Source organism: Ceratotherium simum, chromosome X (assembly GCF_057802395.1).
Source record: "Ceratotherium simum simum isolate JZ-2026a chromosome X, ASM5780239v1, whole genome shotgun sequence".
NCBI lineage: Eukaryota > Metazoa > Chordata > Mammalia > Perissodactyla > Rhinocerotidae > Ceratotherium > Ceratotherium simum.
Window position 1 is genome coordinate 98835938 of NC_141940.1, and position 71050 is coordinate 98906987.

At 39.0% G+C, this 71050-nt stretch overlaps 1 protein-coding gene across 1 annotated transcript; it reads right to left on the bottom strand.

The window, feature by feature from the left end:
- Window positions 1-25830: 25830 nt before the first annotated feature.
- Window positions 25831-58329, bottom strand: CYBB (cytochrome b-245 beta chain). Its single transcript, XM_004435049.3, has 13 exons — window positions 58233-58329; window positions 56081-56176; window positions 54649-54759; window positions 46650-46734; window positions 44635-44780; window positions 42331-42521; window positions 39919-40048; window positions 37679-37771; window positions 34931-35184; window positions 33987-34149; window positions 32375-32521; window positions 30034-30158; window positions 25831-28543 (listed from the first exon to the last, which is right to left on the bottom strand). Exons 1-13 carry the CDS (start codon window positions 58275-58277, stop codon window positions 28417-28419), a joined length of 1713 nt encoding a protein of 570 aa, XP_004435106.1. The 5' UTR covers window positions 58278-58329; the 3' UTR covers window positions 25831-28416.
- Window positions 58330-71050: the final 12721 nt, after the last annotated feature.

Genomic DNA, 71050 nt, shown 5'->3' on the forward strand with positions numbered 1-71050 from the left:
ATGGTTACATATTGCACTAGGCATGAGCACCTGACCCAATGATGGTTTATCCATAGACTGATTTTTAATCCATAAAGTGGCTGGGGTATGTTAAGCCAAGCAAAGTAGTTCTCTCTGAATTTTGGATCAGAAAATAAGGAAAGCATTAGTCAACGGGGAAAACAGAGCAGATGAAGCAAATGAGAGACGCAGAAGTCTTGGCAAGGATTGGTCCAAGTTTTCTTATTGGCAGAGCTGTCACCACAGCTGCCTTCTCTCTCTACCACCCTCCGATCCAGGGAAGTCAGAACAAACTCCAACGCCAGCAACGCCAGCAGCAGTGTTGCAAATGGTGTCTGCAGCGATTGTGGCAGAGAGAGTGATATGTTAGGCAGGGAGCAGGTTGATGGGAATGGTCTGGTAGATGGCTTAGAATCACCAGCATAGGGTGATAGAAAGCAGAACACAAAAACCTGTACGTGAATGTTCATAACAGCTTTATTAGTAACAGCAAAAACCTAGAAACCACTTAGATGTCCTTTAATGGGTGAATGGTTTAACAAACTGTGGTACATACATGGAATATTACTCAGAAAAAAAGGAGCAAATTACTGATACACACAAGAACTTGCATGAATCTCTAGAGAATTATGCTGAGTAAAAAAGTCAATCCTAAAAGAACACATACAGTACGAGTCCATGTATATAACATTTTTTAAACAACAGTTTAAAAATGGAAAACAGATTAGTGGGTGCCAGAGGTTAGAAATAGTGGATGGGGGAGCAGGAGGGGAGCAGGAGGGATGTGGGTTTGGTTATACAAGGCCAACATGAGGAGTCCTTGTGGTTTTGGAACTGTTCAGTGTCTTGGCTGTGATGGTAGATACACAAACCTACACATTATAAAATTGTGTAGAACTAAATACAGATGAGTACGAGTAAAACTGGGGACATTTGAATAAGGTTGGCGGATTTATCAATGTCGACACCCTAGTCGTGATATTGTAGTATAGGTTTGCAAAATGTTACCGTTGGGGGAAAATGGGAAAAGGATACAGAGGATGTATTTGTATTATTTCTTACAACTGCATATCAATCTATAATTATATCAATAAAAATTTCAATTAAAAAATGAAGATAAAATAAAGACAATTTCATGCAAAAAAACAAACATAAAAAAAGCAGATCAACTTTTGGTTGTTTTATTGTCTTTAAATTCTCTACAAACATTGCATCCCTTATTGCTTTCACCCAGTGAAGACCACTTCCACCACTCCCCATGATACACCACTGGATAGAGACATAATAAAAGAAAAAAAGTGAGATGCCAGAACAGCCAAGCTGTCCTTTAATGAGCCAATCTCCTAATCTGGAAAATTCTGTGTATTGACTCGCTTAAATTTAGGCTCCTGAATGATTCAGTGTAGCAAGGATAGAATTACACTTAGACCAGAGAAGTGTTAGCTTTCCTTAAAGTATATCAGAGATATGGAAGAGGGCTGAATATTTTGACAAAAATTAAGGTACTTTTTTTTGATATACTACATTGTATTTATCCATTCATAAGTCGATAGACATTTAGTTTCTCATATTTGCTATTATGAAAAATGCTGCTATGAACATTTATGAACAAGTTTTTGTGTGGATATATGTTTTCATTTCTCTTGGGTATATGCCTAGGAAGGTAATTGCTGGGTCATGTGGTGAGAAAGGTGAGGTGAGTATTGGATGCTGGTAAGCAATCAACAATGCCCACTACGCTTCCACAAAGAAATGCTCTCTCATGTTATTGAAATACATTGCCATCTTGATCTAGTTTCTGTTTTCCCTCTTGGGATAGATATAAGAAATGTTTTACTTTCTCCTTAATTCTTGTATTAGTTTCCTATTGATGCTTAAACTTGGTGGCCTAAAAGAACACAAATTTAGTCTCTTACAGTTCTGGGGATCAAAATGGTCTTAGTGGATTACAATCAAGGTTTAAGCAGAGCTGCATTCCTTCTGGAGGCTCTAGAAGAGCATCTGTTTTCTTTCCTTTTCTAGCTTCTAGAGGCTACACATTTCTTGGTTAGTGGTTCCATCTTCAAAGCCAGAAGTGTAGCATTTTCAAATCTCTCTCCTCTCTGACCTCTGTTTCTGTCATCTTCTCTGACTCTGAGCCTCCTGCCTCCATCTTTCCCTTATTAGGACCCTTGTGATTACATTAGGCCCACTCAGGATAACTTCTGCATCTCAAGATCCTTAACTTAATCACACCTGCAAAGTTTCTTTTTCCATGTAACATATTCACAGGTTCTGGGAATTAGGATGTGGACATATTTGAGTGGCCAGTATTCTGTCTAGTACAACTCTATTATCACATGATGCTGAATAGCAATAGACTCTCAGTCTAAGTAGCAGAAAAGCAATAGGGAATAGTGAGGACTATAATGTGTTGAATAACACATGCCCCTTCAAAGAAGGAAGCTACATCTCAGCTCCAGCCATTATCAACACTTAGAAACAAGAGTTCAGGGTTCCCTAATCTTCCAGTTTTGTGACAAATTCTGAATTATCGATTATGATGTGAAATCTCTCAATTTCAAAATTTCAATGTTTTTCAACATTGGTGTTTGGACTTAAGGGGGCCCAATAAATAGTACGCCTCTTTCCTACCTGAGTTCTGAACAAATTAAGAGACGAGGAGAAAGATAGATTAAGAGACGAGGAGAAAGATCGATTACAATCAAAATGTCACCTTTCTGTTGGAGAATGGAACTTACCTGAGGAAAGCTGATCTTTTTAACATTGAACGCCAGAATTAGAATTACCACCCAATCATAAGAGAAATATACCCTCTCTGGTGAACTACAAAGAGGAAGGTAAGAAGAAGCCACCCCACCTCCCAGGGCAGGAATGAGTGAGGGAGTAAAGAAAGATCAGGAATGTTATATGAATTGATGATTCTCCGCACAGAGAAGCACATGGAAGGAAACATCATGAGTGGGGATTTAGCACTGCTCCCTTAACAGTTGGCACTGATTCTGATTTTTTTAAACACTGTTGTTGCCTAGCATTGTACAGGCCAAAGAAAACGTGTCTGTGGGTCAGTATGGCCCATGGGTTATTAGTTTTTCTCTGTTTCATGGTCTCTGCAGAAATAGGCTTCTACCAGTCTCTACCGTGTCCTCTCACCCTATCCCAGTCTCCTTCACTGATTGGTTAAGGGAGTCAGGCACTGCGGTTGTTCCACCAATGGTCAACAGGCAAGGGGAAGGAAACTAAGTCAGCTATTGTCTGGAGTTAAGGCCAAGTCAGTATGTCTAGGAGCAGCTGCTATCATTGCAACCTTGATAATATGAACTAGGGAGTTAACACTACTGTTCTATGAATCATCTGTATGCTGTTTTTGGAGGGCTATTTGGTGGCATCTATCAAAATTTAAATGTTATATCCCATGACCACAGTTCTTAGAATCTATACAGCAGAAATAATAACATGAATGGATAAAGAAAAAACAAGCAAGAATTTTCCTTGCAATGCTGTTTGTAGAAGCAAGTTAAAAGAAAACAACTAAAATGTCCACCAATAGGGGAAGGGATAAATTACAGAAAAGAAAAGGGAGAGTATCACTTTTTACCTTGTGTATTGTATGGTTTGAAACAGTTAAACAATTATATATTAATGTTTTGTTTTTGCTGAGGAAGATTTGGCCTGAGCTAACATCTGTCGCCAATCTTCCTCTTTTTTTTTTTTTTGTGAGGAAGACTAGCCCTGAGCTAACATCCATTGCCAATCCTCCTCTTTTTGCTGAGGAAGATTGGCCCTGGGCTAACGTCCATGCCCATCTTCCTCTGATTTATATGGGACACCACCACATGGCTTGACAAGCGATGCATCGGTCCCTGCCTGGGATCTGAACCTGTGAACCCCGGGCCACCGAAGCAGAGTGTATGAACTTAACCATTATGCCACCAGGCTGGCCCCCCCAATATTCCTCTTTTCACATGAGGAAGATTCACCCTGAGCTAACATCTGTGGCCAATCTTCCGCTATTTTGTATGTGGGTCGCCACCACAGCATGGCTGACAAGTGGCGTAAGTCCTCGCCTGAGGAACTGAACCCAGGCCGCCAAAGCAGAGCGCGCCAAACTTAACCACTAGCTCCCAGGCTGGCCCCAATTTTAAAACAAATTACACGATACAGGAATGTATTTTTTACAGAAAGCATTACCATATAATAAAAGCCTAACAAGCCCCTTGCCCTCCATCTTTCTTTTTGGCCTCCCACCTCACCATCCACTCCCAAGGGTAATAAGATGTAAAAACCATTGTCATTTTGATGTATATGATTCCAGGCTTTTTTACCAAATTTACATACATATGTGCATGTACAGCTGGAAAATTGTATATAATATATCTATTCTTCAGATGGCTCCTTTTAGGCAACAGTAAACCTTGGGTTTTTTTTTCATGTCAACGTATACAGAGCCAGTGTGTTGAATTTAGCTGCTATATTGTATCATATGATATGGATATTCCTTTTCCTATTGATAGACATTTAGGTAGTTTCCAATGTTCCACTCTTACAAATAATGCTGCTATGAATATCTTTGCACAAACCTCCTTGTGTCTATATTTGAGTGTTTCTCTAAAACACTTCAGAAGTGGAAGTATTGGGTTATAAGATATGTACCTTTTAAATCTTAATAGATTGTATTTCTTCTGTAACTTAAAAATAAAAAATTAAGAAGAGAGAAAACAATTAAGACTCTTGAAAATAGCAAGCTTCCCTCCCACGTACAAATATACAACATATACATATATGGCTAAAGAGAATCTGTGCCAGCTCTTAAGATTATTCATTCTAAAATAGAATTCATGGTGAATCACAGCATACCCCCCACAAAAAGCACAAAAATCATAGACAGTAGGTCTGCTCTTTTTGTCGTGCTCAGGATACCGTATCTGTCCAGTTCTTTATTTATAATTATGTGTTTGTGTGTATGTATATGTGTGTGTGTGAGCACACGAACGTGCATACAGGTGCGTGCAGGTGCCTGCTGCATAGAACTTGCAACAGTTTCTTGTGGATGTCCTGAACCACGGCAATTACTGTGGAAGTAGGAGGGAAATATGTAAATGTAAGAGATATATTGGAGTTTGAATTCTCTGGAACCCATAACTGGTAGGTCTAGGGAGCCAGGCAGAGACAAGACTAAGAATGCTGTAGGGTCTGGTTTCTCATTTGTTGAGCTGAATAATGTTTGTTGAAATATCTAAAATCACAGAGAGCTCTATTCACTGGGATCAGCTACATTAATGCCCATAGCTTCGCCTCTCTGCTGCCAACAACAGCACTTGACTGGGAGTAAGAAGGCCTACATTTTAATCCTGTCTCTACCTCCAATTGGCTATGTGATCTTGAAGTAACCATTTCACCTAAGCTGTGCTTTATTCATCTATAAAATGAAGCGGACAGATTAGGTTCTTTGTAACTTTAATATCATGGAGTAAAAATATCCAAACCAAGAGTCCATCCCTGTAACAGATATTTGATGCCAAATTAACCCTTTGCATCTGCCCAGGAGATTCTCTGGTACTTTGGTCCTCATAAGAAAAGTTATAGGGATTTACAGAACTAAAATGGGACAAATAGAAAATCCAGTGTTTAAGACTGGCACTGAGCAAGGAAACAGGTTCAAGCAGGAAGCTTGGCTGAAGCTGGCCATGATCCTGAGGCCAGAAAGATCAGCAGCCTAGGCCAGAAGCCTTTGCAACATTGGGTCATATTTGTCTGCAAGTCAGCATACAGGACATATCTTATGAGAAAGCCAAATTCTACATATGACATTTGCAAATTTCTTGACTCTGCTTTTAAGGGCTTGGGGCAGTGTCAGAGGAAGGGCTTCAGAACTCTCTTCTGTTATTTTCCCATTTCTCCTGTGCTTTCCAAGTGCCATCCGTGGACCACCCACAGTGGGGAGACCTAAGTGCTAGCTAAAATGAAATATGCCCAGGCTCCATCCTTGATGTGCTAGATCAGAGTTGGAGGGTGAGGTAGGGAAGAATTTGAATTCCCCACTTTTTATATTCTTCTCTGGCAATTCGTATGCATGTTAAATTTAAGAGAACCATTAGCTTTAGCAGTCAACTAAGCTCAGGACACATTTTAGAGATAAGGTCTCCAGTCACACAAACTCAGAAGTAAAAAATGTGTTGTTAGGCAGAAGTAAGAAGCACACAGTGAAGGATCCAAAGGGGTTGCAGATGCCTCCAGCAAGCAGAAAGTCTGAAGTGGGAAAGTTAGGGATGCCCAGACTCTTAGACTAAAAAGGAGTGGACTGAGAGAGGCTCATCATAAAGTCATAGAATCCTAAGTTGGAGGGGACTTTAAGGTTGCCTATGCCAACCTCCCAGCCACAACAGAAATCCCTTCTACAAACACATTAGGTATATGGTTTTGAGAGGAGGTTGTCTAGGGCCTGGATTAGGGAGTGTGTTTTACATCCAAACCTAGCTGTCAGGGTAATATCTTCCATTCAACTGGTCTCCTTTGATCTTGAAGTCACATGAGTAAGGAGGCGTGGTCAGGTTTCTTGGAGGAAAGAAATTGAGAGAACTTTATCCCAAGCAAACACGTTCGTGCACACCCACTTATGGTTGGCATAGGCTTTGAAAGCTATAACATGGAAATTTTTGTTTTGCCTTCTTTTCTTCAAGGAATTTATCTCCCCGTGCAGTTTAGCTATGCTGCCACCAGGGGACAGAAGGATGTCATTTATTGCGTACTGAAGTATAAACTTCAAAGTTTGTTCTCTCCCTGAGATTCAAAATAATGGCTCTCTGCTAGCTTTGATCCCTTACCCAAGATATATAGTCATAGATCTCCAGCTTTTCCTATAGAACATATCCATTTGTTAAAATGGTTAAAATATGTCAAATCAGAAAGAGTTGCTACAAACCAGAGACAAAGGAACACACCACTCAGAGCTACATTCAAAAGGCTCCTCTCCAGCACACCCTGTTCAGCTTCTGGAGTAAGTCTGTAAGAGGAATCCAGCTTTCTCCATTCAGAGTGGTTCTTTTCCACCGAGAATGCTGTTTCAAGTTGAGCATGCAGTTGAGCACCTCAGCTCTCCCACAGAGCTTCTAGGGCTTCAAGCAACACCACCCGCCTCCATGGCCATTAAACCCTCAAATCCAATCTTCCCAGATAATCACAAGTGCTCCAGAACTCACAGTGGCCCTAGATCTGGAATCCATACTGCACTATATTTAAGGATTATGCTTTAAGCGTTTTGTTGAAGTAAGTGGAATTACTAAAATAGGTGCATGTTATTCTCATGCAATTGTTAATTGTTTATTTAACATCATAACCTAATTTTGCTCTTATATACTATCATTAGTTAAAATTCTAGATTTGAAAGCAGAATTCTCTTCCAGGATCATCTTTTGAGGTAAACTCCTACCCACCATCCCAGTGAATTTCAGCATCTCCATTCATTTACCTTGATCCTTCATCATTCTTCTATGAAGATATAGGGTAGTGGTTAAGTTTGGTGGGAAATACATCATCCAGATTCAAATCCTGACTGCTTTGTTTCCTAGGTGTGTGACACTGGGAAAATTGTGTAATCTCTATGCCTCAATTTCCTCCTCTGAAAAGTGGGGCTAATAATTGTGAGGATTAAATGAGATGAAGCATACAAAGTCCTTAGCACACAGTAGAAGCAAGGAGATGGAGCCTGCCCCAGCCTGGGTCCATAAGGGAGGAAAATGCTGAACAGAGCCTCCTCTCACCCCCCAGCCAACATGCAATGGTCATGTAGTATAGGAAGAAGTAAACTTTTACTGCTTCAAGCCATTGAGATTTGGGAGTTGTTTGTTACTGCAGCATTACCTAATCCTGCCTGACTGACATAGAAATTGAGATTGGAAGTAGGGCATACTGAAACAAAATCTAAAGTGAATGAGTTTGACATAGTGATCTATTGGTGGGTGGCAAAGAAACAGATATTGAAAGCTAAAAAAGTGAAGGTCTCTGTATGCAGAGGCAAATCATTTGTTAAAAATGTTGCCTGTAGTCACTTGGGAAGAAAATTATGTATCTATTAAACCTATAGGTCCAGGGGAAAGATGGAAAACTTAATGCTAGTAATGTGTTGTTGGCTGTTAACTGAGAATTTGACTGGCTTGCAAGTAGAAATTATGGCAACTCCAGGGTATCAACTAACATTCCTGGACTTTTAGCTTAAAGCTGTGACAGGATGGGAGAACTTTGGGGTTATCAACTTTAGGCAAGGGCTGACTGTATTTTGCATACAAAAAGGATCATGAACTAGTGCTGTTCTCCAAAAGTGTCCAGTATTACTTTTAGGCACGTGGCAGGATGGCACTTTCCAGCCCCCTTGATATTAGGTATAATATTAAGAAGTGAAGAAACGAAGCCAAAGAAGTAAACACAGTCCCTTTTAAGTCACGTTAAAAAGTTGGGGCTCTATCCTGAACCAGTAGAAAGACTTTAAAAGTTTTTAAAAGAGGGATAACATAAGATGGGCTGACTGGAATTGCGTTTCCCACCAACACTTAGACTTGGTCAATGTTTTGTAAACAATATCTATGCACAAATTTGAATATGTGAAATCTGATTAAAATATTCAAACAATAACATAACATAAAACATAACATAATATAAAGTAAAAGTGAGAATTCCCTTTCACCTAACCCCAAATTCCTCTTACTTCCCCAGATTATCGTATCAATATTTTGGTGTGCATCTTTCCAGACCTTTGTCATGAACACACACACACACACACACACACAAACACACAGAGAGTGGACTTTTTTTACATTAATGGGATCACACATATCGATCTAACTAGATGACCGTATTATAAGTATTCCAATGTGTGGATACACTATAATTTCTTATTGATGGACAATTGGGATGTTTCCAATGCTGCATAAATATCCTTGTAAACGTCTAGTGTAGCTGTAAAGTCTCCAAACTGAAGTGTACACGATGTGTGACTCCCTTTACTTAAAAGTATGTATGACTGCCTCTAATAAATCTTAATTTCTCTTTTAAGCCCCTTCTATCATATAGAAGTAAAACTAATCAGTCTTTTTAGAGTTATGGCTTTATTTTCCACCCATGGAACCTGGGTCACAGTTCCAGAACCCTACACAAGCCAAGAGGGCTGGAGCATTTGAACATCATGTCATGTCTCCATTTTTCCCATCAGGTCTGGTGTCTCTCTGTGCCAACTACGTCTGTACCACATCTGGTCACGTGAAATTATTTCCATGAGATTTCCCCTGGGCACATCTACATATACGGATGGTATATCCCTTTTCTCCCTCAGGTCTTGCCAATACTCTACCCCTTCTGTTGTGCCTTGAATTTTATATTGTCAAGGTTGATAATTTTACATTCTATTTTTTAACCATAGTTAATTCTTCTGTGATTTGTCTATTAATTCTAAAATTAGAAAACCAATAAATGGCATTTCCATTATATGACATCATATTATTATATATCATAGAATATATTTTTTGTTATTATTATTTTTAACTTTGAGCTGAGTTGTATGCTAGGATTATTTTTCCTTCTGTATGGATCTAATGTCATGACTATACCACTAAAAAGGGAATATTCTTAGAGTGATGTTTGAATGGATTCCTTTTATTTTTTAACTCCCATCAAATGCTTTCACCATAGGCTCAAGAAGCCCAACTCTCTATCACTTACCTATTCCATCAAGTTCTTTTATTTCCTGGAGATCTTGTTAGAGCACTCTTTTCTCCTGCTTCTGTCTGAAATAGCTGCTCAGCCTGAAATACTGCACAGCCATAATCCTGGGACATTCTTTCTCTGCTTTCCTGGGTTAGAACCATTACTTTCTAGATCTTATTTCCTTATTTGTTTTAGATTACTTCCTCATTTTTCAAAAATACAACCTCAAGTAACTTCTCAAGAAAGAGTTATGAGAGGTTAATTTTAGTGTACCTAAAAATCTGAAAATGCCTGAGAGTTCCAATTGCTCCATGTCCTCACCGACACCAAAACTTTTACATTTCAGCTGTATTAATGGATACAAGGTGATATTGCCTTGTGATCTTAATTTGCATTTTTCTGATGGCTGATGATATTGATAATTTTTCATGTTTATTGGCTTTTTGGATATGTTTTATTGTGAAGTGACTGTCCAAGTGTTTTGTCTATGTAAACATTTTTTGTCTTTGTTCTAGATCTGTACATGTTCTTTATATATTCAGAATATGAGTCCTTTATTATTATATGTATTGTAAATATCTTCTCCCAGTCTTTGACTTGTCTTTTCACTTTCATAATAATATCTTTTGATGAACAGAAGTTCCTAATTTTATAAAGTCTGATTTTTAATTTTTTTCTTTATGGTTAGTGCTCATTGTATAGTATTTATGAAATCTTTGTTTACCTCCAAGATCACAAATATAGTTTCTATGTTTTATTCTAGAAGTTGTGTTTGTTACCTTTCCATTTAGGTCACTTAGGTCTATGCTAATCTCTCATTTGGGGCTGCGGAGCGAGGTAGAGGTCAAAGTTTATATTATTCCATATGGATATGCAATTGCTCCAGCACCATTTATAGAAAAGATCATCCTTTCCCTCAACTTAATTGCAACGGCCCCATGTTTGGTGTAATCAAGTTAATATACATTAACTTGATTGATTAATATGTATATTAACTTGAATGTATATAAACCTGATTTTATATATATATTTCTTTTTCTCTTTTGCCTATTTTTCTATCCTTGCCCTGATACCACACTGTCCTAATTACTATACCTTCATGGTGTGCTAGTAAGAGTATAAATTGGGACAACCACTTTGGAAAAGTTTGGTGGCATCTATTAAATCTAAATATACACTTACCCTATGATCTAGGAATCTGACTCCTACATATATGCCCAAGAGAAATGAATGCATATGTCTACCAAAAGGCATACAAGAATGTTTGTAGCAGCTTTATTCACGATAGCCCCAAATTGGAAACAAACCAAATGTTTATTAGTGAAAGAATGGATAAATTAATTTCAGTGGCGTCATATAATTGACGATTACACCACAATAAAAAAGAACAAATTCCTGCTGCACACAACATGGATGAATCTCAAGAAGACTTTTGAGCAAAAGACACAAAACTGCATATACTACAGGATTCTATTTATATGAAATTCAAGAGCTTGCAAACAAATATATGATATTAGAAGTCAGAATAGTGGTTACCTCTAGGGGGCAGGGTGTTGACTGTCAAGGGGCATGAGGGAAACGGGGTTCTGGCAATATTCTATATCTTGATCTGGGTGGTGTTACATGGGTGCCTACCTCTGTAAAATTTTATTGAGCTGTACACTTAACATTAGTGTTCATTATACACTTTGCTTTACATATGTTATGTATCAATAAATAATTCAAAAAAGAAAATGGCAGTCTGAAAATTCTTTATTCTGCCTCAAAATTGAGTATTTAGCTGGGTTATAGGACACAAACTGTGTGCTTCCTCTCAGATTCCCTCAAATGCTTCCTTTCTTTCCTTCTTGGTCAGAGCTCCATCTGTGTGGGGTTGCTCCTGTTTTTCCAGACTTTGATGAAATATCCCAGCACAGAGCATGAGGTCTAGTTTCTGACATGTCACTGAAGCTGGATGATACAACCCAAGAGTGTTGGGGGAGGACTAAAAGGAAAAACTCTGCTTCTCCTCTCAACACTACTTCACTTGTGGTCACCGAATGTGTGGATTTTTTTCCCCACACTGACCGATTCTCCAACAACAGCTGGGTATCCTACAATTCAATCCAGTTGTGACACTATCTACCTGGAGATAGCATCAGATTCCACAAGTTAAAGACACAGTCCCACGAGACTGCTCCCATTTCAGATACCAATCACAAGTCCCAGGTTGTCACCTGTACTTCTGACGGGCCTAGGCTAAGACAGCATAGAATTCTAGGTTGAATATAATTTCCAGCAAAACTTTGAGGGCCTTAGTCCATGGGCTTCTAGTTTCCAGTGTTGGAAGAACCAGTTTGATTCTTGCTACTTTATGGGTTAACTGTGTTTTGATTTGTTTTCTTTTGCTTTAATTTTTCTTCTCTGGAGGCTGTTGCAATCTTGCTTTAACCTTGATCTTCTGAAATTTTGTAAGAATGTGTCTAGATGTGGGAAATTGTTTCCAATGTACTGTTTACTCAGTGGACCCTATCAGTATGATGACTTGTGTCACTTAGCTCAGATAAATTATCTTATACTTTCTTTGATACTTTTCTCCCACCTGCTATCTCTGTACTCTCTTTCCGGAACTTCCATTGGTTGGATGATGGACTCTACTCTTTAGTCCCATGTGTCACTATTCTCCTCCTTTATATCTGGTATTTCCAGGTCCCTAAACACTCTGGCATTCTTCAGGATAGGTAGGCATCTTTCTAAACTTTAGCCTCCTTCTCACATACTTCTGGTTTTGGTTTCCTTCAACCCAATTCAAGAATTACCACTTCTCTACCAGTTATCCAGCTTCTAGGACTATGTTAAAATCTTTTATCCCTTGACAATCGTCTTCTGTTCTCTTTGCATGGGTTATACTATTATTATTTTTAAATGTGCTTTAAGAGTCTTGGGAGAGAGGAAAATTGCTTAGGGTCAGTTCACCACCTTGAACTGGAAGTGTCTGAATTTTTATTACGTAGTTGAATCTGTCTTTTCCATGTAACTTCTGGCTTTCATGACTGTTTAATGGGGCTATGTTTTTCCTAAATGTTAGGAATACTTGGGATTCATTTGGCCAATTTAATCTTTACTTGGAGAAGAGCTTATAGTTCTCTGCCATCTCAAAGCAATCAACACCACTTGCAACAGACCTTTAGCTAGCAGGTGAGAACTTCCTCATTTCTGAAAATAACTGTGTTTTTAAATACAATTAAGAAAGCGGAAAGTAAAAAAGTTGTTAGTATATTCTGTATTTTTCACTTTCAGTAGAAGATTTAAGGAATTATTTTTAGAAGAAAAAAATTTTTTCTTCTTTTAATGCCTTAAATATCACATAATTTTGATTTCTCCTCCCTGCTTTTAAAGCAACCTAATTCTTTATTTTTATCTTTAAATTAATTTGTAAACAAATTTTACTTCTTTAGGCATAATCTAAAAAAGTTTTCTTTTCCTTTCCCCCAGAAATGTGGACATTCCTGTACTGGAAATGGACATACTAATTATACAAAACTTACAAAAATTAAACATACTAATAATACAAAACTTATAACCATCTGGGAACATCCTGGAATAAGTCATTCTCAATGTCTGCACTTTCCAGCTAACTGAAGATTTACCCTTTAAACACAGGCAAAAATTTTAACCATTGTACATGAATATTTTAACTGACTTAGCATGATTTAACTCTTTTGTGAATGGATGTTAAAAACATTGCTATTACACATGTTATCGTGCCTAATTGTAATCTCTAATTAATATTCTGAGCCCTTTAGGTTCTGGCCAATACACTGATCAGAGGAAAAGCTCAATATACGTGGCATTTGTTGAATAAATGTATGAATGAATGAAGAAATGCAGTACAATGATGCTCTTAGCTTCTGTTTAGGTACATGGAGCTCTTTTCCCTTATGCTAAATGACTCCAGACTGCTATGCTTCTGAGTGTTTGAGTCTGCTTGTAGTATTTCTTTCTTTGCCCTTTCTTTAGGTTCTCAGATGTCATTTGTTACCATTACCTGTATTAGTAACGCTTCTTTCTTCTTTTAACTTGCTACTTCTCATTAACTACGGATTTAGGACCAAGATCACTATGTTTGTTAAGTATAAAAAAGCTCTGAGGGAATTTCAGATTGACTTGGCCAGAGTTTAATGTACTGTTTGTGGATTTTAGTTCTATTTTGGTTGCTCAGACACTTCCTCCTGCCCTCATCCCCAGGTTCTACTTGTATTTCAGACAGCAAGATTGCCAGATAGCTTATTTCTACGTGGATGGAACAACATGCTAGTTATTGGGGTAGAACTGTCTAAAATAAATTACCTCTATGTTCTACATGGCAACATCTTTGGGCTCCATGAGCCCAGGGATTTTCAAAGCAAGTATAACTCCACATAAGTCATGACAATTCAGAGGACATAGTGTTTTCCTCATAATAAAGCCAATATGCTCTTTATGGTAATTCCCAGAAAAGTTTTCCATGCAATGTAACCATGAATATAATCAGCTACAACTCTGCTCCTGGGCCCTTCCATCTCTTTCATCAATTTTTGATACTGTTTATTTCAGTAGCTTTGTTGTATAACAAATTACCCTAAAGTTAGAAGCTTAAAACAAGAACTATTTAATATTTTCTATGCATCTACAGGTCATCTAGGCAATTCTGTTTATATGAGCTGGGCTCACTTATGCATCTGCAGTCAGCTATGTGTTGCCTAGGAAGTTCTGTTAATCTTGGGCTTTCTCAGATGTCTAGTGTCTTGGCTTGCACTACTAGGCTGACTCTGCTCCCTCCTCTGTTTCACCCTCAAGCAAACTAGCCTGGGCATACTGTCATGGAAAAGGCATAGGAGTAAAAGAGAGAACAGAAGCATGCCAGGTTTCTTGGGGCCTAGACTCTGGAACTCACATATCACTTTCGCTGCATTCTATTGGTCAGTGCAAGTCAGAAGAATAACCCAGATTCAAGCGTTGAGTAAATAGACTCCTACTCTTGCTGGAAAGAACTGCAAAGTCACATAACAGAGGACATGGATACAGAGAAGTGGAAAACTGGGGCCAAATTGCAATCAATTTAAGCATTATTTACTTTTTTAAAAGCAAGGAAAATAATGACTCTATTCATTTTAATATTCCCTATCTCATTTTGTTCCCTCTAGTTAATGCTGATACCATCTATTTATGTTTCACCTTTTCCCCCTATTCTCATCTCCTTACCCTTTGATATACAATATCTTAAAGAGGAAGATTTCTCAAAATGCATTTTTATATATATCAAATGGAAAGTAAAGTTTGCTGAATATTTTCTACAATGGAAAAAAGTGTAAAAACTCATATTCTTAAAGGGTGTTTTTACAGGCTACTTCTATTGTGAGTTGGACATGGTCAAAATCACTGCCTTTGATCTCAGTAAAGTCACAGGTACATTTGCTCTAGTTGAATGAAACACCAGGTAATAAATGCAGGAGGAAGTTGACAACACAGATATCTGAGTTTAATGTTTTAGCTGTGGGTGATGTAGAGCCCCCAACTGGAAAACAGAATGATCAGATAGCTCTGCTGACCTTCAGTAGCAAAATGTGGAATAACTACCATGTCAATAGTGTGCCCTGGTGGTTTTCAGCCAACACGGGTGCGTTAACTGTCCCTAGGAGATGTTTAAATAGAATGATTTTTTTTTTCCTTATGAACCAATGCAAGGAGTTCTGAAATTTGCTCTGAAATCTCTTTGGAAGGACAACAGAGACTCAGTCCTTATGCCCTAAATTTCCCCCCATCTGAAGTGAGTGATGTTTAGCTTTTTCCATGCGAGTGGGCGGGTTAGTGATTTTATTGTTACTTAACAGGGAATCGCATGACTGAAAAGAGGAAGCAATCATTAGCAACTGATCTAATGTAATGGTAAACTTGGTGATTACTCAATATTCTAATGTAATTCTAAAATTTATGAAGATAGTTTGAACCTAATATTTTATATAAATCAGGATTAGTGTATTTGGTGTGGCCTTCTCTGAAGGATGAAATTTTAGAATATAATACTTCAGGCTGTCTCTAAAAGTCAGACAGGAACAGTCTCTAGGTCATTAGTTCTCAGAGTAAGTTCAAGAAAATAAACTCACAGTGGCCACTATTCATGTACAATCTTTCTTAGTACTTCCTTTTGTCCACAAAACAGTATATCAGGATTTAGTTTCTTCTTATACTTTACAGTATCCCAATTCCTTGAAAATTGCTAATTTGTTAGTAATAATTATTGTTAACTGGAATAGCCAATTGCTGTGACTACGCCTTCCCCAACCACCACAAGATAATAAAGACTGCAGTTTTAAAAGCGTGTCAGGCCACCTGGTCGATCTTTTGCCGACCTTTTAGAAACCTCTAGGGGTCAGATTTGCAAGCCTCTGTCAGCAATTTGTTTTTTTACCCAACACACTTACAGTTGGGAAATTCTGTCCTTTTATAACTTAGCTTCTTCCTCATACAATTTTATTTCACGGTGCACGCACGCACACACGATATGGACAATAACTGGCCGTTCTCTGCCAGATAGAAACAGTTTATAAATAAAATAAATATAAAAAAGCAGATTTAATAAATATTACTGAGTCACCCTAGACCCTTCCTTTCTCCAAGCAAAGTAATTCTATTTCTTTATAGGTCCTATCTTATCTTAATTTAAAAGTAAAAATTAGGGCACATGGAATAAATAGTGGCGCAGGAGAACCCAGCTTCCCCATCCCTTCACAAGAATCAATGATTGGATACTATCCATGGACAAAAACAGCTCTGGGATACCTCTACAGTCCACTCAGGAAGTTTTAGCAACAATGTGGAACAAAAAACAAACAAACAAAAAACAGAATAATCACACCAAAAGAAGGAAAACAAATTCATTTTGCCTTCATCATCCTATCTCCCAAGCAGGCATTGTTCAGCACCAAGAAGGAACTTCCCAGCTAGAAAGAGTTCCCCTTACCAGAAAAGGAAGAGCTGGGTGAGTGAGCAGCTTCCCCAACCTCCTGGGACACAGTGCGAAGGTCCCACTTCAGTTTCACCCCACCCAGACCTGCAAAGTTGAGCTGTATTGAGCTGGCTAAGAACAAGGAAGAAAAGCTGAGGCTATTATTAGCAGACACACAGCGGGTGCAATCGTGGATCACGGAGATCTGATCTACAGGAAAACAGCAGATTTCACCACTATGAAGCCAATGGCCAGCACAGCTGCTGCAGACCCCCTGTAGATTCTCCTGCTTTTGTTCCACAGGTATTCTGTTTGCTGACACCAGCCCCCTAAGTCTCTCTCCACTCCCTTGCCCCAGAACCCTTGCCTGAGCCCAGATCGCACCTGAGGTCATTCAGATCTCTGTGGCTGGGCAAATGTAAGACACCAGACACCTGAGCCCCTCCCCACCCCCACCAGAGCCCGGGAGCCATGATCACAGCCAGCTCAGGCTTCTGCAGCTGTGCAAGCTCAAGACACCAGCCTAGGCCCCCTCCTTCCAGCTGACCTCCACTGCTGTGTCTGCTCTGGAGTCTAGCCCCTCCAACTATGCACCTGCATGCCATTGGCCTGATGCCAGTCATTGACCTCAAGCAGCCCACAAGCACAGGAGAAGAGTGTGCAGCCCTGGGTGAATGCACACCCATGGCCCCTGCAACTGCTTGTGTGCATAGATCAGGCCCTGCCTTCTGTCCCTGGCCTGCACCACTATGCCCACCTCTAGCTAGCCCCTCCAGCTTTATACCTGCATGCCCCCAGCCCAAACTAGTCACCAGCCTCCACTGCAGTGTGCATGCCCAGGGGGAGAATGTGCAGACACAGGAGAGCACATCAACAGTCAGGCCCTCTGCAGCTGATAGTGAGCCCATAGTTGGCCCCAGCCCTTGCTACCTGCCCTGGCCCCCATCACTATGAGTGTGTCTGCAACTGGCCCCAGCCACTACATAGCCACCTGCAGCTGGCACCCACAGCCAAATGTGTGTACACCATCAGCTCTGGCCACCATCACTGCCTACTCTGATCCCTAGCTACTGGAACCAGAGGTGCCGCTTAGGACCCCAACAGCCCTTGTAGCTACTGCAGATCCCTCACAGTGCTCACCAAGGACCACACAGTTTTTGATGCTGTGAATCCCAGTGGCCTGAGATGAAGAGATATTACACTTCCCCAGACCCGGTGCTGCCACATAGCCCCACACTTAGCACCCTGCACCGCTAGACCCAGGGTCACAACATGATCCAGTGTGCCCCCACCTGCAGCTGAAAGGCTTCTCTTACCAAACTCAGTCCATAAAGTCTAGGAGATGTGGCTGCTTCTTCAAATGTGCAGACACCTATGCAAGCCACATAGAATCACAAAGAATCAGGGAAACATGTCTCCACCAAAGGAATATAGTAAAACTCTTATAACTAACCCCAAAGAAATGAAGATCCAGGAATTGCCCAATAAGTAATTCAAAATAATTGTTCTACAGATGCTCAGAGAGCTTCAAGAGAACACAGATAAACAATTTAATGATATCAGGAAAACAATACAAGAACAAAATGAGAAGTTCACCAAAGAGATAGAAAAACTAAAAAAAGAACCAATCATAAATTTTGGAGCTGAAGAATACAATGACTGAACTGAAGAATTCAATAGAGAGCTTCAACATCAGACCCGAGCAAGCAGAAGAGAGAATCAGTGAGCTAGAAAAGAGATCAGTTGAAATCATCCAATCAAGGAGCAAAAAGAAAAAAGAATGAACAAAACCCTAGAGGAATTATAGGACACCATAAAAAGAAATAATGGGCACATCATTGGAATCCCAGAAGCAGAAGAAACAGAGAAAGGGGTTGGAAGCTTATTTAAAGAAATAACGGCTAAGAACTTTCCAAATCTGGGGTGAGATTTGGACATCTAAGTTTATGAAGTTAATAGGTCACCTCAAAATTTCAATCCAAAACAATCTTCTCTAAGAGACATAATAACAAAACTGTATAAAGAGAGAGAATTTTAAAAGCAGCAAGAGAAAAAAAAATCTCTCATACAAGAGAACTCCCATAAGGCTATCAGGGGATTTCTCAGCAGAGACTTTGCAGGCCAGGAGAGAATGAGATGATACATTCAAAGTGCTGAAAGAAAGAAACTGCCAGCCAAGAATACTTTACCCAGCAAAGTTGCCCTTCAGAATTGAAGGCAAAATAAAGACTTTCCCTAATAAACAAAAGCTGAGGGAATTCATTCCTACTAAACCTGCCTTACAAGAAATGCTGAAAAGAGTTCTTCAAGCTGAAACAAAAGGATGCTAATTAGTAACATGAACATGTGAAAATTTACAACACACTGGTAAAGGTAAGTATATAGTCAGATTCAGAATACCCTAATACTGTTAACTGATTAACTCTAGAATAAAGGTTAAAGGACAAAAACTATTAAAAATAGCTATAGCTTCAACAATTTGTTAATAGTTACACAATATAAAATGATGTAAATGGTGACATCAAAAACATAAAAGGGGGGAGTAAAAGGATGGAGTTTTTGCATGTGAGCAAATCAAATTGTTATAAGATAGATTTAAATATATAATATGTTTTATGTAAGCCTCATGAGAACCACAAACCAAAATGTGCAATACATACACAAAAGATCAAGAGAATGGAATCAAAGCATACTGCTACAGAAAAATCATCAGTTTACAAAGAAAGGCAGCAAGAAAGAAAGAAAAGACAATGGAACTATAAAATGACCAGAAAACAATTTAAAATATGGCATTACTAAGTCTTTACCTATCAATAATTACTCTAAATGTTAATAGATTGAATTCTCCAGTCAAAAAGCATAGAATGGCTGGATAGATTAGAAAAAAAAAAAACAAGACTCAACTATATGCTGCCTACAAGAGACTCACTTCAGCTTTAAGGACACAAATAAGCTCAAAGTGAAGGGATGGCAAGAGATATTCCATGCAAGTGGAAACCAAAAGGGAGCATGGGTAGCTATACTTATATCAGACAAAAAATAGACTTTAAACCAAAACAGTAACAAGAGACAAAGGTGGTTATTATATAATGATAAGGTGATCAATTAGTCTAGAAGATATAACAATCATAAATATATATGCACCCAACATTGGAGTTCCTAAATATATTAAGCAAATACTAACAGACCTGAGGGGAGAAATAGACAACAATCCAATAATAGAGGACTTCGATACATCACTCTCAACAATGGATAGATCATCTAGACAGAAAATCAATAAAGAAATGCTGGACTTGAACCATACTTGAGATCAAATGGAAATAACAGACATATTCTGTATGTCAGAATAACAGAACATTCCATCAAACAGCAGCAGAATATACATTCTTCTCAAGCACACATGGAACATTCCCCATGATAGACCAAATGATAGGTCATAAAACGAGTCTTAGAAAATTTAAGAAGATTGAAATCATAAGTATCTTTTCTGACCACAATGGTATGAAGCTAGAAATCAATAACAAGAGGAAACTGGAAAATTAACAAATATGTGGAGACTAAACAACACGCTCCCAAACAACCAATGGATCAAAGAAGAAATTGAAAGGGAAATAAAGAAATATCTTGAAACAAATGAAAATGGAAGCACAACATATAAAAACCTATGGGATGCTGCAAAAGCAATTCTAAAAGAGAAGTTTATAGCAATAAATGCCTATATTAAGAAACAACTCAAATAAACAACCTCACTTTACACCCCAAAGAAGTAGAAAAAGAGAACAAACTAAGCCCAAAGTTAGCAGAAGAAAGTAAATATCAAAGATCAGAACAGAAATGAATGAAATAGAGACCAGAAAAACAATAGAAAAGATCATTGAAACTAAGAGCTGGGTTTTTTGTAAAGATAAACAAAATTTATCTTTACAAACCTTTAGCTAGACTAACTCAGAAAAAGAGAGAAGACTCAATAAATAAAATCAGAAATTAAAGAGGAAACATTACAACTGATACCACAGAAATACAAAGGATCATGAGAGACTACTATGAATGATTATATGCCAACAAATTGGATAACCTAGAAGAAATAGATAAATTCCTAGAAACACACAACCTGCCAAGACTGAATCATGAATAAATAGAAAATCTGAAGAGACCAATAAAGAGTAAGGAGATTGGATCAGTAATCAAAAACCTCCCAACACAGAAAACTCCAGGACCAGATGGTTTCACTGGTGAATTTGACCAAACCCTTAAAGGAGAATTAATGCCAATCCTTCTCAAACTCTTCCAAAAAATTGAAGAGGAGGGAACACTCCCAAACTCATTTCATGAGGTCAGCATTTTCCTGATAGGAAAGCCAGATAAGGTTACTACATTAAAAGAAAATTACAGGCTAATATCTTTGATGAAGATAGATGCAAAAATTCTCAACAAAATACTAGCAAACCAAATTCAACAGCACATTAAAAGGATGATACACTATGATCAAGTAGAATGTATCCCTGGGATGCAAGGATAGTTCAACATACACAAATCAATAAATGAGATACACCACATTAATAGAAAGAAAGATAAAAATAATATCATCATCTCAATAGATGTAGAACAAGCATTTGACAAACTACTATATCTTTTTATGATAAAATGCTCAACAAACTAGGTATAGAAGGAACATACCTCAACACAATAAAGGCCACATATGATAAGCCCACAGGTAACATCATATTCAATGGTGAAAGGTTGAAAGCTTTTCCTCTAAGATCAGGAACAAGACAAGTATGCCCACTCTCATCACTTCTATTCAACAAAGTAATGGAAGTCCTAGCCAGAGCAATCAGGCCAGAAAAAGAAAGAATGCATGCAAATAGTAAAGGAAGAAGTAAAATTGTATTTGTCTGTAGATGATATGATCTTATATAGAAAGAATCCTCAAGACTCCACCAAAAAACTGCTAGAACTAATCAATGAACTCAGTAAAGTTGCAGGATACAAAATCAACATCTAGAAAACAGTTTTGTTTCCATATACTAACAACAAAACATCTGAAAAAGAAATAAAACAATCCCATTCACAATAACATCAAAAACAATAAAATACTTAGGAATAAATTTACCAAGGACGTGAAAGATCTATACACTGAAAACTACAAGACTTTGATGAAAGAAATTGAAGAAGACAAAAACAAATGGAAAGTTATCTCATGTTCATGGATCAGAATAATTAGTATTGTTAAAATGTCCATTTTACCCAAAGCCATCTATAGATTCAATGCAATCCCTATCAACATTCCAATGGCATTTTTCACAGAAATCAATCCTAAAATTTGTATGCAGCCACAAAAGACCCGGAATAGCCAAAAAAATCTTGAGGAAGGAGAACAAAGCCAGAGGCATCACACTTTCTGATTTCAAACTATACTACAAAGCCATAGTAATCAAAATAGTATTGTATTGGCATAAAAACAGACACATAGACCAATGGAACAGAATTGAGAGCCCAGAGATAAACCCCTGTATATACGGTCAACTAATATTTGACAAGAGAGCCAAGAATACTCAATGGGGGAAAGGATAATCTTTTCAATAAATGGTGCTGGGAAAACTGGATAACTACATGCATAAAACTGAAATTGGACTCCTATCTTACACCACTCAGAAAAATGAACTTGAATGGATTATAGACTTAAACATAAGACCCAAACCCATAAAACTCCTAGAAGAAAACATAGGGAAAAAGCTCCTTGACATTGGTCTTTGCAGTGATTTTCTGGATATGACACCAAAACTACAAGCAACAAAAGCAAAACTCAGTAAGTGGGACTACATCAAACTACAAGCTTCTGCACAGCAAAAGAAACAATTAATAAAATGAAAAGGCAGCCTACTGAATAGGAGAGAATATTTGCAAATCATACATTGGATAAGGGGTTAATATCCAAAATATATAAAGAACTCATACAACACAATAGCAAAAAAACAAACAATCCAATTAAAAAATGGGCAGAAGAACTGAACAGACAGTTTTAGAAAGAAGACATACAAGTGGCCAACAGCTACCTGAAAAGATACTCAACATCACTCATCATTAGGGAAATGCAAACCAAAACCACAATGAGATACCACCTCATAGCTGTTAGAACGGCAATCTTAGGGGAGCAGAATTTGCCACCCTAAAATGTGTCTCTTTGGCTTGATTACTTTTTTTTCTTCTTTTTTTTTGGGCGGGGGGGGGGGTGAGAAAGATTGGCCCTGAGCCAACATCTGCCACCAATCCTCCTCTCCTTGCTTGAGGAAGACTGTCCCCAAGCTAACATCTGCGCCAATCTTCCTCTATGTTTTGTATGTGGGACATCACCACAGCATGGCCTGATGAGCAGTGCGTAGGTCTGCACCTGGGATCCAAACCCGTGAACCCCGGGGTGCCAAAACAGAGTGCACAAACTTAACCACTACTCCACCGGGCCGGCCCTGGCTTGATTATTTTAAGAAGAAAAGACTGAGGAAGAAACTTTGGCCTTCCTCCTAACTGCCTAAAAGCATTTAAGATAGAAGGCCTGTTCCAGGAAGGAGCTATCACCACAGAGAACTATAGTATAATATGAACTAGGTGTGATAGACAGGGAGCAACCCAGCAAGGCCCATTCGATCAAAGCTCTCTCCATGTCCCATTGTCTCTGCAAGGCATGGCAAACATTTGTTTACCAAACATTTGCTTTTCTATATCCATGTGAATTGCTTTCTCCCCTTTGAAGTCCCAAACCACTACCCCCACATCCTCTTTTGTCTTTAGCTGCAGATGATATTTAAGGTGGTGGCTTCAGCCATTTTGGCAAGTTACTCAGTTTTCCCGGGTTTCTCCCATGTATACATGTTATTAAACTTGTTTGATTTTCTCTTGTTATTCCATCTCATGTCAATTTAATTCTTAGACTAGCCAGAAGAACCTAGAAGGGTAGAGAAAAATTTCTTCCTCTCCAACACTGTCATCAAAAAGACAAGAGATAACAAGTGTTGGTGAGGTTATGGAGAAAAGGGAACTCTTATGCACTGTTGGTGGGAATGTAAGTTGGTGCAGCCATTATGGAAAACAGTATGGAGGTTCCTCAAGAAATTAAAAATAGAACTGCCATGTGATCCAGCAATCCCACTTCTGGGTATATATCCAAAGGAATTGAAATTAGAATCTTGTAGAGATATCTGCACTTCATGTTCATTTCAGCATTATCCACAATAGCCTAGATGTGGAAACAACCTAGGTGTCCATCAATGGATGAACTGATAATGAAGATGTGGTATTGTTCAGCCATGAGAAAGAAGGAAATTCTGCTGTTTGTGACAACTTGGAGGAACCTGAGGGCATTATGCTAAGTGAAATAAGTCAGACAGAGAGAGACAAATACCATGTGATCTCACTTACATGTGGAATATAAAAACTCAGAGAAACAGAGAGGAGAGTAGTGGTTACCAGGGGCTGGGAGGTGGGGGAAATGAGATATTGGTCAAAGGGTATAAACTTGCAGTTATAAAGTGAACACATTTTGGGAATCTAATGTACAGCATGGTGATTATAGCTAATAATACTGTATTATATACTTAAATGTTGCTAAGAAAGTAAATCTTAAATGTTCTCACCACAAAAAAGCAATGGTAATTACGGATGGGATAGAGGTGTTAGCTAATGCTATGGTGGTAATTATTTTGCGATATATAAATGTATCGAATCAACACATTGTACCTCTTAAATGTACACAGTGTTATATGTCAATTATATCTCAATAAATCTGGGGAAAAAAGAAGAGAAATTGGCAGATTATTGAGGTTTAAGAATCCAGATATTTTATAACCATCATTATAGAAATCAATTCAGTGAAATTTCAGCAATGCATGCTAAAACAACTAGGTGAAATGCTATCAGAGAAAATGATATTTATATAGTCACAAAGTAGTCCCCAAATATTGGTTACTAGTTACAAAAGTAAAATGTTACCCTTATATTTATAACAGAGAAATCTGGTGATCGAACTTAATACTACCAATAACAGGACAAACTGACAATACCTAATTCCTAATGCAACACACTGAGGATACAATGTCACCTATACACAGACTATATAGTAAATGATAGTTTTGTATCAGTGTTAAATTTCTTGGATTGGTTCATTGCATTGTAGCTATATAGGTGAAAGCTGTTGTTCTATGGAAAAACATTATTTGGTGAATCATCATGTTGTATGCTTTAAATATCTTACAATTTTATTTGTCAATTATAGCTCAATAAAAAAACATTAAAAATAAATAAACATAAAAATTAGCATGAATCGAGTTAACCAGTGTTTCTAAACTAAGATACTAAGATACTTAGGTGGCATAAACCAGAGGTTTATACCAACACTGTTAGCCAGCTATTCTTAGTGCCTAATCTGCACCTAGCACAAGAGATTTGAAAATATCTTTGGTTACTTATACTTTGTCTAATCTGCTAGTGTAGTATAAAGAACATGGACTTTTTTTGTCAGAAAGATGTGGACTTAATGTTGATACAGTCACCCAGTATTGAGAGAGAGTTTGCGCCTATCATTTGTCCTTTCTTAGCTTCAGTTTTTTAATCATCAAAATTGGGATAAAATGGCTACCTTGCAGTGTCCTGAGGGATTAGCTGAAGTGTACGGAAGATGTTTGGCATAGTAGAAGGTATTTACTAAATGTTAGCTATTTCTATTGTTGACATCTGTTTCAGGTAATGTCCTTTGCCCCCTTGGCAGCACTTGTTGACTCCCACAGGAATATATGACCATACCTCTTATCCATTTTCTAGACAGTGGGGATCGTAATTGGTTGACTCATTTAGGACAACGGCCAACACAGAACCATGAGCATATATATACAGTCACAATCTGATTTGATGACATCTAATTGCAAAGTTAGAGCCTAAAACATGAGCGGAAATGAAAAAAAGAAGTCTTATACTGGGACTTCTTTGCCTTTGAAATTCTGTCAATGATGTGAGGTGATACTCCATTGTCCCTTATACCAGTGCTGTGAGGATCACCAGGACATTAGCACACAACTCAGTACTCAGTTTTCCCTTCCCAATCCATCAATTGTGCAGTGTTTGGCATGTATTATGCAAAAACAGAGAAACTCAACTCCACTAGGGCAGAGAAAATCTTCACTATCTGAATCCACGCTTTATTTATTTATTTTAATTCACTCTTTAATACAGAGATCAATAACACAGACACCGAGAGAGCTCATTAATTTTAATAGTTGAGCACAATTTTAATAGTTCTTCCCAGGAATTATCTCCCAGGGCCCCCCAAAACTATTCACATACAACACCTACAAGTATTCAGATTTCATTAATGCAATATTGCAAAAGCCGGAGAACTAAAAAAAACTTTCATAGCCTTGAGATTAAAAACAATGCTTAATCGTTCTCTCAGTACCTGTTACTAAACGCTAAATGCTAAATGCTAAAGCAGCTGCGCTGGCGGCTGGCGGCTGGCGGCTTGGGAGAAGGATGAAGCAGGAAGCTCTCATAATGACAAGCCCTTTTACACTCATTTTTCATCGCATAACCAGGATAATACAGGACAGATCTCTCTATTTTGGTGACTATGTTGGTGTCAAACGTAGAAAACCCCAGACAAACATTTTCAGAGCAACAAATGGAGTTGGTTTTACTTAGGCCACATAGGTTAGAGAGGGCCAAGATTCTCAGACTCCTTACGACTGAGGTTCCCCCTCTTGCTCACACCTTGCCATTGAGAATTGATACTATGAACACAGAGTGTGAGTCATGGTATTAGCACAATAAAAATTTGTTGAATGAATGAACTGACACAAGGTGTAGTGTGAACAGGCTGTACCTAAGTTTCTCTAAGTGGAAACCTTCCTGGGACATGTTGGGTGGGTGACATTCCTGCAGCAACCCTGACTTGTCAATGTCATGGGCATCCTGGGAGCCCAAAGCAACAAGGGCTCTTACTAGTTCGTACTAGTTCAGTCCCCTGAATATGCCTACTCGGCATCAAAATTTGTGATCAGAATTTCAGGTTCAATACCACATATAATCAAAATAAAATGAATATGTGTATGCCTCCTTCAATTATATTCAATACATACAAAACTTTAAGAAATCTAGGGTAGAAATTGACCAATGTGACACTCCCTTCCTCTACCCTTCCCTTTTGCCATTTTGCTTTCTCTCACTCTTCTTCTTTTCTCTTTCCCCCTTCCCTTCAGTTTCATCCTAACCCAGTCTTCTGCCCTTCCCCCTGCTTTCTTCTCTTTCTTCCTCATTACCAAATTTAAATAGTTCTAAATATCTGTGGTTCCAGAGGGTGGCCACAACAAAGCTGTTTTCAGTTCCCGGAAATAAGAGCAGTTCTAAGAAAAAAAAAAAAAAAACTGTTTCTGGTCACACTAACAGTGATTTAGAGACCCTCTCTTAAACTCACAGATATCCAGAATATTCTATTGGGTGTGAATTCAATGCCTACACAGTAAGCTGGGGATTTTTGTTTCTAGGATGTAGATTTCATGATGTTAATGATAATGATATAAAAAATAAACTGTTAGTCACACAAATAAGATCCATTTTGTGTGTATTTAAGTAAAACAAGGGGCGGATGCCAATTAAAGCAGATAGTCAAATCAGATACATATTTGTCACAATTCTTAATTTCAAATTCACAAGTGCTGGCCGGAGGAGAGCCTTTCAGGCAGCAAATCAGTTTGCATTTCTATCATAGCACAGGGAGCAGGACTAGAGAAGCCAGCCAGAGTTATGGTAGGAGGTCAGTTCTCTGCCTCCATCTCCCTTTCCTCCATGCTTCAAATAAGAATGTGAGGGAACCTCCGGGACATCCTATTGGTTACTATCTGTAGCCTGTTCTCTACCCTCGGAAGAATCAGCTTCCTTTGGTCTATAAGAGTAAAACAAGTTTTTCCTTAGATAATTCTGTTTAAGGCCTTAAATTAATTCTACCCTGGCACTGTCTGGTTCTAAATGTCTCTTCATTCATTCATTCAACAAACTTTCATTGGGTAGCCACTCTCTGCCAACCACGATTGTAAATGCTGGGTAACACATTAACTTTAGTCAGCCTAATATTCTTTTGTAAGAAGAATTCCTGACCCAGTTAGGCTGCTGCATTGGTAAACTAGAATATGCTCAGAAGTCAATCCTGTCATGATTAAATGTTGAATCACTCTCAGAATACATTGTCTCCTATTTGGAGAATTTCCTCCGACCTGACAATGATAACAAAGATGACACAAAATGGAAAATGAATAGCTACTCCCTGGTTTGCTTCTTCTTTGGGGGAGTATACAAACCTATTTCCAGGCAGCCTGGTATCGTGGAAAGAGTACCAAACCTGGAGTCAGATGGCCTAGATCCTGTCTCAGCTTCATAATCTTAGGTAAGTTACTTCACCATTTTGAGCCCCCATTCATTTTATCCTAAGAACTGGATCCAAGGATCCTTGCCCTATCTTTCTTTGGCGTCTCTGGCATAAGGAAAAAATGAAATAATGTTTGTAAAAGTGCTCTGAAAACCATAAAGCCCCATACAAATGCAAATTATCACTATCAAACAATCTTTGACATTTCTTTCAGGGAAAACCATCATATTATAGTTTCTTTTCCTCCTTTTTTTTTTTTTAAAGGGAGGGAACTTATATTATCAACTAGCATTATTTGGGCATTTGGCAGCATAGCCCACATTTATTTTCTCACGGAAGAGACCAATTAGAAGTTTTCCTTATTGAAAATGAAATGCACTCCCCGAGGGCCAGCCTCGGAGTGGGAGATGCTCTGTTTACTGAGGGTTTCAGCCAGGGCTTCAGGTCCACAGAGGAAAACTCCTATTCTGGTGCTTTGGGGAAAGAAAGAAAAAAAGACAGTTTTAGGCTTTGGGATGGGATAGACTACAAAGCACATGGGGGAATTCCCTATCGCTTTTAGGCCCCAGGGCAGAGTCCCCTCTGCTTCTTTGTCTTTTCCACACATGGCAGAGTTCAGAGTACCCTGCAGGAGAGTGGTTCAGCCCTGTTTGCGGGGTAAGCTGGATACTTCAAAAGGCAGTTGACTTCCCTGGAAAATGACATTCAAGCGGGGTTTATGGAAACTTCTACCACAGAGAAAATGGTGGTGAATTTGTGAGTCTGGGGGCTACTTCCCTTTAGGGCTCTGTGTCCCCAAACCCTCTCTGGCACCTTGAAATCAGGAACAAACCCACTTTAGGTACACCAACTCTGCCAATAGCTTGGTGTGGCTTCATCTCTCTACATTTTAGAGTCTAAAGCCTTGTTCCTCAAGTTGTGGTTCCAGACAAGGAGCCTAGGTGTCGGCTTTTTAAGAATGCAGATTCTTGGGCCCAACCCCAGACCTACTAAATCAGCATCTGCATTTTAAAAAGATCCCGAAGTGATACATATGCTCATTAGAATATAAGCAGCAATGGCCTAAAGGATATATTTATGGTGATTTCTTGAGTTTATCATGTGTTCTAGCAAAATGGAGGATCCCTTCAAAGTTTCATGATGTTTCGCTAAAACTTTAGCGAGGGCAGAAAGGACTTTGGGATGTCCGTCAACTTACGATTTTAGACTTGAAAGCTAAAACTGAAAGTGGAGACAGTGTCTCCTTACTAATAAGTATAAATCGTATTGAATTAAAAGAAGTAAATACTCTAGTGAATTTTTTTTGTTTTTTGTGAGGAAGATCAGCCCTGAGCTAACATCCATGCCAATCCTCCTCTTTTTTTGCTGAGGAAGACTGGCCCTGAGCTAACATCTATTGCCAATCTTCCTCTTTTTTTGCTGAGGAAGACTGGCCCTGAGCTAACATCTATTGCCAATCTTCCTTTTTTTTTCCCTTTTTCTCCCCAAAGCCTCAGTAGATAGTTGTATGTCATAGTTGCACATTCTTCTAGTTGCTGTATGTGGAATGTGGCCTCAGCACACCGGACAAGTGCGTCGGTGCACGCCCGGGATCCGAACCTGGGCCGTCAGTAGCGGAGCGCACGCACTTAGCCACTAAGCCACGGGGCCAGCTCCTACTCTAGTGAAATTTAGGAGACAAAAGAAAAGAATTGAGTTATGGCCCTACTTGGGAGGAGCAGGGCTCAGAAAGTCTGAGGTGAGGGCCTGGGAATCTTTGTTTATACATAATAACTCTCCAGGTAATTTTGGTGTGATTTAAAGACTCCTTCTTAAAGTCACAGATATCTAGAACTTTCTATTGGGTGTGAATATAGTAATCTAGGTATTTTAGTTTCCAGAATATGCAAATCTAGCCATGTTTGGGAGCTGCTGCTTTAGGTAAACCATGAGCCTCAAGAACACCCTGGTGGGGTCTCCTTACTTTGGGTGTTGACTCGCAATTGTCTTGAACTCATTGTCCCAGTTGGGCCGTCCATACAAAGTCTTTTGTTTCAGGCCTGTGATCACATCTTTCTCCTCATCATGGTGCACAGCAAAGTGATTGGCCTGCAAGAAAGGACATGAATTCAGAAAACAAAAAAAGACATGCTGTAAAAAAACCACACAGATATATTTACATATCTCACAAATCAAGTTCTCACTACCCATTCTAACCATATACATGTTTGGGGCAAGGCACCAGGCTGAAGGCTAGAAGGTAAACAAAGATGAACAAACTAGGTCTCCTTCAGCAATTTACAATCTAGAAGGGCAGACCTTGAAGTATAAACATGAATAATCCTATTTGTAGAATTGGGTATGATGAGTGCCATGGAAGAGGCACAAACCCCTCAGTGAGAGGAAAGAAGGAAGGTAGGGTGGGAAGATACGGGAAGGTTTCAGGGTGGCAGCATTTGAGTCAGGCTTCGAAGTGTAGGTAGGATTTAAATTCTCTGTCTCACTATTTTTCTCTCTGCTCTACATTTCATCTGCTCTACGACTTTCTCTCCTCACCTTAATATACTCCCACTCCTTTGGAAGAATCTCCAAGAATTAAAACAATCCTAGATTAAAATGCATTCATATTTGGTAACATAATGAGACATAAAACCAAGCCTAAAGCCAGTCCGTGTGTGTGTGTGTACATAGTCACATGTTGTTCTTAGCTACCATTCTAGGGGGCCTCAGTTTGAACAACAGATATTTTTCATAAAAGCGGTTAATTAAATTTATTTAAAAATTAAATCAAGTTTTAAATTCACTGGACAGAGGATGGATGAGGTTAAGAAAGGTAGTTACTCTGGTTTAATAATCTTGTAGGGACCAGTTTTGCAAAGCAAAATAACTATTTTTCAATGCAAATAAATGTCCCATTAAAAAAACTGTGTCTGGCTTTTTAAAAAACAAAACGGCAAAGCAATTTATATATTACAGATTTTTTCCTGGGTTTTGTTTTTATCAAATATTTTTTGTTGTTGCTGTTTTGCTTTTAAATTGCAGAAGTGACATCTTGAAACCACTTTTTCTGGAGCAGCAACTATCATCGTCATGTGTCCCTGGATCTACATTTGCAACAAGACTCTTCTAAGACTTGGAGGATCTATGATCAACATTATGCCAAAACCCAAATGAGAAGTCAGTTTTCACAGGTACAAGGTACATGTGAAAGATGCCCAGGGTTGAGGAACCAATGTATGGGTATGGCCAGCTGAGACATTGGCTAGGAATAGGCAGAGACTCTTTCTTGCCTTAGCTCCTCACTCAGCGGGGACAGCTTATGCTGCTTCTAGGCCAAGTCATTAATGTTTGCTTATTTAGAAAGATGTTATCCCCTAGGAATCATTAATTTGTTTCAGAATTTTTTAATCAAGGCCCTTTTGACATTTGGGGCCATATAATTCTTTGTTGTGGGGGGTTATCTTGTGAATTGTAGAGTGTTTACATTACTAAAGGTCCCTGGAGGGAGAGGGGCTATATATATATATATATATGTATATACACCACACACACACACATATACACACAAATATACACACATGTATATATCTCCTTCATTAGATATATTTTGATTTACTTATAAATGATAATCGTGAACTACCGGGAGTTGCTAAGAGTGTAGGCTGTGGAGCATTCTGACTCCGCCACTTACTAGCTGGGTGCCCTTGGACAAATGACCTAACCTGTTCTGTGCCTTGGTTTCTTCATCTGTAAAATGTGAATAATAATAGTAGTTACATCATAAGGTTGTTGCAAAGATTGAATTAGACAATCTGTATAAACAATAAGAACAGTACTTGGCACATAGTATATGCTTAATAACTATTAGCAGTTATTAATACTACTTCTTAAATGTATTCTGTATATTACAAAACATGTGTAAACATAAAATTAAAGGGATATACATGTGTATGTATAAATGTGTGTGTATAAAGGGAGAGAGAAAGAGAGAAAGCTAATACTGTCTTCCCATAACCTGATGGATCATCTTATCCACCTGGGTCGAGACCCCCTGGTGGAAGCACTGCTCTAATAAGTTCAAAGTCATGGCTTTTATTCATTGTAGGCTTTTTAGCTTTGATGTGTTCCACAGATATCAACTTTAAATCTAGTCTCAACTGTCTGAACACGTGGGGAATATTGAGTGAGAGTAAACGGGCTGGATTACCCGAATCTATCAACTGTTCTTGGTAAATACAGTGCACAAGCCACTCCAATAACCAAGGGGAAGTCAGACAGCCGTGGGCACCATGGGAAGGACCAGAGATTTGGGATCTTGTCCTTACCTGAGACTCATCCCAGCCAGTGAGATAGATGTTATAGCTAAGGAAGTCGGCATTGTTCCTCTCCTGCATCTGGGTCTCCAGTAGCTGCAGCAAGTCGGCAAACCACTCAAAAGCATGTGTGTCCCGGCACAGCCAATAGAAGTAGATCTGAAAGACGGACAGATCAGGAAGCAGATTATATTTAAATAGGACCTATCAGCATTGACATAGGGATTTCTACCCTCTCCCCAACTTTTTCCTGCTGCTCAGAATGCTTAGAATTGGGTTTTCAGAAAGCTATGGGCATTTGACAAGTTAGTTCACACGAACTTGCTCTGGCCTTCACACTGGCAGGGCAGTAAATAAATAGCTTGGCCTCAGAATTCATAGCTTAAGAAAAAAACATTAGCCCACAACTTTCCCTCTGTGTTTGCTCTTGTCCTCCCAGAATCTCTGGCTTCCTTTGTATCTCCTCTCAGAAAGATCACTGGAATCTAGACTAGTAGTGGCTACCACAGGACTGCTTCCCTGCCTGCCACTGCCAGACATTCCTGAGTTCCTTGGGAAAAAAGTAGTTCTACCCACACCTCCTCCACAGAGAAAAGAGGAAAAGGAGAGAATGAAAAGTCAAGGCAAGCTCAATGTCCCTATTAGAGGTTATCTCTACAGTATTAAAATATCTCAAGTTTTGTTAAAGATGTCCTTTATCAGGCAATGAAACCAAATTAACATGTGACAAAAAAAATCCCCTGAGAATTTATTCTGAGGCGATATCCATAAGAAAGTAAAAGTACATGAAAGAACATGTCTCCTGCCCTCCCCCTGCAAAAAAAAAGTATCGGGAGGGCAGGAAATGGAATCAATCTCAATATCTAACATAGGATGATAGAAAAATTATTCTATATCCTCTCAATGGAACAAGAAGGAATCATTAAAAATGATCATTATAGAGCCTGTGACAACACTGAAAAGCAGTGTAATATGTTTTTTAAAAAAGCAGGACATGAGGGGCCGGCCCAGTGGTGTAGTGGTTAAGTTTGTGGGCTCCATTTCGGCAGCCCGGGCTTCGCAGGTTCGGATCCCGGGTGCAGACCTACGCACCGCTCATCAAGCCATGCTGTGGTGGCATCCCACATACAAAATAGAAGGAGATTGGCACAGATGTTAGCTCAGGGCTATTCTTCCTCAGCAAAAAGAGGAGGATTGGCAACAGAGGTTAGCTCAGGGCCAATCTTCCTCACCAAAAAAAAAAAAAACAGGACATGAAATTATACATACTCAATATTTACAGCTTTCTAAAAATATGTAAACACATGGATAATATTGGAAGAGAATGTACAAAAAGAAAAGCTATCGGATTGGGGTTGTGAATGCTTTCTTTCTCTCCCAACTTTCTTTCTTCTGAATTTCTAGTAATGCTATACAAATACAGTATATTACTTTCAATAATAGGCCTTCTTATATAGAAGCACATTTAACTTATCACATAGCTCTTTTATGAGTAGCCTGTCTCTCTGGAACCACCCAGAACTTGTCTTCACCTCCCTTGGTCTCTGCCCCGAAAGCCTTCTCAGGCTTTACTCGGCAGAATGTGATAATAGCTCCAAGCCCTGTGAAAAATGAAAGAACCTACCTTTTTGAGCCTCAGATTGGTGGCATTATTGCAATATTTGTACCAGACTGACTTGAGAATGGATGCGAAGGGTGTGACCCCAATCCCTGCTCCTACTAACATCACCACCTCGTAACTGAACACATCTTCACTGGCTGTGCCAAAGGGCCCGTCAACAGCTATCCTGGAGGGAAGCATGGGAGGAGATGGTTACAGAGATATCTTGCTCTTCAGAGTAGGATGGGGCACACATTATTACTGGGAGTGTGCAATATGTCACTTCAAACTGGAACAGTGTATCTATGGGGCACTTCCTTCTATGAAATAGCTTTCAAGTAACCAATTTAGTGTCATCATTGGAATTGGAAGTAAAAAAGAGGAAATTTTAGCTAACTGAAAACATTTGGTAACTCTCAGGGGTATTTTTTTTATATTCCCACCCCCTTCACCCACAACACACACATGCACACTCACACACACACTTTTCATTTGTCTATTCATTGAGTTATTCAACAAACTTGTCTTTATCATCTACCAAGTGCCTGACACCATGTTAGGCATGTGGGAAGAAAGAGGCAAAGTGAATAACCTATGGCATTTATCCTCAAATAATGTGTGGTACTTAAATTTTAAGAATATCTTTGATACACTATAATTCTGTTTGTTAGGAATATTAATATACCTTGGCCTTGATCCTTACATATTTAAAGGAATTTGGGAATATTAATTATTAATATTTGATTCAAATATTTTATATTTCACATAAGATTTATATGCATATATATATATGCATAAACACACCACAAACATAAAATGGGGAACACAGAGATAGCTACCTATATTTCTAGAACCTGTGTGTTTTGTCAGACTCAGGAGATAGTATAGTGAGAGACAGGAGAAGAGGAGCTATTTAGTGACATTTTTCCTGAATTCGTACACCTTCGTAATGTGCACTTTGTACTCACTTAGGTAGCTTCCAGGCATCTTGAAACTCCTTCTTATCACAGCCACAAGCCTTGAACAGTCCCTCTGTCCAGTCTCCAACAATGCGGATATGGATGCTAAAGAAGTCTTCCTCAGGGGCAGAGGTCAGTGTGAAAGGGTGCCACTCTAGCCTGGACACCACGGGACACTTGACAAAAATGTATTGTCCCACTTCCATCTTGAATCCCTTTTTCTTCATCTGTAGCTCGATGGTTTTGAAAGGATGAGTGACCACCTAGGGAACAAAGCATGTCTCTGGAAACTACACTTTCCCCAAATACTTGCCTTTTCTGTGTCCATATGGATAAAAGACTGAGCTAAGATGCCCCACCCAAGTCCCTTCTTCAGGGCCAACACAGCAGTTCCTCTACCAGATGTGTCTCTCATTGGGAATTGCCCTCGGCTGCAGCCCATGGTCAACAATGAGCTGATGCAGGGATACAAACCTGGCTCCTCTCCTCAATTTGGGACAACTCCGAGCGACCATCCAACTCCAGCACTCCCTGTAGGATTAACTGAGGCCGCAGTTGCAACCACTTTGAGGGTCAGCTTTTTCCTCTCCCCAATCCTGCCTTTCTTTTCTTTTATAGGTTCGTCTCCTGAGAACATGCCCCAATAAACCTCTGCATGCAGTTTTCTATCTCAGAGTCCTTCCAGGGAATCCAACGTAAGACACCAGCCTACTGTGATATTTTTTTTTCTCTAAGAAGTCAAGGCAGGTGCTAGAAACAGGAAGAAGAGATGGTTTCCTGCTCAGCCTTCCTGTCTCCCCAGGGGATGATCCAGAGCCTTAGCAGCTGGATAGAAGAAGAAGGAGCCTCCATTGGCTACTTATATATCAACATCCCCCAAAGCAAGCCTAACGGTGCTGGTCTACTTTTGTTCTGAGTCGCACCTTGAACCCACCTGATTCCATGCATTGTTTATACATTTCTCCCTACCTTGGGAATACGCCATCCATCTCTCCCAAAGCCAGGCCCTACCCACCCATTGCCATCCTCATTCTCCATGTACACAAATGTTCATAACCAATTTGATCATAATAGCAAAAAATTGGACACAATCCAAATGTCCATCAACTGGTGAGTTGGTAAATAATTTTAAAAAAATAAAACACAATGAAAAACTCTCATGGTAATACAGAAAGTAATATACTCTTTTTTTTTTTTTTTTTTTTTTACGATTCCTGAGATGCCTAGAAGGACTTTATCTGTACAACTAAAAATAAACCAAGGGACATCAAAGGAAAGAAAAATCAATGGAAACAAAAGAGCAGCTTCCCAATGTTGACTGATATTGCTGGGCTTTTCTTTTTGTGACTGAGGAATGGGAGAATGGGAAATCCTTTTAATAAAAGTTGCCAAATATTTCCAAAACTTGTGATTTAAATATATCTTATTTGATAAACCTGTAACCAACTTCCCTTCTTCCTTGAAATAAGGAGTTGTAAAGCTTCATTTCGAAAACAGAAAACAAAAATTTACAAAAATTATTTTGAAAATTATATTTACCATGTTGCGATTTTGTATGGTGAAAACAATTTTTACCATATTGCAATTTTGCAGCCACAGGCAAAATTGGGATTGAATTAAATAAAATGTACTAGTGGACAGCATTGTAACTGGAATAGTTTTGGGTAACACCTTGTTTCTTATGTGTGTTGATATGAGAAAAAAATGAATATTTTCTTCACAAGAAAACAAGTCCGCCTCAGAAATGTGTTTAAGGGAAATATTTGTCTGGTTAGTCAGTTCTCATCTAGTAAGGGAAATTTTGTGGCAGCTCTTTTTGCTGATCTGTGGGATTTTTCTTATAATTCAACCTAGGTATCATAAAAGAAGAACTGTTGTAGCTTCCTATATTTATTTCAAGATTTCCAGTGCCAGCTGGAGTAACTTTACTATCACCCTCCACAGATGCCAAGAAAGAAAAGCTAGGGTGGAGGACAGGAAGAATTTGTGTGTTTTGCAAAAACAACCCATAGTAGGCTTTTGGTAAATACTTTTGAACTGAATTGAATTGAATTAATTTTTATTTGATAAAAATAATTTTGTCTGGTGTTTCCTAAAACTATAACAAGGAGTTTCCATTTCTATTTATTTTGTTGGATATTGATTGATTGATGAGAAGCAGTACAGAAGCATGGGGAAAAAGCCACTATATGCTTGGAGTCAGGAGACTCAATTCTAAATGCAGTTTAGTTACTAACTTGCTTGGTACTTTGGGCACTTTAACTCTAATATTCTGTGATTATATACAAAGCACAGAAAAGGAGGTAAAGGGGACCTAGAAAACTATCTCAACGTTAATCAGACCTACTCTTGGTTCCCTGGTTCTTTTGGCATCTGAATATTTTAAGGCTCAGCATATGCCCTTTTGAACTCACCTCTTTTGCTTATCCACTCTTAACTAATCAGATAATCAATCACTCTATGCTCCTCCCCTCTACACAAACACACACACATACACACACACAGATTCATGTACACAAAACACTTGGGTTCATTTTTCAGCAGAAAATGTTAACTTCTAGTTTCCCCAATTAAAAGGCCCAACCACTTGATTATCAAGCTCAGTACATTGAAATAAACTGTAGGTCTTCTCTCTGCCATAAATTTAATCAAAAGAAACTGAGTAAAAAAGAGCTCTGACCAATGATATAGAGAACTTGGGTAGACTTGTCCATGATATAGTTAGGTGCTATCAGTAATTCCTAAAACAGCCAGTACCTTGGTGATGACCACCTTCTGTTGAGATCGCCAAAACCGTACCAACCTCTCACAGAGATACAGGAACATGGGACCCACTATCCATTTCCAAGTCTGTAATCAGAGCAAAAAATGAAAAAAGCATGTGTTAAAGGGTGACAGCTAATAAAAGATTCATGGGGACAAAAAATTGTGAAAGTCAAGTTAATCTTTGTAGGCTTGTTTAAATATTTGATATTTGATTAGTAAATTTCTTCTAAAATAGAATGCATGACAAATATCTAACATTAAAATAAATTTTCGAGCCAGTAAAAATGAACATTCTCCTTTGCCACATTGGGGAACTATATCTACAGTATGAAACTTTCCCAAGAGGAACTGCCCACAAGAATAGGATTTCCTCCTAGTGTCACAACAGCAGTTGCAATAACCCTACAGCAAAGCAAGGCTGGTTTCAGAATTAACATTTCTCTAAAGGATAGTATTTCAGCAACACCATATTTTTAACACAACATTGCAATTTCTTTCTCTGAGTTATGTAGTCAAAGTTTTATCTTTTGCAACATGAGAAATTTCATGCAAGAATTTAGCTGTTTCTCCAATATCCTGCTAAGTTCTAGGAGCTATGCAATGCACTTGCTGAATAGGGACAAACCCAAAGACTTTCAGATTTCTCTGGATTCCCCTCTTGTCAGAATCTGCAGTGTTTCAGAACACTGGAACTACCCTGTGGCATTATTGGCTGTATTAAAATATTTAGGCCACAAAGATCCATCCTGGGACTCAGTCAGTTAGGTTTCTAGTTTAATACCTGAAGAAGTAAAGAATTATAGAAGGCAATATCATCTAAAAGATGACATTCCAGAACGGATTCCAAGAGGGAAAAAAAAAATCATGGACTGCTTCCCATAGTCTCACATATGGTCTTTCTATTAAATTATTTTTTTAGAAACTTATTGTTGGAAGTTGCGAGTACCTGAATATCTCTATCTCCAGCCAAAGTTAAAGAATATCTGCCCCAGAAGTTAGAAATGTTCTGCTACTGGCCATTGTTTTCATGAGACAGGTTTTTAAAACAGTATGGTATCATCCATCTGTTACCTGGGTGCCACCATGGAGCCCCATTGAACAGAGCCAGGTCTTGGACATTGACTCTAATCATCCCCAGAAACCCAGAAGTTCCTTTGAGGTAGATGTCTGTTAAGGTAGTAGTACTCTGACTCCAGCTGTCTTCGAGGAAACGTGCCTTCCCCTAGCCCATAAGAGGACCTGCAATACAGTTCCCTTTTTATCCTTTCTATTGATGTCTGCGTGTAGTGGGAGTTCACTGATGTGTCTAATTGCTTTCATTAATGAGCAAGGATGCTTAAAGATGTTAAGTCCCCAGACAGCATGTTCTGTCTAGAGGAAGAATACTCCTATATTAGAAGAGTAGGAAAAAAGAAAGGAGAAAATGGGACAGGAAATTTGCCTTTATATTATACTGTACTTGAAAAAAATAATAATCCTGTTCAGAAGTCCTGCACAAATGCTGATTTTGCCTAGTTCTATACCAATGGCTAGCATGATAACCAATAAAGAATACTGTATGCCAATGGGGAAAAAGATATGAAGATCACAGGGCCCACTTCTCACTCAATGGAGCAGAGATATTGAGAATACACAAAATGGAGGCTCTTTCAGCGTGTTTTCCCCGCCACACTCCTGCTCTACCATGCAGTGCCTTCGAATGTTGGTATAAACCTGGCTGTCCAACCTCCTTTATGCCTCATAGACAGGATCTCCTGATGCCTAAAGGGAGCCCCGTATATCACCTTATCAATTTCCTTCTTGGCTCTGAAAGCTGTAGAGAAAGGCTTGCTTCCTGGTATCTGAAGAGGCTCCTACCTCCTTCTAAGTGATTATCTGAGCTATCCAACTCTGCTCAGGATGGAATCCTTCTGAAGGTCATTAACTAGTATTATTGTGGCCCTCATACCCAGAAGAGAAGAGATGGAAATTCTTGAAGCCAAACAGCACTTTCAAAAACAATGCTTTTCCAAGTTTCATATCAAGACATGCATAATAGACGAATGAAAGCTTATTTTTCAAGAAATAATTCTAGACAATAAGTATAGCAGAGAAAAGTAGAAACTTACAACATTCTAGCAGTTCCATGACACTCGTAAAGGACAACTCTATGATATTTGTATGTATTTCTTAGACACAGTTTGAAGATTGTCAGTAATGAAACTGTAATAGCAACAATGAATTGTACATACCATAGGAGGGTTCCCAGAGAACTTCGGGACTGGACATTTCTCTATTTTTCCCCACTGTGTGATTTTATCATGACATATTGTTATGTTGTGCTTCTGCAAACTATCTGGGGTCTGCCCACGTACAATTCGCCTGAGGAAGAAATGTAAGTTCAGACCATTTAGTAGCAAGAAACTAAGTTCTTAGTTTTTTGAGATTCTGGGCATATTTTAAGTATTCTAATGTGGGTCCTGTACTTTTCACTTAAAAGTAATATCTTATTGCCCCCTCCAAACAGATTAGAGGAAGAGAAAGAAAATAAGTGATCTTCAGCAATAGAAAAAAAGTATGTACAGTGGCACAAAAATTATTTATATGTAACATTATAGAGGGTAAGTTTTCGATCTTTTCAATACATGTTTTCTTAAAGGGAGCATTTGTGCTTCTGTTTTGAGCATTATTTTCGTTTACAAACAAACAAACAAAAACAGAAAAACTGCAAATCTAACAGAGTGACTGCTAGCCCATATAGTGCCTTTGTGCAAATTAGAACAAGATGCCCCCTCTGTGAGAACAGTCCTACAGGCATGGAACTTGGCCAGCAGAGCCTGGGCTAATTTTATTCCCCTTGGCCGGGCACCCTTGTATAGTCGACAACCCATACAATCACACACAGTAGCCCTGAGGCTTAGTACAAGTCCTTTATTTGTTGTTTCAAAATTGTCTAAATTAAATCAAAAGGTTGAAATCAACTTAAGACAACTTTGCGGAGACTATGACATTCTCACAGACATCAACACTAATAGTGTGTCTCTTGAAGTGCTCGGAGCCCATTGACTTCAATTCAATAAATATTAAGTGAACAACTGATTGGGGTAATTAATTGGCATGATGCATAAAAAATGCAGACACAAAGTAAGGGTCCAAAAAATGATAACTATTAAAGTTCTTAATGCCCAAGTTCACATAGGGAGTGACAGAAAAAAAATCTGATTTTCTCCTTCTCTTCTCAATGCCAGGACCAGAAGTCAGAAAACCTGGATTTTAATCCCAGTTCAACTGCTACCTAGCCATAAGACTGTGAGCAATCAGCCAACCAGTGGAAGTAGCAGATTCTCCTCAAATGGAGAATGGGGTAAATATATCTCCTCTGCCTGCTCCAAAGTAAAATGCATATCTATGAAACTATATTAGTGTAAAGTGGTGGAATTACTAAACTAGAGAGGGGAAGAGATTCATTGTTTTCTCTAGGATTCTCTGAAACAGCTGGATTATGACCAAGTCCCATTTAAAGATACTCAATTGCTTTAGGAGAGTAAAGAGATTCTTTGTCTACACAGATTCTTCAGTGCTTAGAAAGAGTTGATCGGGGTCAGAGTCAGGAAGTCAATCAAGAAAACACACAAGTGGTTGCCTAATGCTGCTTCTCCCCACCCTTCCCCTTTTTCTACTTGGCCACCTCTAGGCTGACTGGGCTCTGAGCAGAGTCATTGGACCTTGAGCATCTACTTCCTCCACCCTTAGTTATCTAGAGCCTCATACCCACTAGGGAACTTCCCCAGGCCTGCTTTTGTGTGCAGGTGGGATATCAGCTGGTGTGAAACAGTAGAATAAACGAAACCTGGTATTAAAGAAGATTCCCAATTAGGCAAACTCTCCCAACCACACATCTAGGCACTGCGTGTCTCTATGAGAGCATTTATCACAGCCTGCTTTGACCACCTAGACTCCAATCCCAGCTATGCCACTTACAAACTGGGTGGCTTGAGCTACATATTTTATTTTTAATCTGTTTCCTTGTATACAATTTCCCCAGGAAATGTGGATAGTAAGAGCATATCTACCTTTTGGGGATTAAAAGAAACATTTCATGTCTCTAACAAGTGCTCAATAGAAGTTAGCTCTTACCTTTATTATATTAGAATGCTTGAAGGCAATAACCATATATTTTTCCTCCTAGGACTCCCGACGGTGCTTGAGATCGGTCCTCATACACAGTAGGCAATCAATAAATGATTGGCTTGAATCAAAACTCATTGAACTACAGCAAACCCTTTCACCTGGTTAATCATTAACCCCTCCAGTTTGGGAGTTTGTCTCATTTACTAGTGATTAAGCCACAGGAAACATCACTGCAGCCATCCAAGACCCTACCAGCACTTGTAACACGTTGAATACACTTGCAAAGATATTCAAACTTTGGTGTATTTTTCAAGCTTGCTATAAATAACTGCACTATGAATAAGCTATTAATTGAGTACAAGAAACTAAAGTGCTGCTGAGTGGTTTCTATCAAACTGACCTCTGTTGTCCCCTCATATTCCCTCAGCAGACAGGCTGACAACACACAGATGAGGTCACTGTGCCTCTAACAGAGCACCTCACCTGGAAACTGAGGGACATAAAGTACTTGGCCTCAGAGCTTAAACACTCACTCAGCTCCATGGATGGCGAGACCAATGAAGAAGATCACAAAGAGATGGTGTGTGTACCAAAACACTTCAAAGTAAGACCTCCGGATGGTTTTGGTGGAGGAAGTGATAATTAGTATGAGGCACAGCGTGATGACAATTCCAGTGATGCCTGCCAACCGAGTCACAGCTACATATAGGCCTCCTTCAGGATTCTGTAAAAAACAAACACACACACACAGACACATACACACACACACAAACACATTATTTGTAGGCTTTCAAATACAGGACTTCTTATTTATAAAGTGTCTGATGAACAGGGCAATAGGCATTTTCATTCCCCCTTTAGATAATCCTAACCATCCCTCACAAAGTGATATAGACTTGGAATAGATATTTCTCAATTTAAAAAAGTCTTATATGGTTGAGGTGTCATAGGAAGTGTGAATTGATACACTGAAATAGTTCTAAGGGAGTATCAAATAAAGGAAAGCAGTCAACTGTAAGATGTCCTAAAAGGGTCTGAAGCTCTTTCTCCCTTTGATTTGAAAAGGGCCACAGTGCTTAGTTTGCAAATGTATTCTGGGCATACCTAACATCTCAGGCTGGGTTCTCCCGAAGCAGACCCTGAGATGAGGGTTCATGGGCAAGTGATTTAAAAAGGATGTGCTCCAGAAGAAACTGGTAAGGAAATGGTTAATAGGACAGGAAAGAGGTACAACTCAAGTAAGAGGGTGATTTCAGGCCAAGTCTTATAGAGGGTAACTTCAGCCTGATGCTGCCGGGGAACTGCAGAGGGTAAGTTACACCTCAGAGTTTATCCTGACTCAAGACAAGAAAGCCAGGCTTTCATGGCCCACACCCATCAGTTATTGGCTAAGGGCTGCCCGGGGAGGGGTAGCTAGCCAGTCCCTTCCAGATCTCTGAGCTTGTGAGCAAAGGGACGAAATGCAAGTACAAGAAATTGAAAGTGAAAGCACACAGAAGGGTAGGGGAGCATAGACACAGTAAAAGTGACCCAAAGATATCTGGGCACATCATGGCAGTGTCAGCTCACCTAGTATGTTCCCATTCCCACCCTTATATTTCATTGTACAAACACTGAACAATGGAAAAGAAAAATTATCCAAGACATTATAGAAAAAGAATTTCTGTTTTGTTTGATGCTGTTTAATTCTGTTCCTAAGTAGACCAGGCAAGTTTTTTCATACCAGCTTGAGGATAATTATTTTTGCAAAATTAAGGGACTTTTCTTGTAATCTTTTCTAAACACAAGGAAACATGTTTGGAATTCAGTGTATAGTAGTGTGATTTGGCCATCCTCCCAAGCCACTGGGTACATGAAGATGACTTGGAGCTTCTCCCTCTGACTGTAGAAAGGTTCAACAACTGCTGGAAGGGAAGAAGTCCTTGCTTGTGGATACCCCAAATGGCTGCCCCCGTAGAACTGCTGAGTTCCTCCCAGTGTACTGTGCTCCTCAAGGAATGACAGTTAGCAGACATAGGCCACCCCTCAGATGTTGTAGGCAAGAAAGAAGAAAAGCATCGCTGACAGTTATCAGCTGGTGGCTGGCCTGGTACTAACACCTAAGCCGGAGTGTTTCCTATTTCATATAAACAATTTCATACAACACCAACATCAGATGAGGTCATTCTGTGACTGTGATGGAGTGAGACAAAAACAAGACCACTCTGAAATCATGTCTAAGCCAAGACACAAACAAGCGTGACTGCTGCTTCTTCACCTACTACAGATTTAGCCCCATTCTATTCCTTCTGCCTCCTAAAAAAAAATTAAGATACCAAATCCTAGAACTATCCCCAATTCTTGACCATACCCGATCCATAGCAAATCCTTGCTTCCTTAAACCCCTCCCAAAGCACCTAACACAAACCCAAGTCCTAGAAAAGCCTCTCTTAACACCCTCCTGAGATGCCCCAGACTTCTTCATGGTGTGAGGTCTCTTTTGCTGCAGCAAGCAATAAACCCAACCTTGTTTCACCAGACTATGTTCCTGGCTTTCTTTGACTGTTGGGCATTGTCATGGGTGAGCCTGAATTACTCCAGGCTCCACATATGCACATTCTCACAAGTGAGCTTAAGTAACTGGAAAACACCTAGTGACCCTCCACACATGGGGTTGGGAGTATGGGAGACATTTTCATTGTACACACATTCTTAGAATATACAAACTTGTCCCTCTGATTGTTAGTCAACTTTTGTCATTGTTGTTGTTCTGGCCAAGTAGTTTTTCACTCACTAAAATCTAGTTCTCAGTTTTAATGGCCTTAGGGAACATCTGGATCAGGAAACAAGAGGCTTACCTTGATTCTCTCTCGAGCAAAATTGAGGTAAGCTTCACCAGGCTTATCTCCTATGTTAGAGAGTTCTATTGAATAATTATCAGAATTGTTGACTCGGGCATTCACACAGAACTCCACATTAAATAGATGTGCAATGGTGTGAATCGCTAAAGAAGGCAGAGAAGAGAAACAGAGGGTGAAAGTTGTGCACAACTTTATTGTAAGCTGAGTTTCCAGCTACAGCCCCTAACTCTAAGATAAGTTACCGGGAGATACAGGGATGGCCCAGGACACTTATAAACAAGAAGTGGGTCTCCAGGATCAGAGAGGCAAGGTAATTCTAGTGGGTAAGCTACTCTGTAGTTGTATGATCATAGGCAAATCACTTAACCTCTTCGGTCTTGGTTTCCTCGTTTGTAAAATGAAGGTGTTGAACTAGATGATCTTAAAGACCCAACCAGTTCTAAGATTTTACAAAATAACCTTGGTCTCTGAGGATATTTAGATGTGCTTTCATTCTCTCTCCCCCTGATATATTTGTGCTCAAACAAGAAGACTCGCATGTAATGTACACCTTTGACTGGTCCATTCATCTGACTCTGACATTACTCCAGACAGAGATGGCAAAATTTTATTGAACTGATACAAACCAATGGGCATAAGAATGAAATTCTTTTTAAAAAATTGCATTTTTTACTTAACAAGCACTTACATAGGACTTACTAGGTGCCAAGCACTGTTATAGATGCTTTCTAATTACTCAATCATTATATTGATCCAATGATTTAGGTACCATTATTATCATCCCATCTTACAGACGAGGAAACTGGGGCACAGATTGCTTTAAAATCTATGGTCACCAAGGTAGGAAGTAGCAAAGTTAAGAATCAAATCCAAGCAGTTTGGCACACAAATCTATGCTCTAAACAATTACACTATATTGCTCTCTAACAAGATTTTATCATACATTTCACTTTTGAAAGACTTCATTTGCCACAGCTCAAAAAGCCTGCACTTATCTACTAGTAGGAGCTGAGAAACTCAGTTGAATACCTGAAATCTAAGTGTATTTTACTCAGGTTATGGACAAACTCCTTAAGGGCAGAGTAAACATCTACTTTGTTCATCACTGTGTATGTGTGCATGCCTATTGTCTGGAACATCAATTATTTATTAAGTGAATAAGTGAAGATTTGATAAGGGTCCCAGATATATCCCTTCTTGTGCCAACACTACCACGTTAATAATTATAACAATAACACATAGTATATAGTATATATATATATATATACACATGTATACCTACTTTATGTGTGTATATACATCTACATTTGTATATACATATAAACAATAATAATAATAAAGTGTTTAGCTAATAGGGGCTATCTTAAGGGATTCTGAACTTATGGGCTGTGGCCCCTATAGGCTTACTGTAAGAAATCCACAAATCTACATGTTCAACCAAATTTTTGTTTTGTTTTGTTTTGTTTTGTTTTTGCTGAGGAAGATTAGCCCTGAGCTAACATCTGTTGCCAATGTTCTTCTACTTTGAGTGGGTTGCCACATATAAAGCATCATAGCATGGCTGATGAGTGGTGTAGGTCCATGCCTGGGATCTGAACCCACGAACCTGGGCTGCCGAAGCAGAGTGCACCAAACTTAACCACTACGCCATGGGGCCAGCCCTTCAACCAAGTATTTTTAAAAAATGAATGAATAGAAGCTCTCATATGTGGACTAACAAACATTTTTGATATTAAAAAGGGTGGAAAAGGGTAAAGACACTGGGATTTTATCAGAAGAGCCCAAGATAAAAAACGTTTTAAGACTTGAAGGAATAAGTCTTAATATTGGAATGGCAGAAATAGTGGTGAATATTTTTTAACATAACTCATTCAAAAAATACAACATATCCAATCACCACCTAATCTACCAATAAAGGCCAATGTCTTATTTAAAAAAACAGTATCTAAGAATAGAGGGAAGTGTCTGGTTCCAAGTTTTCTTTGCAATCTCAAATATCTTAATAAACTTACCAGTGTGAAGTGCAATCATCCATGCCACCATTTTATGGAAGGTGAGGTTCCTGTCCAGTTGTCTTCGAATTCTTGTTGAACAGCACTTTGTATTAAGGGGAAAAGAATGAAAATACGTAGTAATTGTTAACAAGAAGGTTTTCTCTGCTCCAGGAATTAGATATATATTATCTCATTTAATTCTCACAACCACACTAAAAACTATACCATTCTACCCATTCAATAGATGAGAAAACTGAGGCTCAGATAGATGTAGTCATCTTCCCAAAGTCAAATAGCCAGTAAGTGGCATAGCCGGCTTAACCAATGTTTTAGGTTCTCATACCAGTGACATAAAAAGTCTCTTCTGGAATCCATGCCTTAATTGTGTAAAATATAAATTTGGACAGAAAACATATCTAACAACATAGTTTCTAGCTCAGATTAATTTATTCAATAAATAGGAGATATAGAAATTCATAAAGGATAGGTCTGTCCTCAAAGACCTGACAGTCTAAAGGAGATACAGACAAGTGAACAGTTCTAGAACAAGTAAATAGTTTTAGAACAACATCCTTCCAGGACATACACACTATGGGAAGAGAAAAAAGTGTCCACATTCCCATGTTGATAGAGACAACATCACAAGGGAGATCATTAACCAAATAATAATATCAAAAATAATAATAGCTAATATTTACAAAGAGCTTATGCAAGGAACTGCTTTAAGTGTTTTACACACATTGACTCATTTCATTCTTACAACAATCCTCTTATTATCATTACATAACAGAAGAGGAAACAAAGGCATAAAGAGGTTACCTTGCCTTGGGTCACATAGTTAATAAGTGGCAGAGCTGGGATTTAAACCCAGCCTATCTGATGCCAGAGATATCAATATTCTGATATTTCATACCTCAGATGGTTACCTTGACATTAAAAATAGTATTTTGGTCAATACTTTAGTGTAATTGTCTTACTGACATATGTCAGAAGATGTGGGTTTGAATCTGGATTCAGATCAATGCCCAAAGTAGAAAAAAAATCTAGTTTATGGTTGAATCAAAGCTTTGCCCTCCTGAAAACTGGTCAAATGCTCACTCTGGCTGTTTGTTCCCAAGACTAGATGTACTGCCATAGAGATTCAGAGAATTTTTAAGGAGAGCAGAGTGAAGCACCAAAAAAAAACTAGGTATTATAAATATCTGGTTCTAAGCGCATTCAATTTAAATATGAGGGTACTTAATATTTGGCTTACTTATTTTTAATAAAATGTTCTGTTTTTAAAGAAAAAATATAACTGTATGGAAAATTGTGCTTACTCCACTATATCTCAGTTAGCTACATCTAGGGAGGGAAGGCTGTTTGGACCAGGACAGCAGATTCCTGAAACTGCAGAAATACTAGTAAGAAAGACACTGAGGATTCCAGAAAAAGGAAAAATGAAAGGCTTTATTGAGTGCCTTCTGTGAGCCAGGCAGTTTACCCATAATCATTACCACATTTAATGCAATGAGATAAGTATTATTGTCCTCTTTTTACAAATAAGAAGACTAAAGCTAAATCTCACATTGGCTGGGATCCAAGTCTATTTGTCTTCTTTAAGGTTCATGCCCTTTCCCACGAAACCAAATGTAAAGATATAGTCACTATTATTCTATAAACCCAAGACAATAATTTAAGTGTAAGTACTCTATCTGGAACATGATCACAGAAAACAAGATTAGGGGAAGTAAGATGGGGAAGGGAAGGAAACCATAAAGGGTGTATCAGCTACCATTATCATATCCTATCAGTGGGCTCTCTGATCAGGGAACTCTGGGAGACTGTGTAGAACATGCCCTAGAGTTTTGTTTGTTTGTTTTAGGAAGATTGACCCTATGCTAACATCTATTGCCAATCTTCCTCTTTTTTCTTTCTTCTCCCCAAAGCCCCAGTACATAGTTATGTATCATAGTTGTAGAGTTGTAGCTCTTCTATATGAGACGCCGCCTCAGCATGGCTTGATGAGTGGTGAGTAGGTCCGTGCCCAGGATCTGAACCGGCGAACCCCAGGCCACCGAAGCGGAGTGCGTGAACTTAACCGATATCCACTGGGCTGGCCCCTGTTTTTCGTTTTTTACTTGGGCAGTTAGGAAGTTTGGGTTTTCATCCACCAACTTCCATCCATTACTGCCTGAGGGCTGTTCCCAGGACATGAACTCCCTGGCATTTCAGGCTTGCCCCAAGAGAGGGCTGAAAGAAAGTCCTTAGATAGGAATGACTGGGGGTTGCAGAGGCAGCTGCCCCATATATTGGGACTGTCAGTGTGGAGAAAATATGGGTGGAGCACCAATAGCATTAGCTACAACTAGCTGTCCACTGGTGAAGCTGAGCAGTGACTCAGGCTCTCACTCAGGGTTTCTGTTTGAAATCACTTATTTTACATTTCTGTTGGTGAAAAATTGACTGTCCTTGTTTTCTTATATAGCCTCATTATTTTTGTGTTTATTTCAAGTACTGCACATTGTTTTACTACTTTGTATTCTTTACAGCTTTAGGGAAATATCTTTTTCCTGTTTCCCAATTGCTAGGTTCCTCCATAGTTTCTTTGAGTCCTTGTGGTAAGCAGAATTCTAAGATGATCCTCAATGACCTTATATCATCTCCTCCCCTTGAGTGTGGGTAAGACCTGACCTATGAATATGATGGGATGTCACTCCTGTAATTTTGTTTCATTATATGGCAAAAGGGACTTTGCAGAGGTAATTAAAGTCCCCAGTTGACCTTAAGAGAAAGATTATCTGGGTGGGCCTGATCCAATCACATGAGCCCTTTAAATCTGGGTCTAGAAGTCAGAGATGGAGGAAGACAGAGATTAAAGGCACAAGAAGTACTTGATGCACTGTTGCTGGCTTGAAGATGGAGGGGGCCACATGGCAAGGAATACAGGGACATCTAGGATCTGAGAGTGGTCCCTGGATGACCGTCAACAAGGAGACAGGGACCGCAGTCCTGCAACTGCAAGGAACTAGATTTTGCCAATAAGAATGAGCTTGGAAGAAGATTTTTACCCAAAGTTTACATATGAGAATTCAGCCCAGTTGACACCTTGATTTCAGCCTGTGATACCCTGAGCAGAGACCCCAACCACAGGATGCTGGACTTCTGACCTGCAGAACTTTGAGCTAATAAATTGAGGTTGTTTTAAGCTACTGAGTTTGTGGAAATTTGTTACACAGCAATAGATAACTAATACAGTCCTTATTGAAGTGGTGGAACACAATTGGAGTCCTAAGAACGAGAGCATGAGAAACAGTAGGGTCAGAAAGCAGTACTGAATTACATTTCTGAGAGCAAGTTTTGCCATCAGATATACCTGTGTATCCTAGCCCTACCACCCAGCTGTGTGACATTGACCAATGTATTCAGTTTTCAGTTTCCTCACTTACATATTTATCATAGTTCTTCCCTCATAGGTCGCTTTCATAGAGTCATTGAAAGCTGTTTCATAAATATTTGATTTTTTTGGTATCATTATTTTACTTTTCAGCTAGTATGGATTGGCTCCTTAGCTAGAAGGTAAGCTTCTGCATGCAGAGCAATATGTCATGTATTTTTTAAAATCCTTTAATAATTATTTGGTTAAATGAATTACATGTTCACTGTCCTAGAATCTAAGATGATTATTCTAAACCTGTAGAGAAGTATTTACCCACATATCTATACTTGTCACACTATTTTCTTTTCTACTTTCTGACAAATTGTTTTGGAACTTTTAGGGGAAAATATACTGGCTCCTGCATGCTGAATTCGAAGAAAAGGAATGTGGTTTTGTTGTGGTCTCTATACTGTCTCCATAGTTCTATCCTTATCATCATCAACATGGATCATCAAAAATGTGAAACAATAGATTTTGATGCCATTTAACAGCTTTAGCAACAGACTCCTACAGAAAAATAAACTGAATGCTACAACAATGGAGAGACATGCTTGGGAAATACAAGGTCCATTCAGTAATACTCTGATCTTAGGTAATTTTTTTAAAAAGCTAGTTAATTTGAAACGCATATATTTTATTAAAAGGAAAAACAGAGGCTATTAGTCACTAATGGGCAAGTGGAATGGGTCCCACCAGGGCACCAATCCCTAATTTTTCCCAGCTACCCTTTTTTGGTGTGGCCAGTAATGGCAAGACAATCCAAAGTAAAGCCATAAGTCATGCTTATACAGGGTTTCCAGATACAATTCCCTCACCATTTCCTGAAAAGGAGGCAAGATGGCCCGTTGGTGGTGGAAGGAAGGGCGTTGCTGCCTGTGACTGCCCAGGGCATTTTTGTCCCTCCCCATCAAGCAGACACCGTTTTTATGCTTTTGAATCATTTCTGAATTATTGTCAGCCACCTACAAATTGTCCAAGCTGCCATCATGCTCCATAACTTCCTCACTGAATTACCTCTTTGCTTTTGGCCATTGACTTCTAAAGGGAAGTTTCTCTGTTACTGTCACCTACAGCCTTGGCCAACTCAATAAACTAACATTCAAGCGCAAGGGACATTATTGAGTCATCTTGGCAGATTTCTATGTAGACTGTGAAAGAAAAAAAATTCAAAAAATTGAGACATGGAACTAAAAATAAATGCATATTTAATGGGGTATAACATGAGTTTCTGTAACACCCATGTTACAGAAACTCAAAAGTTCTATTTTAGGTACACCTGGTCTCATCACATGCACCATGAATGAATCTGAATTAGATATTTATATGCAATTTGGGAGAAACTGAAAAAGCCAGCCTTGAATCTACAGAACTCAGGCAAAGAAGTTGGCAATAATTTCCAAAGCTGGTGGCAGTAGAATATGCGATAAATATGAAGAGTACCACTTTATTCGTATAGCACTGTTTATAATTTTGAAATTACATGTTTATTCTCTATCTCCTCCATAAAACTCTAAGCTCCTTGAGCTTGTGGTCCATCCACATTTTACTCTTTACTTACCATGCGTCCCCAGTGCTTAGCACATAGCTGGCACTCAACAGATATTTATTGCCTGACAACTCACTAGTTGACAGGCTTAGTCAATTAATACACTTTTAGAGTGTCATATTCATTCTCACATTTGCATTATTTCATCTGCTTTTCAGCTGGAAAAACAAAAAAACTATGAGACAGGAAGTCCAAGAGACTTGCCCTAGACCATATGGTTGGAGATAGAGCCATGTTGAGGGCCTCTGGCTCTCAGACTATATAAAGTCACAGATAAGAGCTCACTCTGCCACCTTCCTGTTTCTTTCTGATCTTAAGAATAGGACTTCCATCCAGTTAGAACTTAGTTTCTGTATGGCAAATTGGGGTTATTAAGGCTACTTTGGGAACTTCTGTATGCTGAACCCCATCCTTCCCCATTTCCCGCGACAAAGCAGACCAAGAGTCTTTACCCCTACTTTTCATGGGGTGGGCCAACCCTAGGGCTTTCTTTCTCCAGGCAACCAGAAGGATTATAAAGCAAAGTCTAAATGATTAAGACCACTAAAAACTGAACGGAAGTTCTGTGACTGTTTAGTTTGCATAATGTCCTATGAACAAATCCTTGAAGTTACGACATTCTTGCCATTTGTAGCCTAGGTTATTCAGCATGCCGAAATGTTCATATGTATGATGGACTTTCTAAGACCATAACACTGCAATGAGACAGTTTCGAGTTTAGGTGGCACGTAGGAAAGTGAATGGGCTCTGGAGGCACAATGACCTGGGTTTGAATCCCAACACTCCCATTTAATTTCATCCCCACCTCACTGGCTTGATACGCAGATTTCATGAGGTGGGGTCTATGAGGACAATAAGTGGCAGCTATTATGATTTCCAACATTAGTCACAGCATGCTCACTCATTTTAATCCCAATCAGAAAAGAAGTTTCATTTGCAAAGTTCACACTTCAGGTTGGGAAATCCGGAAGGAGGGACACACCCTATCTGTAAAAGAAGGCTGCTTGCTGCTAATTTTAAAAAATATATTCTTTTATATACAGGTCTCTCTGGCTACAGAGCTGAGCTTCTCTGCAATTTGAAGAGCAGCCTCATTTCATCCCTGTCTTGAGACACACTCATGAGGATCTTCCCTCCTGGGCCTCAAGAAGCCTAAAAGCAGCCATTACATGTGCTGCTCGTGGGGCATGGCAGCTCAACAACACTGCAATTTGGGCTTGTGGGGTAACAAGGATTTCTTAACGGGCCATCCTGGTGAAACCGCTGCCTGTTTCTCAGGGCTTACTTCCTCTAAATAGAAAGTATTCAAACAGGGGGTAGAGGGGAGAATAAAAACGAATCATCACCTTAAAAACAAAAAGCTACAGTACATGAGCTTCATTTGGCAAATGTTCATCAGGCAACTACGATATACCAGACAGTACTTTACAGTTGGCTCATCAATAAAACTTTCAATCAAATGGAATTTTACCTTTGTGGTTTCTAAGGTTGAGAAGATTATTTGGAAATCCTTGTAATCAATGCCTACCGTTAATTGTAGCCTGCTAATCCTATATTAGTAAATCAAGAGCTGTATAGTTACTCAAGAAAAAAAAATCTTCTTAGGATCAATGCGAATTTAGTAAGACTAGGAAAAATAAGGTAGAGTTCAAGGCAAGTTCTACTTGTTATTGACAGCTTAGATCATTTTCCTTCCCCAAAATAGTGATTGCCAAATTAAGTATTAACTCCTCAGCTGTACATTTAAGGTCCTAGTTTACCAGCAAAGCTCCAGCTCTTCTTTGCAACCTTACCTCTGACACCTGCCCTTTACAATCCTACATTCTCATCAAAGTAGACTGCTTACTGCTCTCCTTTATAAACGATCTCTACTTAATAGGTAATTTTTGAAAATTCTATTTAATATAAAGCACATACACTTTATTAAAAGGAAAAACAGAGGCTATTAGTCACTAATGAGCTAGTGGAATGGGTCCCACCACGGCATCAATCCCTAACTTTGGAAGAGCTATCCTCTGGCGTGGTCAGGAATGGCAAACACATCCAAAAAGAAGCCAGAAGTCATGCTCATGCAAGGCTTTCAAGAATACGATTTCCTCATGATTTCCTGTGCTTTTGCCCATGCCATTTTCTCCACGTAGAATGTCTTTCTGTCTCATTTACATGTCCTAGATGCTTATTTTATCCTTATATGCCTATATCTGATACCACCTTCCATAAGAAGCCGTTCTTCATCCCCTGCCCCACCTGATATAATTTCCCTCTCCCTTGATTCCCTGTGATTTCTTTATTTAGAATGTTTTGTGGGACCCATCATATTTTGCTTTGTATTGTATTTATTTATGTATGTGTGTAGATTGTAAGCTCCTTGTTTCTCATTTTTGTATAAGAATATCAGTAAGAAATTTGTATAGCATTTATAGGTTAGGAAGATTCTTCCTACATAATTCTTTTTTTTTTTCTTCTAGCATAGTACATTTAGGGGCTCACTAAATTGTTGAAGTGAGGGCAAAAGGAGCCCTGGGCATTTAGAAAGCTCTGAACTCCCCAATTCTATGGAGCCAACACTTCTTAGTCACGTTCATTATGGTGTGACTCATTGCCCATTTATTCCATCTGCTTGGGATATTGCCCACAAAAGAGATTTTCTCTCACTTAAAAATTTTGAAAAACATGGCACTGTAAGATTAATTCCCAAGTTTCATGTCAGCCTCATAAAGCCCTGTTTATATACACATACACATATATTATATTATGTATGTCTGTGTGTGTGTGTCTGTGTGCATGCACACATGCATTACTGCTATTGTTGAAGTATAGGTTAATTGGTTGTTGTTTTTAATGTCGGTTCCGGGTTAAATGGTTGTCCAGGGAGCTCCATCAACAAATAATATAGAAATAAACTAGAGAATCAGGCATGGCTTGGATCATAAATATTCTACAGAGGCTGAAATCCTCACAAACCATTGGTTTGCTTTTCCTAAGAAAGGGCATTTAGCTTGATGGCCTTTGACATTTTGAGGAACTCAAATTTTGTAAACGTTTGCTCTTACCGCGCTGGAACCCCTGAGGAAGGAGAGTAGATTTCGACAGACTGGCAGCAGGATCAGCATGCAGTTGAAATTCAGGCAGGCTGCAGGGGCCCTGGCCAACGGAAGTGCTTTCTGGAAGAAGCAGGATTAGGGAGCAGGGTGACTCCTGTGAGCACAGAATACCCCCACCAATTCCCCAGGGCTCCTGGCATGAGGCCCACATACCAGAGACATCAACTTGTCTGGAAAGGAAGGTCCTTCAGAGCCAAGAGTTTACCTTTAGGGCCTGCTAAGACCTTATGTTTTAATCTGCCCCTCCCCCCGGACATTTTATTATGAAAATTTTCAAACGTAAAGAGAATTTGGAAGAATTTCACAATGAATACCTGTTTACCAATCTCCCAGGTTTCACCTTTTACATTTTACTATGCTTGCTTTATCACATATCTATCCATCCCTCTAGCCATCCATAAATTCATCTTATTTTTTGATGCATTTCAAAGTAAGTTGCAGACAAGCATGCGTATCATTAACTTGAGTTCAGTGTAGAAACTGTGCCTTTTTAAACGAGGTTTTCTTAGCACTTAGACTCACCTCAATAGTAACTTCAGTTGGTATGATGTAATGCTTTGGAATTATAATTGTTATCTTTGTAATGCCTAAAGAAGTTGCATATTTTGGAGGGGAAAAGCAAAGGGAAACCATCCATCCTTCTCAGTGTCAATCTGACTAAGTTAACAAAAATTATAATAATGTAGTATAACTATATATTACAATTATTCATACATATGATTTATAATACATATTATAATTAGTATTATTAAGTAATTAATTCATAGTTTCAGCATGATGTAACAAATGATTTCCTCTGGGGACAGCTGTAATTGTAATTATTTTCATTTGTAATGAAGAAGAGCCCTGGCAGTTCAAGGAAACTGAGAATGCTAAGGGAACCAAGGAAAGTCACGAGCCTTCACTCAGCTGTCCTAGTCAATGAATGTGACCCTTGGGCAAGTTCCTCAAAGGCTCCATATATAGGGAGAGGCTTCTTTTCTGAAGACCATTTCATAACATGTCACTTAGGAGCACGGATCTCCATGCACAAAAGTGGTAGGAATCAGATTTACAGAATATGTCCCACATGTGTCATCCCTGGATGGATCTCTCCAACCTGGCCTTCCATTCCAGAGTTAGTATTAGATTTCTCCTTTAAGCTAAACAATGGCACAGTGGTTCTTTGGGAGGGTAGGGATGTCACCGGGACCCTCTTTTGTCTGTCCCACACTGGAAGGCCTAAAGACATACCCAAGTGTTTGTAATAGAGGGAATGAGGCTGATGGTGGTGTTTGGGTTGGTAGAATATTTACTTAAAATGTTAAAAGGAATACGAACAAGAATCTCTGATTAGAAATGTGAGTCAGTCAATATTGCATGAAATAAAACTTATACTTACCCCAAGAAGTTTTCGAGTGTAAAAGAATTTATCTCCAACATCATAAACCTGGTAGTACCAGACAAAGAGGAAGGCGTTCAGCCCCAGCCATACCAGCTGCACAAACAGAAATAGTTGTGTGAAGTTTTCACGTTTTAACAGGTAGGTTTCACACAAGATTGGAGTCAGACCAGGGTCAGGACTTCCCCGAGTCCAGCCTTCAACAAAGGTGGTTACAAAGCTGGGTATAAACAGCTTAGAACCAGCTCTTTCCGATAATAGTGTCACTACGCTTCTCTGTAATTAAACCTTCCACCCTGTGTTGTTCCCCATGATTGTTTTACTACATGGCGGTATGCCAAGTTATTATCAGTCTATCTCCCTTCCTTTCTTTCTCTTCCTCTTTTCTTCTTAACCTTAGATAGATGATAAAGAGAGAGAGAGAGAGAGACAGAGACAGAGAGACAGAGAGACAGACAGAGAGAGATAGGTAGATAGATGGATAGATGGTAGCAGATGACTCTTCTTAGAAAGAGAAGAGAAAGGAATATGTTACTATGCTGTCCCCCACATAGTAGGACATTGTGTTCTACTCTCACAGGTGCCAATCACCTCCGTCCACCACACAGCATCCCACTCCAGCTAGTGGGAGTCTCATCAGCTAAAGTGTCAAGCCTTTAATTCTATTTGGTAAGTTTTGCTTAACTTTTGAAGGAGGGGATATTGAGCATGAATGAGGGGGTGAGGGGCATGGGATTTTTAAAAAAAGAGACCCTTCTACATTGTGACTGCTCATTTCATCCCCAGCACTGACTGCATCAAGTGGTGACACTGCCCAATCCTCTACCTTCAGCTCCATAGTGATTTTTTCTTAACTGTGCTTTGAAGCTATGAAATGTCCATAGACACTTGAGAACAGTCTCTCTTTATAAAGAAGAAGGTACTAAAACAACTTCTCCATTTCCTAATCTTATCATTCTTACTCTTGCTTTCCAAGTCGTGCCTTCACTTTCAAGTATATACGAGCGTATAATTTAGAAGGAGGTCATTTCCTGGGAAAAATTGTAGTAGGAGCCACAAGTATAATTTGAATTTGTTTCCTATAGGAGTAATCTGTTCTTAAAATGGTGATAAGAAGTCAAGTTAACAGCTCTGAGTCCTCAGAAGAATTCTATATTGCATTAGAATGTTGGTTTGGCATATATTTTTTTAAATGACAAAATATTTGTTGTTTTTATTTTATTTGTGTCACTAATTTCTCTCTACCGCTAAAACTCAAAGACTCAAGATTTACTTCATGATAAATTCTTTCAAAAGTTCCATTCATAAGTGTTCTTTTTAACATCTGTATAATGTTTTCATTGGCTATTTATGAATCACATTTCTATCTTCCTAATTGTCATGATTGCTCTCCTGAGACCACCGACTTAAAACAATAGTTGATCTTTGTTATGTTAAAAACTAAAGAAACTAACATGTCTATTTGAAAATTAGCCATATCTTTACTTACAAAAATTGTTTCTCAAGAAAGATTATATTGATTTATATATATATAATTACAATGTATATCATATATACACTACATATGTCTAGATATCTTATTTCAATTCCCTTCCCTTGAGTTTTTATAAACCTCATAAGTAAATCAAGTTTACCTCAGAGAAAAAGAGGGTACTTCTTTTAAAAAGAAAGTTGAGAACTTCAATTATATTTGGTGTAATTACTGAAATAAAGCCCAATTTCCCATACATGAGCCAGTCTTATTATTTGGAAAATAGTATAAAATTTGAATTGCCCATTTTCTAAGTGGTACAAACACATAAAAAATAGAGAAATTTACCTCTAGAAACATAAATAAACAATGCAGACTCAGGGATCAATAGCATGAAATGTCTTCTACCCCTTCTGTGAGATGCTGGCTAATTTAATACTCTTAAAAACTCAAGAAATAAACTAGGTGAAGTGAGCCCCCAGATACATTTTTTTCATTAATAAGTTTAGAAGAATGGACTCAGTCTGCTTACAGATAGATATATGTTCACACAGTAAATCAGTTTCAATGCAATTTCTCAAACAGAACAAATAAACAAAAAAAAAGTTTTGCTCTATTTTAGTTCCCAAGAGAACCCAGACAAGTCAGAGAACTCATAATTGATTTCTCATTGTTACTTACAATGACAAAGATGGAGAGTCCCTCATTCACAAACCAGTTCCCCATGGTGGCAGAGGTGCAATGCTTTGTGTCTGCCTTTCTTCTCTGCTATGCTTCTTCTTCCCATGAGGAAATGAAAACAGCAGACTTGGGGCAATCTGTTTCCTTTTATATTATCAGAAATTAGCTAATCATTGGTCAACTGAAAAGCTTGTTTCCATAACAAATTCAAATATTTAAATCACAAAAAAACTACAGAAAAAGGGTCTGTAACGATCCAATCACAACTAAACATAGGGGGAAATGAAACCTATTTCTACAACTGAAGAGACAAATAAGAGTGCAATTAATGAGATATATTTTACACAGTGAATTAACTTTTTGACTAATCAGTTATCAAGTAGCAATTTTTAAAATGTCACCCAACTAGCCATGATTTCATGCTGGGTAAAAAAATTAAATAGGCATGATATTTTTTGACAGGCTGGAGAAGCATTTACAGTCTTGTTGAGATAAATAATAACAATAGTGAGGGTTGATATTTACAGAATGCTTACATTGTACCAATTTTCTAAGCTATGGATGTATGTGTGTGTGTGTATGTACATACACACACATATACACACATACATATGTATATGTGAGTTAATACATATGTATGTGTGTATATATACACAAAGACACACACACATATATTTATATAAGTTCAGTATATAAATACATTTATTTGATTCTAATAAATCAACCCCTATAAAGTAGTTTCTATTATTATTATTACATTTATAGATGAGGAAACTGAGACCCAGAGCAATTAAGTTACTTGGTCAATGTCATGCAATTAGGAAACAGTGAAGTCTGGATTTGAAACCCAAGCAAATTGGCTATACTTTTAACCATGATACCAGAAAAAAAGCCTGACTGTGCCAGTCCCATCCCAAATCACTCCAAATACAACTGCAGGAAATGAAAATATAGCAAACATATCAATATGTTTGGATGACTATAGTATTCCCAGGAAGACACGACATCCTCTACACTAGGTATGTAAACAGAGTCAGAACAAAAGTATACCAGATACAGTAGATGCTAAAAGCCAGATTTAGCATTTCTTTCCTGACTACTACCACTACTACTACCCAGTCTTCAGGACATGAAAGAGACAGGAGGGTAGAATGGTAACCTCACTAGAGATCAAAGTTGACTAATTGCACAAGGGTAGTTGTACAACAGCTATAGTCAATAGAGAGGTAAAAGACAAAATTGGAGGACAAAAGCGAACAAGGGAAGAAAAAAGAGGAGAGGCATGAACTCTTTTGGTTGTTGTCTATGAACCACTTGAGACAGCCTCCAGAATTTTGACAATTAATAAATTAATATTATTTTTCTCTTTTTAATATTTAAGGAAAGGTACTCAACTGTGACCTTCTCCATTGCTCTTGGATCATGTGTAACTCACATAAAGGGTAGCCAGCTTCATGGTTCCATTCCACACAGAGATGAATTCAAAGAAACACAGTTAGACAATCAAAACATGTGCTAGTTATTTGCCTCTTTGCCTTGAGATCTAATCCCCACCCTTTCCCTGCTGTGCTCTGTCTCAGAGAGAATTATATTTGCCAGACTCCTTCGTCCTCCGGCTTCTGGTATGCTCAGCCAAACTGGAGGATGAGGAGCAGGGGTGAAGCCAGAGTGTTTCTTCCTCCAGCTTTCTGCTTCAAGTGGCAACCCTGAAGTGGCTGCATTTCCACTGTGGCTCCAGCTCCCACCAGTCAGCCCTTCCCTCTGTGGCATGAGCTGGCCATCATCACTGCAGTTCTAGCTCTTGCCAGATGGCCCTGGATTCTGGGCTTGAGTTATACCACCTCCTCCCAGTTTCCCTCCAACCATGACGGTGGTAACCACTTCCTGTAGCTGTTAATCTTTATGTTGCCTCTGCACTCATATTGGGACTCTCTGCTTTCCCATCGTCCATGTAACAAATTCCTAGTATGAAATTTTCTCTGTTGAAATATGGTGGTTTCTGTTTTTCTGAGTGGATTTTGCCTGCTATAAAAAGTAATTCAGATCTGTACTCATTTTCTCATGTAATTAAAGAAGTGAGGCATATATGCCTAATGAGGAATAAAACACCTTAAAAATCTGCTCTTCCTATCTTTGAGTCCCTAACAACTCCCTCCTCATGCAGATAACTAATTGGCTTTGTTTGGGTCAGGTGCCCACTCCTGGATAATCACTGTGTCCAAGGGGATGAAGTCACTCTCAAACTCCTCCACAGAGATGAATACTGCTCCATCAAGCTCTTTGAAACTTATCAAAGTCTTCTCTCTACTTCTCCCCCGTTTTCTCTTTCCCAGCCTACTAGTTCATCTTCTCTTATCCTACCCAAATCTTCAAGTCTCTCCCACATTTTTTCATTTACCTCCTGATGCCTGTGCTCTGCTGGGGAAGCAATGGGAAGGGGACTACGAATACTCATGTACTAGAAAATAATGTTCCTTATTTCATATAAACCTAAACAATTTGAGAAGAAAATTTAAAAAAGAAAATATTTTCCATGGGTAATCAACCATTCCCTCCTATTGCTTTTTTCCTCCTTGATAAAATTAATCACAGGGCTGTGAGTAGAGATTTCTTGAGAGCCTTAAGAACCTCAATCAGTTTCACCGTGGGAGGAAGAGAGATCAGTTGCAATGAAGAGTAAAATCTTTCTTTTATGGAAACTAACTTCCCTTTTGAGAACATTGTTCAAATAAATTGTAATGTGCACCGCTCTTGGAAAGACAGGCAGATAGTTTGATAAAGGAGCAACAGGTATTGGTTGGTTGGCATTGACTGGACGTGGAGAATGAAGAAAATTGAACCTCTATGCATTAGCTAACAGTTTATCTTCTCCTAGCCACTTTGGCTTCCCTTGTCTCCTAAGCTGTTAGTGTCAAACTGGTCTGCAGTGAATGTAAGGTAGTACTCACCACTCCCAGTAGGCAGTAATGAGCAACACCCTCAGGCTTATGATTGAAACCCCAGACACCTCTGACTGAGAAAAAAGAGAGAAGCAAATTCAAGTCTCCAGGAAATTCCCTGACTTTGCATCCTGAGTATGACTCTTTAATGGTATCTCAAATTTAAAAATTAGGCTCCTAATGTATTCCAGAAGGATGTGTGAAATTGCTGAAGAAAGGGAGGTCTGTTACTACACCAAGATTCCCGATGAGTTTTATTCCTGGTGATAATGAAAAATGGATATCTGTTCATTTTATCTCTGCTGTGCTTGCTGTTCTTTCCAGAACTGCCATGCTCCCACTCTATATGCGTCTATGAGTTATGTGGCCCCACTTTCCTTGCCTAAGGATGACCAATGAGAGGACTTCATCCCCCTGGACACAGTGATTACCCAGGGGTGGGCACCCGACCCAAACAATGCCAATTAGTTATCTGCATGAGGAGGGAGTTGTTAGGGACTCTGGAGGAGAGGGTGAACTTTTTTTCTCTTCGTGAATGATGTATGCCTGCCACTGACATAGACTATCTCTACTACCTTGTGCTAAGAAGCTGCATAAGAATTATGCCAAACAAAACCAGATCAGTAGCTGGGGAAGGATGGAGAGGTTTGGAGATAAATATGTTGACAATGATTGAACTCTCGCGTCTGATCTGCCTGAAACACTTGGATATTTCAGTTATTCTCGCAGATTGGGTTTCCAGGGAAGTAGACTCTGAGATGGACATTAGTGTTCAGGAGTTTTCTTAGAGAGTGCCCGTGGAGGAAAACATTCGTGGAAAGGAAGAAAAATAAGAAAGCAGGAGTGGGCAGAAGGAGAAATTAAATTACCATGTGGTCACAATAAATCCTCAACAATCCTGTGGGGAGATCTAAAGCTGGGATGACCCTGAATGATCTTGGGCAAGATGGCTCTCTTCACTGAGAGAATCCCTACAGGTGCTGAAAGTAGGGCAGTAAGTCCTTCATTCTTGAAGTTCAACCTGCTCACTACATTATAGTATCCAACCCAGTTACATAAGCCATAAATTCCTACCACTGCCACATCCTGCTTTACAAAAAAAAAAAAAAACACAAAAAAAAACAGTTTGAGCTGGCTTTCTACCACTTATTCTAGAGGGATTCCTACTAAAGCATAGTGTAATGAAACCCATTTTTATTCCATAACTGCAATCTCAAAGGTTAGTGAAATTTGAATAAGGCTGCTGGAATGTTCTAGCTCCTATTAGAAGGAGAAAATAAAGTAAAAGAGACATTCAGGGAGGAAGGGGCAATTTACTTACATAGGTGATTAAAGACATTAAAACATGGTTTTAACTGGTATTTCATTTAATAGAAAGTGAAAATGTCTGGTGATGATTTAAAATTTAACTCTTTATGTTAAACATGATTTGCATGCATTAATTCAACAGAATAAAGAAGAAAATAAGAAAAGCTTACATATTTTCTCTCACTAATCATTGATTTGAATTTAAAACTTTCCAGTATGCCTCCTGTGTAAATTGGCTATTTTCTCTTTTTTTCTTGAAAAAATCTGTTTTTACATAATTACCTTTGTCTTAACAACAGCTAACACTTGTGAAGCATTTTATACATGCCAAATGCCCTGTGTGCTTTATCTCATTTACTTTTCACAACCACCTTAAAAGATGTGTAAAATTATCATATCCATTTGTAGTAGGATGAATATTGGTCCCCCCCCCCGCAAAGAATATATTACCTTACATGGTTAAAAGGACTTTGCAGATGTGATTAAATTAAAGAATTTTAGATGGCAAGATTATCGTGGATTATTCTGGAAGGGCCCAATGTAATCACAAGGGTCCATATTAGAGGGAGGCAGGAGGCTCAGAGGCATAAAGAGAGGGTGTGAGGAATGAAGCAGAGATCAGAAAGAAGAGAAGATGCTATCTATGCTGCTGACTTTAAAGATGGAGGAAGAGGCCATGAGCCAAGGAATGCAGCTCTAGAATCTGTAAAAAGCAAGGAAATGGATTCTCTTCTAGAGCCTCCAGAAGAAATGCAGACCTGCTGACACTTTGATTTTAGCCCACTGAAATTGATTCTAAACCTCTGACCTTCAGAACTGTAAGAAAATTAATTTGTGCTGCTTTAAGCCAGTCCGTTTGTGGTAATTTGTTACAGCAGCCACAAGAAATTCATACACCATTTTACACATGAGAGATAAGAATCTCAGGGAGATAAAGTAGCTTGCCCAGAGTCACATGGCTACTTGATGCCAATGCTGAGATTTGAATCTGGGAAGTCTAATGTTTCACTGCTTATGTGAGACACCAGAGCCATTGTGCAAAGCTAGAGCTTCATTGTAAATAATAAAGTCACTTCGTGAGCATTGGCTGCCGTCCCAAGACCCCGAGATTGAACTCTGCTATCCTGCTCTTGGTTTGCAACACATAATATAACTCTTCCCCACAGGACTGATCAGAATAGCCCCTGACTTCCAGTCTCCCCCTGACAGCCTAGATGTTACTGATAGTTTCCTGTAGTAACCACATGCGTGCAGAACCAGCTCAGCCCTAGAAGCCTGAAGAAGTTTGTTGAGCAACAAATATTAGGTCTCTATGACCAGGTTCTGCATATTTCACCTGGACCTGAAGGAGGAAAGCTCTGTCTCTGTGTCTCCTCCATCACTTTTCCTTGCCCCAGGATGTATCTGCACTCTCATAGTCCCACCTTGGGCAGTTAGCAAAGGCTCCTCCTTGTTAAGATGTTAACCACTAACTTAAGTGCTGGCCAGATGAGAGAGCCAAGTGTCAGCTCTTCTAGAAATGCTGGCATTATAATAGGATTCTCTCCAAGAGAAAAGGCACATTCATTGCACATGATCCTGAGGTCTATCTCCCTTGACACTTTCAGCAAATAATGTTTGGCCTAACAAAACTAATAGGGTCTGACTGCTTGCTAGTGAGAAATTGAAGATGCTTCATGTAAACACATGAAGTTTCATGCAAAAATCTGTTAACACACATAACCGCAGTAAAATTACCAAAATTAGGAAATATAACATGGATACAATATCATTATCTAATCTACAGTTTATATTCAGAGTTTACCAACTATCCTAAAAATGTTCTTTTGTGATTTTTTTTTTGATCTGATCCAGGAACCAACCTAAGATCATGCATGGAATCCAGTTGCCATGTATCTTTGGTCTCTTGTAATCTGGACCAGTTCCTCAGCCTTTATTTTCTTTCATGACATTGGCATGTTTGAAGAATATAGATTGGTTATTTTGTAGGATGTCCCTCATTTGAGGTGTGTCTTATATTTGTTCATGACTAGATTCAGGTTAGGCATTTTTGGCAAGAATATCCTAGAAGTGGTATGTGTCCTTCCCAGTGCATCATCTCAGGAGGCATATGATGTTGGTTTGTCATATTACTGGTAATGGCCTTGCTCTTAGGAAATACACACAGAAGTGTTTAAGAGTAAATGTAGGGCCGGCCCTGTGGCTTGGTGGTTAAGTGCGCGCACTGCAATGCTGGTGGCCCGGGGTTCGGATCCCGGGTGCGCATTGAGGCACCACTTCTCCGTCCATCCTGAGGCCGAGTCCCACATACAGCAACTAGAAGGATGTGCAGCTATGACATACAACTATCTACTGGGGCTTTGGGGGGAAAAATAAAATAAATAAAATCTTTAAAAAAAAAAAAAGAGTAAATGTAGGCAACTTATTCTCAAATGGTTCAGAAAAAAATATGGAGAGAGAGTGACAATGTAAATGTGACAGAATGCTAATAGTTGATAAATCTGGGTCAAGAGCACATTGGATTTCTTTGTATTATCCTGGTAACTCTTTTGCATGCTTGAAATTATTTTAAAATAAAAAAGGTTTAAAAAATCTGTTAAAAAAGCTGTTTTCAGTGTATACAGATTGCTCTGGCAGTTGGGGGCAGAATTAGTTTTGGAGAGATGCTGCTCTTCTGTTAAGGAAGACACTCTGATGGGCTTTTTGGTAATTCAAAGGCACTGTCTGGTCTAGGGGTTAGAGGTTGAGTCAGGGAAGAGCTAAACTGCTCAGCACAATGAAATGAAAGGGTGACGTCCTTGGGTGGAGAAACTTAGTGTTACCTGATTTGAGGCTTGCAGCGGAGATTGTAGAAGAGAATGTCAGAGTGGATAGAAGTAATTCTCACAGAGATGAGGAATAGACCCCAGAATAGGACAGAATGTCTGGCCCAAGAGAGGACATGGCCACTGAGGGGCTTCGCTGCTCATGGCGATGATCTTAGAGAACAGGGATACATGATAATGACTACTAGTTTTCCCTTTCCCATATTGTAATTCCTTTGTGTTGTTTGCATGTCTTCACTAAAGCTGATTAACCAGTACAACACAGTATCAGCCTTGAATTAATAGTCATCTTGGAGGATAAAGCAGAAGCTGGCCACAGGCTGAAGTAGACTAGACGGGGCTGAGGCAGCAGGAAGAAGTAATGATGAGATAATCATAGGTGGCCCAAAGGAACAGCAGGAGACAACCAGGAGGATATCAACATCTGAAATTCCCCAGAAATATCTGAGAAAAGACACTGAACTTCCAGGTGTTCTCTGGGGTTTGAATTGTAGTGATTTGGATATTAAAGAGAAGACTGCAGAACCCTGAAGAACTTGGTTACATACAGGAAGGCAGAGTTCATTTGCCACATATGCAATCACATACAATAAATGGTAAAAAAAAAAATATGTTCCAATGATTTATTCAAGTCCAAAGGAGAGGGTTAGTGTGCCCACCCTTTATTGCAATAATCATTAGGAGAATAACTTCTGATTTAGCAAGGTAAAGTCATTTAATGCAGATGAGGTGGATCAAGAATGAGAATTTTCCCATGTGTGTACTTTCAAACTTTGCTAAATTTGGGACCAGGTGTAAAAAAAAAAAAGTAGATAAAGAATATTTATTTTATTTCAGTACAGTGAGATTATTAATTTGTGGTCATTTGTGAGATTTACTGAACGGGTTTCTTGAGACTGAGATCTCAGGAATTAAAGTGTAAGAAACTCAACTAACAAGAGTTCAGATCATAAGGTTTTATTTTCTCACTAATGTGTGAAGACATCTGCACACACTGAACTTGAAACTATAGGCTAAAAATGTGAATATTGCTGTCAGTTCAAGGAAGTGAAGATATTCAGATTCAAACCAGATCTTTATATAATTCAGAGACCACACTCATTTCCCTTGCTAACCTTCTCTGGGCTCGATGGATTAACAAATTTGAACAAAGGCCAACATTTTGGTGGAAATGAAACCACAATTTTAAAAAAGATTTGATGACTATGAATGACATTTAAAATTTCTTCAGTTGCCTTTGAAAGTTAAATATTTATATCTATACATAATTGAATAAATATGAGTCCGGTCTGAGTGACTGAGTTTTAAAAGTACTGATTGGGCTTAAAAATAAAACATGCTCATCAAAACTGATGAAGCGTGCATGGAAATATGGTACATATATGGCTATAGATGCCAAAACTCTCATCATAAAATATCTAGCAATATGGTCCTATGATGAGCAATGCTTGGGTCTCAGGTGACTGTATAAAACTGCTGTCATTAATGGAACAGCTGAAACCAAAGAGGCACCATGATCAATGCAAGCCCAAAGTCAAAATGAGGTACTCTCTGGCTGTAGCCACTCCACATTTCCCCAGGATATTTTAGTCTGTTAAATACCAGCATAGCAGGTGTTGTTTATGAATACTCCAAAGATTTTCTCAACTCACTTCTCCTCTGCTGCCTCCCAATATAGAGAATGAAAAAACAAATACTAAGTCTCCCAAACTTCACAAACTTCCTTGCAAGTAGCCTTTTAAAAAAATCTTCCAGGGGGACAGGAGATAAAGTATTACTGGGAAAGATTTTATTTTATTGAAAGAATAATAATAAAAATAAAGTCAGGGATTATGTCAGCAAAAATGGTGGTGTTATGGACTGAATTGTGTCCCTCCAAAAGTCGTATGCTGAAGCCCTAACCCCCAACATGATGTATTTGGAAATGGGGCCTTTAAGGAGGTAATTAAGGTTAAATGAAGTCATAAAGATGGGACACTAATCTGATAGGACTAGTGTCCTTATAAGAAGAGGAAGAGACACCAGAGAGCTCTCTCTTTCTCTGCATGTGCACAGAGAAGCGGCCATGTGAGGACACAGGGAGAAGGCAGCCATCTGCAAGCCAGGAAGAGAGGCTTCACCAGAAATCAACCCTGCTGGCACCTTGATCTTAGATTTCTAGCCTCCAGAACTGCGAAAAAATAAATTTCAGTTATTTAAGCCACCTAGTCTGTGGTATTTTGTTATGGCCTGAGAAGATTAATACAGGCAGAGTAAGAAAATCCAGGGCCTGTCCATTCCCAGAATCATTGAAAAACCTGGGAAAAAGTGTCAGGATAAACCTTACCAGAACTCTGTAAGATAATGAAAGGTTTACAGCAACCAAGCAAATGCTTAGCTAAGAGAAAGGTCAGTAAAACATAGTAGGAGATCTTTGTGGCATTTTAACCTTGTCCCATCCCCCTCCCCAGTGTGGCAGTGATCTTGAAGACGGCAGCCTGCATTCCCATTGTGGGTATCTAGTTGTAGAAGGACCAGAGCAGACTTTGTTCCCAAAGAATAGTGTTTGCCTGTTTTGACCTGTCTGAAGGTTCCCTGAAGGACTGACACAAGGTATTTGACTTTGTTTCCCCTAAATCAGAGCTCTCTCATGGTGGAGAAGTGACTATGCAAAGGTTCTTCCTCAAAAACATTGAAAGGAAAGCCATTGCCACCTGGGGCAAAAAAATAATTGGGGCAAACAATAGACACACTGATAGCCTGGCAGGAAAAGCTGGGGTGTGAGATTCTTTGCAGAATAAAGGTTTTGACAAGCTGCCATGTAGACTGGGAAAACTAAGCCACACACATGTCCAGGGCAGGATGCATGCTCAGAAAAGACCTAAGAAAACCATAAGCTTCCAAGCAAGTAGGAAGTAAAGGTTGAAAAATTGTAAATGGCCTGGCTAAGGGTTAAAGGATTGTCCCAACACAGAGCCAATTTTCAAGGACCTGGAGAGTATTTATCCCTTCCTTCTTTCCCTCCTTCCTTCCTTCCTCCTTCCCTCCCTCCCTCCATCTCTCCCTTTCTTTCTTTCTCTCTCTCCTTCTTTGTCTCTCTCTCTCTTTCTTTCTTCCTCTCTCTTCTCTCTCTTTTTCTCTATATCTCTCTCTTTTTCTCTATATCTCTCTCTCTTTCTTTTTTTTTTAATTTGACTCCAGGAGTTTGAGGAAATCTCTGTCAAATAACTAGCTGACCACTGAGTTATAGGAATAGAAGCCTCATATACTGCTCATGGCAAAGAATACAGTCTTTACAAAAGTAGTTTAGAAAAGTCACTAAACAAACAACTACAACCCAGAGCAAGCAACAACAAATCCTGAAGGCAGGGTAATCTAAGTTACCACATCATACTATTCAGAATGTCCAGTTTTCAACAAAAAATTACAAGACATACAAAGAAACAAGAAAGTATAGCCCAGATGAATGGAGGAAGAAAATGTGAGAGAGATATATACATAGAGGGATTGGGGGAATGGGGAGATGTTGGTCAAAGGGTACAAATTTCCAGTTATAAGATGAATAAGTTCTGGAAATCTAATGTACAGCATGATGACTATAGTTAACAATACCATATTATAAACTTGAAAGTTGCTAAGAGAGTAGATCTTAACTGTTCTCACCACAAAAAAGAAATGTTAATGATGTGAGGTGATGGAGGTGTTAACTAACCTTATTGTGGTAATCATTTTGTAATATATATGTGTATCAATTCATCACATTGTACACCTTAAACTTACACAATGTTATTTGTCAATGATATCTCAATAAAGCTGGGAAAAACAAAAGATGAGGTCATACTAGGGTAGCATGGGCCCTTAATCCATGATTGGCATCCTTATAAGTAAAGGATGTGAAGACATGAGGGGAGAAGATCACGTGATAATAGAGGCAGAGATTGAAATGCTGCAGCTGCAAGCCAAGGAATGCCAAGAATTGCCAGCAACTACCAAAAGCCAGGAAGAAGCATAATCCTGTTGACAACTTGATTTAGAAATTCTAGCCTCCAGAACTATGAGACAATACATTTTTGTTGTTTTAAGCCACTCAGTTTGTCATACTTTGTTATAGCAGTTCTAGGAGACTAATACATGCTCCCTGTAGAGAAAACAACATGTTCAAAGGCCTGGAGGCAAGAGAGAGAATGGCTAAGTCAGGGATCTGCAAATTTCAGTGTATTTGAAATTTAGAGAGAAAGGAGGGTAATGCCCCAAAAGGAGGCTGGCTAGATGAACAAGCGGTACCCAATTATTCAGGAGTTTGTAATTCATCCTAAAGATAAAGAAAAGATCCATTGAATGGTTTAAAAGGGGAATAAGATGATCAGATTTGTGTCTTAGGGGAGTACTATGACTGCGGTAGGAAATGGATTGGAAGGGAGCACTGTAGGCAGGAACAAAAGTTAAGAGGCTACAGAATTTTTCTAGGTAAGTATATAAATTGGCTATTACTGTGTAAGAAAATATCCAAAACCCAGTGGCTCAAAACATTAAATATTATTTCTCGCACGTATGTGGATCAGTAGATAGGTGTCTAATATAGGTTGGGCAAGTTGGGAGTCAACTGATCTAGACTGGGTTTGACTGGGCATGGCTCCACTCCATGTCTCTTTTATCCTCCTCCTGGGACCAGCCAGAAAGCAAACTCAGGCACATCCTTCTCTTAGAGATGGAAGAGGTGCAGGAGAGCAAGCCCAATAGACAAGTGCTCTTTCAAGCCTCTGCTAGCATCACGTCTGCTAAAAATCCCATTGGACAAAGCACACCACATGGCTGAGCTCAATTTCAAAGCCCAGGAAAATACAGTTTGCCCCTTGATGGGAGGAGCTATAAAGTCACATAACAAAGGCTGTGCATATAGGGAGAAGTGAAGAATTGAGGCCATTAATGTGTTCTATCTGTCATGTAGGATTCTATCCATCCTGATGCAATGGTGGCCTCCAACTACACTACTGAGCAAACTATATAAGAGATCACAGGAAAGAAAGACCCACAGACCATATGAAAGAGCTTAAATCACACAGTTTCTTTCCCCACACAAGGGGAAAGAAATGAGGTAGATTTATACACTAAGGACAGTGTGCAAGTAAGTAGAAGGACCACACTTCCTGAATCCTGGGATATGCAGTGGGTATAGGTCCTGTCTCTCTCTCTCTGTTGCATCAGCCTTCCCTGATGATGGTGTAGTTACAAGCACGAGAGCTGAGGTTTGAACCAGGAGTCTACAGACAGAAGGTGCCTGGGACCAATGGCACACACTTGCTCTGAGAGATGCAGAGACAAGTATAGCTGGCCATAGCTGTAGCTTGTCAATAAGTCTGCTGAACAGCTAAGGGTTTTATTTGCATTTCTTAGGAAGAAGATTCGTGGGGCCAGTATGGGTGTCAACAGCGAGCAGCTGAAGTACGACTTCATGAGCATGGAATGTCTCATAATCCTGATGTAAAAATAGCATACCTCGTGTACTCTATGTTTATTTATCATTTATATCAAGAGTATTAGTGTTTCCTTGGTCCTTCCATCCTTTTCTATCTATGTTTACACATATATGCTCTATTTACTTTACTTATCTCACATGTCTTCCGGGTTAATAACTTACTTACCTATGCTTAACACATCTTATGAGTTCCATGCCCCCCATTTGTTTTCTTGCCTTTTACAGCAGAATTGAATATTCTCAAACAATACGGCAAATATACATTATACCACCACTGTGAGAGAAGGCAGT

Excerpts from the sequence above, each read along its gene's own strand:
- CYBB (XM_004435049.3), bottom strand. The coding sequence starts at position 58,277 with ATGGGGAACTGGTTTGTGAATGAGGGACTCTCCATCTTTGTCATT. Across the intron at positions 44,781-46,649 it reads GATGATTGCACTTCACACTG|CGATTCACACCATTGCACAT; the intron begins GTAAGTTTATTA and ends TGCCTTCTTTAG. Across the intron at positions 30,159-32,374 it reads CTGGCTGGGATGAGTCTCAG|GCCAATCACTTTGCTGTGCA; the intron begins GTAAGGACAAGA and ends CCTTTCTTGCAG.